The sequence below is a fragment of the Pongo pygmaeus genome, chromosome 12 (assembly GCF_028885625.2).
Source record: "Pongo pygmaeus isolate AG05252 chromosome 12, NHGRI_mPonPyg2-v2.0_pri, whole genome shotgun sequence".
Classification (NCBI taxonomy): Eukaryota; Metazoa; Chordata; class Mammalia; order Primates; family Hominidae; genus Pongo; species Pongo pygmaeus.
Window position 1 is genome coordinate 23,167,101 of NC_072385.2, and position 60,948 is coordinate 23,228,048.

Sequence of the window (60,948 nt, forward strand, 5' to 3'; positions counted from 1 at the left end):
GAACGGGAATGAGCAGAAAAGAATCCAGGGAAATGGCTGATTAACGGCACACAAGTAAATTTCTGGAAAAGCTATAGTAACTAAACATCAGAAAATTGAGGAGCAATTTGAAAGCTGTGTTTACGTAGAGGAATTATGAATGGTATGGTCAAACATATGTACAAATACATTGAATGTACACTTCTGTAGAGTGAATTTTAGTAATGAATGGAAACAGTTTGCTGAAAGTGAGAAGCATAAGATTGTAAAGTCTTGGCCAAAGGGACTAGGTAGCCTTCTTTATAAATATTCTAAAGTTGTTTCTCTAATAAATTTATTATGTCTAACGTGGCACATCTAAGAGGATAATGCAGTTTAATTTCCTTTATCCCCTCCCTCCCCACTTTCAGGAGGTCCTATACTCACCCTTCTACTTTTAAGAAAGTGATTTTCAAAGTGTTATTTGTGGAATGCCTGAGGAGTACTTGAGACAATTTCAGAGAGCCTACAGGTCAAAATTATTTTCATAATAATAAAGCAGATGTCTTTGATTCTTAAAGGCCTCTTAGACATTTGTAGTGAGGGTGCAAAAGCGAGGACAGTAAACTGCGGGTTCTTAAAAGCAATCGAAGAACGGCACGGCACAGACCTGTACTAGTAGTCATTGTATTCTTAACCACTGCACTCCCAGTTACACATCTTTATAATATTCAACATGAATATTAAAACTTTGAAGTGAGCATAAAATAATTCTGCTATATCCTAAGATTTTATAGTTCTCTTGACATGAAGGACTTGTGTAATTGAGTTGCAAGCAGCACTAGCTGATAATGGAACATCATTTTCACTTAAAATAATGTTTTGCTTGGGAGGCCAAGGTGGGCGGATCACGAGGTCAGGAGATTGAGACCATCTCTCTACTAAAAATACAAAAAATTAGCCAGGTGTGGTGGCAGGTGTCTGTAGTCCCAGCTACTTGGGAGGTTGAGGCAGGAGAATGGCATGAACCCGGGAGGCGGAGCTTGCAGTGATCTGAGATCTTGCCACTGAACTCCAGCCTGGGCAACAGAGCAAGACTGTCTCAAACAAACAAACGAACAAATTAATAATAATAATAATAATTTTTGCAGACAAGCTCTGGTTATAAAGACTTGCTTATTTAGTGGATTTTTGTGAATGAAGTGAGACTGTTACTCAAAAATAGCCAATTAATAGTAGTTGTTTGTAATGATACAATTCAACCTCTCAAAAGAAAATTAGAAATTTGGAAGACTTGTGTCTGCAACCATAAGCTTAGGAGTTTCACAGGACATAAAAACTCTTAAAATAATATCTGTGGTTATATTAATGAGTATGATTTTTGATACTACATATTAACATACCAGCATAACTCAATGGACAAATATTTTCCAATGATCAATATATGATGTCACAAAATAATGCATGGACTAAAGATTAATTCAAAGTGCCTGAGATCTCAATGTACTTTAAAGTAACAGAATATAAAAAGCGCATTGTTGTGATTTTAGATTCCACACTGCAACTAGCCTTTCAAAACCAATCATTTGTTAAGTTTTGGTGTGGTACCAAAGACTATCTAAAACTACCTAAAAAGGTCTACTATAATAATTCCTTTTTTTCCAACTATATATCTGTGTAAGGCTGAAAGTTCTTCATATCCTTTACTAAAACAACCTATTGTAAAAGACTGATGCAAAAATAGACACGAGAATTCAGCTCTTTTCTGTGAAGTCAGATAGCAAAGACATTTGCAAAACTGTAAAACAATCAATGCCACATAAATTTTGTTTTGAAACATATAGTTATTTTTCATAAAAATACAATTTAGTTTTATTTTAAATAACTAATATATACTTTTTCTATTTCTCATTTTAAATTTTGATTATAGTAAACATAGACATAGGCCATATAAGTAAAAGCTCTTTTAGATCCTCAATAATTTTTAAGAGTGATAGGATCCTGAAATCAGAAAATGAGAATCACTATTTTAAGGCCACTTTCTTAAAAGGCTTTTTAGATGAAACTTTCCTAATTTCTTTTTTATTTCAATTGAAATAATTTAATGAGTTTTCCACAAATCTCATACTCTGGCATTAAGACAATTAATATTCATGAACAGCTACTATGTAACATAAACACAGCACTGCAATATGAACAGGAGGAAGATGACTAACCAAAGGCCTTAAACTCCAACACCTGCGCATCCTAGGCACGCGACATAAATAGGTAAAATAATCTCCAAGAACTAAGCCCTTTCCACTTTCTTTTTTTTTTTTTTTTTGAGATGGAGTCTCGATGTGTCGCCCAGGCTGGAGTGCAGTGGCGCGATCTCGGCTCACTGCAAGCTCCGCCTCCCGGGTTCACTCCAGTCTCCTGCCTCACCCTTCCGAATAGCTGGGACTACGGGTGCCCACCACCACACTCGGCTAATTTTTTGTATTTTTAGTAGAGGCGGGGTTTCACCGTGGTCTCGATGTCCTGACCTTGTGATCCGCCCGACTCGGCCTCCCAAAGTGCTGGGATTACAGGCGTGAGCCACCACGCCCAGCCACCCTTTCCACTTTCTTAAAACCTACCACATTATTTTTCATGTTATCATTTTTGATAGAGACTTGAATTCCAAGAATAATATTTTCATCTTGAGGCAACCATAAGTAAACAATAGAACAAGTTTCATAAATGGTCAGCTGCAGTACTGCCTTTTGGCTTTCACCCTGAGCTCAGAAGAACACTTTCTGGCCCTCCTCCAGCTCCGCCTCTCCGCACAGTGAAGAAGCTGCAGAGTCCAGGGGACGTGCCATTGGGAGCCTGCTCCCAAACCCCGTTTCACAAGCCTTGAACTCCAAAGTTCTCCCCCAAATGGGTTTGAAGTGCTTCGATGACTTGCGTGAGCCTCTTTTCTAGATTTGTCCTCCTGAGGCTGGGGACTGCACCCCCTTCCCACATGATGATCCCCAGACCTGAGAAGTAGGCACGAGGTCTTTGATGGCAGTGGACAGGACTTGTACAAGTAGACTGGGGTTTCTGGAACAAGCAGGAGTGCAAACCACAGTGTGAAGATGGGCTCTTCCTCTGGCACCACGTGCCACCCCAGAACTTTGAGAATCACAAATTTGAACTTAGCCTTCTGGGTAGTTCAAGGTAGAAGGATAAAACATATTTTGTATAACAGTTTGTTGGCTTGGTTTATAACTTAATTATTTAAATATATAAAATGTGGATGTGTATTTGAAGTCCTTCTCCAAATCACAAATATTAAAGGATTAGCCCGGCTTTTGATGCTTGGCTTAGAAATGGGAAGAGCTGGCCACCTGCAGTGGCCCATGCCTGCAATGGCAGAACTTTGGGAGGCCAAGATGGGTGGGTCACCTGAGGTCAGGAGTTCGAGACCAGCCTGGACAACATGGCAAAACACAGTCTCTATTAAAAATATAAAAATATTAGCTGGATGTGGTGACAGGCACCTGTAATCCCAGCTACTTGGGAGACTGAGACAGGAGAATCACTTGAACCCGGGAGGTGGAGGTTGCAGTGAACCGAGATCACACCATTGCACTCCAGCCTGGGCAACTGGGCCATGAAGCGAGACTCTGTCTCAAAAAAAGAGGAAAAATAATAAAAAGGACTGGGGGAAGAGGGAGGGAAGATGGCCATTATACTGGTATATTCTGTCTAAAGACTAAAGACTATAGACATTCTCAGATTCAGCTGAAGTGTGCCAGACATTCTGATTTTTAAAGGGGTATTAGGGATCCAAATTTTAACGCAGAAAATTATCATTTTAAAATCTTGACAACTAATTTTAAAAATTAACAGCTGGTAGCAAACACTGACTAGTCCAAATAATGTATTCCGTAGCTGAGAGCTGGCCAGAGGCCCACTAGCTTATAATGGTTTGGGCTTGAAAATTTGTAATATCATGGAGTTTCCAATGCTCTTCTTTCAGTATCCTTACCAGCATCATGATTAATAATAATGGCTACCCATCATTACATGCCACGCGTTATATTAAGATTTTTGAACATGCTATTTCAACAGCATTCATACTTCCCAATGCTTTTTGTTTGTTTGTTTTCATCCATGGGAAAGCTTAGGAGCTCAACCATCCACTTTCACTTGTCCAGTCTCTTTTATAATAATTTGTAACAAGAAATCTGTTTATCCTTTTGCTCAGGAAGTACAGTAAGGATAAAGTATATGGTCATGGATTAGAACATTTACCTGGTCTGTGAAGAGATTAAACATTGGTGTGAATTGTAATTGAGTTAATCTGCTTCCCATATTGATTCCAAGTCTGTAATTCAATAATAGGTTCTGGGCAAGTGAAACTTGAACCTTCTAAGCAATATGGGCATTGGGTATAAAACTCTTCTGCTTCTGTGTTAGTAAAGTGTCATCTCTCGATTACAACTTCTTTTATAGCTTTTCCATAACTCCTTCAAATGGCCTTCTAGATGGGCTATAAAGTAATCAGAGTAAATTAAAATTTGTACTTAGTACTAAAATGTAAATTAATTATATGCTTTCCCCCAAATCTAACCATTGGAAACATCTGGTATGGATATTTTAGTGCTTCATTCACTCTAATGGTGATAATTTTAGCAAGTTATTAAAACTACATCTCACTTCCCCAACATAGTAGTCCAAAGGATGCAGTTAATGTTTCAGCATCTCTTACAAACTCATTAGAGAAACAACTGGTCCTCTTTGGTTCGTCATAAAGCAAAATAGAACAGAATGTTATCATCTGTCCACTGCCCACCAAACAATGAAACCACTGTCCTTACTGTGAAAAAAGTTTAAAGTTTTCAAGAATCAAGGGCATTAAGTACAAACAATTAATCTTTTCACTGCCAAGTTTTATACTTTTGCATATCAATTTCCCCTAGCTGTGATAGTTTCTTTTATAACATCTGCTGGAGAGGAGGGAAGCAATGTGATTGTATTTAAGTACAGCAATAGTTTTTTGATGATTAAGGCCAACAGAATTATGGGAATTTTGTGACATGTAAATGGTATACATTATATAAAAACTAAAAATGCTCATTACTTTTAAATAAGTCAGGAAAGATTTTTCTGATGTTCTGAATAATGTGCATTACAAGTGACAGATAATAATTCATGCAAAGAGGATCACATATTGCATTCAGAATGTTCATATTTCACTTTTACTACAAAGCTATTTCTATTCAGTTTTCTTTCTCTTACTACTTCACTATCTCTATTTAGTATTATGTAGCTAAAATGACTAATTTTTCTCCCCAGAATTATTCAGTGTTCTACTCAATTATCTTTCTGGTTTGGTTTCTTAGACAGGGGAGACTTAAATGTTAATCCCTGTAATCCTGAAGATGGGGAGACGTAGTCTAGACAGATCCAGATAGGTCTACATTCAAACCACTAAATGTTCCATTTTCATAAATTCTTTTCTCTGGACTTTATTGAACTTGCCATTTGTTTCAGTTTCATATAGTCATGGTCTAGTCAATGACATAAAAACCAGCATTTTAAAAAAGTGGACAAATACACAGAATTAGAAATTCAGTAGTCAACAAATAGCCCCAATCTCTTTTGACCACAGCAATACATTAAAAGGACTGAATCAAACTTTTCCCCTTTTACTCTCTTTCACAGGGCTCGATGCTGCCTGTCTGGTTTCTAGCTCTGACTGATGTAGAGGGTAATGCAAACACCATAAAGAAGCCATAGGGAAGTTCATATAAGGCTGAAAATAAAGTATCTAAATACACATGCTAACTATTCTCCAGTGACTCAATTTACTCAGAGAAAAGAACGTAATACTGTCACTGTGTCAAAAGTTCTACCCGCCCCCACCCATCACACACAAATCTATTTGCCCCTAAAGCTTTTATTTTTTCTTTTTTTTTTTGTTTGGAGGCACACGGACTTTCACTCATGTGGTTGCAAGTGCTCAGCCCTTGGAGACTCATGATGGCAATAGAAGATAAGACACATGCCTTCTGGCATCTTCAAGTTTAGAGGACAAACCAGGAGAGACACATGCAAAATGGTAGACCATTAGCAAATAACTAGATGGGGATGTACTTATTAAACCAAGCTTTAAGTGTTTGATGTCTCATTGCCTTGCACTTGCTAAGATTCTACCCTCACCTATTCTGAATGTATCATCCCTCTGGGGCTTTTTAAACATTTTATAGCAACTGTATATCTAAATCTAAACATATAAATCTCCTTAAATGACAACTTTCACTGGGATTTATAGAATTAGAATTTTGTCTGAGTTGCCCTTTTCTTTATCTGGAAAACTTCTAAATCGGTTGGTGACCCCTAGCAACTAAGACATATGTTGAATGAATTCTAACTCCCTTACAACTGCAAGAGCATAGGCTCTGCTTTGTAACCCAGAACTCTGGGTTGTTTTCAGACCACTTTCTAAAAGAAATGCACCCCATTACAAACTGTAAAAGCAGGTGGGGTGCAGTGGCTCATGCCTATAATCCCATCACTTTGGGAGGCCAAAGTGGGTAGATGATTTGAAGTGGGAGTTTGAGACCAGCCTGGCCAACATGGTGAAACCCTCTCTGTATTTTTTTTTTATTATTATACTTTAAGTTTTAGGGTACATGTGCACAATGTGCAGGTTAGTTACATATGTATACATGTGCCATGCTGGTGTGCTGCACCCATTAACTCGACATTTAGCATTAGGTATATCTCCTAATGCTATCCCTCCTCCCTCCTCCCACCCCACAACAGTCCCCAGAGTGTGATGTTCCCCTTCCTGTGTCCATGTGTTCTCATTGTTCAATTTCCATCTATGAGTGAGAACATGCGGTGTTTGTTTTTTTGTCCTTGGGATAGTTTACTGAGAATGATGATTTCCAATTTCATCCATGTCCCTACAAAGGATATGAACTCATCATTTTTTATGGCTGCATAATTAACCAGGTGTGGTGTCACACACCTGTAATCCCAGGTATTTGGGAGGCTGAGGCAGGAGAATCACTTGAATTCAGGAGGCAGAGGTTGTAGTGAGCCGATATGGCGCCATTGCACTCCAGCCTGGGCAACAAGCTCAAAACTTCGTCTCAAAAAAAAAAAAAAAAAAAAAGAAAGCATAAGGAGTTGTTGAACTTTAATTTAGACCATTAGTTATTAAAATACATCTTTTCATTTTACATTCAGAGACTCAAAGTCAGTGAAGGAAGGTGACCTATGTAGTGGAAATAGCATTAGACTGAGAATCAGGGAACCAATGTTTAGTCATTAATAACAGTACAACCCAAGAAAGATACATTCAAGTCCTCAGTTTCTCATATGTAAGATGAAGGGTGTATGATTCATGCATTTGGAGCATGAAATGGGAAATCAAAACTTAATAAGGGTTAAATTACGGTGGCTAATCCTTTCTTACATATATAAGACATCTTATTGCAAATGGAAGTCCTTTAACAGTAAAATTTTATTTCCTTTTTTCTTAAATTATACTTAAAATATGTAAACAGAATATATATAATTAGTCTGTGTGGTGATTCCTAGAATAATTAAGGCAATGTTCTTGCCCTGTTTTGAAATTATTATATGTTAAATATATGTGCTGCTTACTACAAAATGGGCAAGAAGATCAAAGCCTTTTGTTTTTAGCATGAGTGTTAATCTATAGGCTTTTTTCTCCTTAAAAACAGCTGTTAGTCTAATGGAGTCAGAATTGAGTTGCATATCTTTCAACACAGCAATCTACCAACACAATGCTTTTTAGTGCCTTTTTGTTTGAAGAAAAATGTATACCTACTTGTTAGAAATCTTGGCACCAACTCTTCTCTGTATGTAGAAGTTACAATAGCTTGACATTGAAAGAACCTAGCTTTGATGAAATATACCCATTATGTGTCACAGTTAAATTCTTGTTGGCAAAGGAAAAAGGCATAAAAAAGAAAAGTGTGATTTCATAAGAAGAACTCAAATTAAGCCTTTTAAAATTCCTTTGGTCTTACTACCTATGTTTCATCAACCGTTCAGTAACAGACATTCATTATACCTTTTTATGATTCATTGCTACACATTTTTTAAATTTTAAATGTGTGTCAATTTTATCCTCCTAACTTGCACATGGAATGCTTTATAGCATTACAATATTTTAAGACAAAACATCACCTTATATGTTTTGAAGATGTACTTCAAAATTTGTGCTTAAAATATACTATGACAAAAAATTAAATTGTTTGCCACTTCTGCGGCTTGTGAAAAGTTTAGTATAAACCTCAATATAAAAATAAATATATTTTATCTTGAAAGGGTAGAAAGATAATTTTCTGAGCAAAAATAAATATTTTTTATTTTGAAAATGAAGGAAACATTTTGTTAATTTTTTGGGTAACTACATGGTGGATCTGTTCAGGTTCTGGTGTAGCATTTCACTTCGACCTTACAGAGGCATAATGAGTAGAGTTAGGGGCTACAGTAAGCTTGTTGGAGATGATAGGTATTTAGTTTCTGCTTTAGGGCATGCAGATGGACTCCCCAGAGCCCTGCGACACTGAGTCTTGTTCTACCTGCAGGCATTAAAGCAGGTGTGTGCAGCTGATGGGGCTGCTCCAAATGGAACAAACCACAGGTGATGCTAATTAAGGAAGCTCAGGGACTCTGACGGAGCACACAGTTTATTGCTGATGGTAGCGTGCCAAAGGTTAGTGAAAAGCAGGATTGTCTGCTGGCCTGGGGAAGATAAGAACACAAAGGGCACGGAAAAGGATTTGAATATAGGCACTTATCAGTGTGCCTTTTAAACTACATAATGGTGCATACATTGCTGTGCTTTTAGCAGTAAAATTGGGAGTTCTTTTATGAATGTACTAATTTATTAACATCAATTTGTGTTACCATTTAAGTAGTTACACTCTCATTTTTATTTTGTCTTAAAAAAGGAGCATCAAGAAAACATTAGGCCAACCTCAAATAAGCTATGATTAAAATAAATACCAGATGTACCATGCCATTACAAATAGTTTTATACAGTGCAATTTCACTTCCACATTAAGAATAAAAAAATTTTAATTTTAACAGTATACGAATTACTTTTTCATCTTTCCCTAATATACTTGCTATTTTAAAAAATATTTATTTAGAGAAGTGAACACTACATTCCACAGAACAACAGAATTGAATTTTTATTGGCATTACAATCATATGGCTAATTCTAATAATTATAAACCAGAATTAATTCATGTTAAATTTATTGGAGATTTAAAATTTTTATATATGCTACTTCATTATTAATTGTATTTTACTTTGAATAAATTAGATTAATCCGCAAGAAAGATGATCTAAAGAACAATGAATGTGAAAAACAAGGAAGGCATATAGTGTGAACATTACAGATTTCAGCATGGTTTACCACAGAGCAGCTAGTTGATGATATGCCATGCGTAGATCACCTAAAGTACATGTGGTATAATTGATCATTCTGAATTTAATTAGTGTCGTGTTTGTTTTTGTTATCTATTGTGGCTCAACAGACTAACCCACCATTTGATGACTTTAAACCAGAACCATTTCATTTGCTTAAGATTCTGTGGGTCAGGAGTTTAGGGGGTGGGTGTGCTTGCCTGAGCATTTCCTCCATTCCTTGTCATATTTCCTTACTCATTTGGCTGCATTCAGCTGGGTTATGAGCTGGAGGACAAGCTCAGTTGGAATACAGGGCTGGCTGGTGAATGAATTCAGCCACCTCTATGATATCTCAGCTTGAATGGCTAGAACAGCTCAGGGCTAGGTGGGCCCCTTACTCTCTATGCCTCTCCAGTAGAAGATGGATGAGAACTCCAAAAAACTGAATTGCAAGCTGCAGATAAGATTTGGCCTCGGGGGTCACACGCTGTCATTTCTGCTGTGTTCTACTGGTCAAAGCCAGTCACTAGTAAGCCCAGATTCAAGAGGAATGGGATAATATATTCCAAAGCTTGATGTCGGAGTGGAATGGGAGATATTATTGTAGCCATCTTTAGAAACACCATCTAAATAAGTTGAGTATTTTTTGTTTGCTACCAGAAAATGCCATATATTTCCTAGAATTAGCATTAATAATTATATTAGACCTTACAAATATTAAATCTTGAAACACAGGAAATATCCTGGAATACTTCCTTATTAAATATATAAATTTGAAACCATACTAAAAAATAATTAAATAGGAAGTCAGAGTCTACACCCCCATTGCCCTGAAGCAGTGCAGCAAGGGCTGTTTCAACAGGGAACACATGTTCACCATTACAAAGCCAAACCTCAGTGCGCCTGGCCTCTCAAAGAAGTCTAAACTAGAATGAGTGAGAAAAACTGTTACGGGTGAGAATTTTCGCCCACAATTTAGGAATGGCTGTTACTTAGAAACAAACTACTGGCATCTTGCCAGGCCATATTGCGACCTTACCTCATTGCACTTGAGCGCAGTCATTTCAGGGACTTTCTGGGACAGTATCACTGAAATCACAGTGGCACCAATTTCCCAAAGGGCCTAAAATAAGTAACTTCAACACCCACAGGGTGAAACATATTTTTGTCTAAGATTATTACAAATAATTGAACTAAAACAGTAACAGTAATAAAGTAACTAAAAGTGACTGTAAGAAGAGAATTTGATGTTTATTTATTTTAACATTCTCACTTCATTGGTTAAAACAGTGAAGCTTTGAGAAATGGAAGAACCCACCAGTTGTCAAGCCAAGATACTTGACCTGATTCCTTTCTACCATCATATTGACTCATGCGACTTGTCTGTGTCTCTACATCTGGGATTGGCAAACTGTGGCCTGTTTTGTAGAGTTGTCATCTTAGGATGTTTATTTCTCTCATTTTTCAATAGCTAAAAAAAGGGAAAAGAAGAAAAATATTTTGTGACATGTTCTGTGACATACAAAACTTAAATATTAATGTTTATGAATAAAGTTTTATGGGAACATTGTCACACTAATTTATGTATTTCTTGTGGCTGCTTTCAGACTACAAAGGCAGAGTTGAGCAGTTTGACAGGGCTCCCTTTTGGTTCAGAAAGCCTAAAATATTTACTATCTGGTCATTTGGAGAAAAGTTTCCCTATCCCTGCTCCAGGCTCTTCTTTCTTTTGATCTATTAATCTATTTGTTCTCTCCTTCCCTGCCCTTTCTTTCTTTTCTCTCTTTTGCAATTTCTCTTTCTCTCTTTCTCCCTTTTTTCCTTTCTTCATTTCTTCCTTTTGTTTCTCTCAGGCTTTACCTTTTTTATGGTAACAAGCTGCTCCCCAACTTTTCCCCTGACTTTTGCATATGCTTTTGTCCTATGCAGTGTTCTTTACATCTATTATACCCAAATGAAGACTTTGTCTGTGATTTTTCAAAATGGCACTCAACCTCTGAAGCAGACATTTGTTGCCATATTATATATATATGGAGCAATGCAATCAGCAGTCTCTTCCACATTGGAAAATTCACCTGAATCAGAAACATGTTAGGCTATGTCATGTTAACCAAAACAGAACAGTACTCACTCTTGGGCTTTAAGAACGTGTATGGCACAGTTCTTCACCTTCCCCAGCTCTTTGCTGAATGTATCCCTTTCAGCAACATCTTTCTTCACTACTTTATTGAAAGGTGCACAGACCCCATTCTCTTTCTCCTTCCTTGTTTAAATTTCCTCCACTGTGCATATATCTGAAACATGAAACTAATTTACTTATTTATTTTCTTTCTTCCCCACTAGAATGTGAGAGCTTCACAAGGTTAGGTATTTGGATCCGTTTTGCTAAATGTTATGACCCATTGCCTGGAACCAAACAAGCCCTCAATCAGTGTTTCCTTAATGAATAAAATAATTAATCTTCAGCTTATATGCAAATATAACAGTCTTAATAAATTTAAAAAATACATTACTTACTTGACTTAAGTCAAAACTAATAATTTTTAAATTTTAGAATAAAGCCCTTTCTAAAACTGAAAAATAAAATTACAAGAGTTAAGCCCAAAAAGCCTCTATATCTTCTAACTACACTTACATTTCCATTTCCTCAAGTAAAATAAAATAATACTGTATTATTTTGCTATATCTTAAAATACTTAATGTGTTCAGGTGACAAGACAATCAATGCTTTCACATTTGCTCACTCATTTTAAATGTCAAGAAACAGCAAGAGAGGCCAGGCACGGTGGCTCAAGCTTGAAATGTCAGCACTTTGGGAGGCCGAGGTGGGCAGATAGCTTGGGCCCAGGTGTTCAAGACCAGCCTGGGCAACATGAAGAAACTCTGTCTCTATAAAAAAATATGTGTATTAGCTAGGCATGGTAGCGCACGCCTGTAGTCCCAGCTATTCAGGAGGCTGAGGTGGGAAGATCACCGAAGCCCAGGGAGGTCGAGGCTGCAGCGAGCCGTAATTGTGCTACTTACTGCACTCCAGCCTGGGCAACAGAGCAAGACCCTGTCAGAAAGAAAGAGAGAAAGAGAGAAAGGAAGGAAGGGAGGGAGGGAGGAAAGGAAGGAAGGAAGGAAGGAAAGGAAGGAAGGAAGGAAAGAAAGAAAGAAAGAAAGGAGAAAGAAAGAAAGAGAAAAGAAAAGAAAGTTAATGGATGAGAAGAGACTTGTATGATCTCAAACTTATAGAAAAACTAAAAGTACAGTGAAAATCAGTTTTTTTTTCTGATCTATGGCCCTAAAAATGTCTTTACAGCCAACATCTATTTCAGAGTCAGACATTGCATTTTGTTCTCTTATTTTGCTTTCTTTGGCCTGGAACAACCTATCCATTTTTATTTAATTTCTTACCTTGATAACTTTGAAGTTTACAGACCAGTTATTTTGCACAATGTTCCTCTTTTGGATGTGTCTAATGTATTTTTTTTCATTTTCAAAATCATGTTATGTGCAGAAATGTCATATAAATGATGTTATTTTCTTTTCATTGCGTTCCATCAGGTGTCACCTGATTTCAATTTTCCCCCTTGTTGCGAAAGATAAATTTTGTTCACTTGTTTAAGGTGACATCTGCCAGCTTCTCCATTGTAAAACTGCACATACATTTTTTCTGATAGGTAAGAGTTTGGGGAGGGGGTTATTGTGAAAGCTATGCAAATATCTCATATTCATATTCCTTATCAAAGTTTTTAATTAGCTCATTTATTTAATCTATCAGTATGGATTTGTAGATTACTAATATAGTCATTGGGCTATAATCTATTAGTAACATTATTTGTTTTGATACCTAATGTGTTGCGTATTTGTGCAGTGAGAGCCCTTCAGGTTGGCTTTTGTACAGTTTTGATGTTTCCATCATCCTTTGAGCATGTCATTGCCTTCTGGCATAATAGACTACAGCAGGCTCATCTTGAATGTTCCCTATCCAAACCCTAGTATAATTTCTATCATTTCCATTGGGTTATCACTGTTTCCAGTTTCTCTCAGCAGACAGATCTAGGTAACATGTGTGTAGGTGGATATATACAAAATCCATGTTACCGTGGCTTTTCTTTCCACATGAGACTCTGCGTGTCCAACAAATGTGTGTTACTCCATAATTTGGTAACTATTTGTTCTTTTAGAGCTCTCAGAAATGCGATTAGTCACTATCACTTGCTCTTTCAGTAAAAGAAGTGAGTGGCCAATTTCACCTTCAATTAACAAATTACTGCATGGTTTCATTTGCCATGCTTGAGCCCATGTATTTTTAAACATTATTTGTACTGCATTCAAAACATCTAGAGGAATGTCAGGGACAATTTTTAGACCATAAATTAATGAATGTGAGGCAGCATATATCTTCTTGTAGAAAAGAAACTGAAAATTTGGAAATAAAAATAACAGCATATATACACATATATATTCTATATATTCTATATATATGTATATATATGTGTATATATAGTCTATATATGTGTGTGTTTGTATGTGTGTGTATATATATATGTATATATGCAGAATTGCAGAGTGGAGTATCAATGTCAACGCCTATAAAGCTCATTGGCTTCTGCAAGGGCTCTCATTTCATGGACCATTTATTGCAGTGTCTCCACTAAGTCAGCAGATTTTAAGAAATTAATATCAGTGCCCCATTTTCTTTTTTATTTTTAAATATAGGTATACATGACCATTAGATAGATGATAGATAGATAGATAGATAGATAAATAGATAGATAGATGGATACATAGATAGAAAAAGATGATCGCTAGGTTTTTAAAAATATTTTTTCCTGATAAATTTAACCCACAATTACAGTATTTCATTTTCAGTGAAAATCCCACCTCACCTGTACAATTGAAACAACTTATTTTATATTTAATATAGAAAGAAAGAATAATTGTTTTGCGGTTCCTCTTTGTTCTCATCCCTGTGTCCACCATGACCAAACCTAATTTCTAGCCTACAGGGTAGCCCATCTCAGTTATAAGATTTAGATTCTCTCATTCCAGTAACTTGTATAACGAAAGTGAGGGCATGATGCTATAAATGGTTAATTGTGCAAGGTAATGCTTGGACATTGCTGCCTTACAGTTTAAAGAGCAGCTTTGCTCATTTGCCATGTGATGAAATTTCCTTCATATGAGAAAAATGGGATTTGATCCACTGTTCCAGGAAAGTATGTGACGGCATGTCTTGGGATTGTCCATTCATTTCTCAAAGGGAAATTTTAAACATTACAGCAAAGGAGAGACGAAAGCACGAGATATTCTTCAAAGTCTTCATATTTAGCTCTATTTAACAAGAATTAGGGAACATTAAGACTTTGGCTGAAAGTATTCAAAAGCATTAAATTATTTTTTAAAAACGTATTTTTATCTTACATTTTATAAAATTACCAGCAATTCACTTTTTAACCGCAAAGGGTAGAAGAGTCTTTAGAATTTGCCTGATGAAGTCATGTTTGTTTGTTTGTTTGTTTGTTTGTTTGTTTTGAGACTGAGTCTCACTCTGTCACCCAGGCTGGAGTGCCCGGCGCCATCTCGGCTCACTGCAAGCTCTGCCTCCCGGGTTCACGCCATTCTCCTGCCTCAGCCTCCCAAGTAGCTGGGACCACAGGCGCCTGCCACGACACCCGGCTAATTTTTTGTATTTTTAGTAGAGACGACATTTCACTATGTTAGCCAGGATGGTCTTGATCTCGTGACCTCGTGATCCTCCCGCTCGGCCTCCCAAAGTGCTGGGATTACAGGCGTGAGCCACCGAGCCTGGCCAGAATCCATTTTTCCTCCCACACCAAAGCACCTGCCCTATGGGTGAAGCAGCCTGGAGCCCGGCTGCATAAGCTTGCACAGCAGGAGGGTCGAGGTGCCACTGCCTGGGTCCAGCTGACAGGCTGCCAGGGAGGCCCGGGTCTGGCTCCCTGGTGCTGGTAGTGTCCTGTTCCCAAGATCTGCACATGGGGGTGCCTTTCTGCATCTCCCCATCAGTGGTAGGTGCTCCTCCAAGCCCCCTCTTGCCGGCCTGGAGACAGTGGCATGCACCTCCACGCTATTGCATGCCAGTGAAGTGGAGCACCCTGGGCCAAAAGCTCCACAGATGTTGGCCCTGGCTTGACACCAGGCAGGGGGCACCGGGGCAGGAGCTGGCCGCCCAGCCCCGATTCTGTGGACCCGAGTGGCCCGTCGCTGATGGCCACGTGCTCTGAGTGCCGACCAAGGAGGAGCAGGTGTAATGAAGGTGGGCGTCTTGTGCTCCGCGATTTTGAGGCCATTTGCATCCAGCTCCGCCGACCGGAGCTCCGAGCTGCAGCGCGACCACCCGCAACAGCACCACCACGAGTGTCTTGGGAGCTTTCTTCAGAGGAGGCTGTCACCATCCTCAAGTTCCAGGCGTTCTAGCCCCAGTCCTGCTTCAAGAGGCTTTTTCCCACTGGAGGCCTCTCCTCAATGGCCCGAAGACTTGGCCAACTCCCATGAAGTTTGCCGGGAACGCAAGGCTGTCACTGACATTTGTGGCGCCAAGACTTGCGCAGGCGGGTTGCACACATCGGCCACTGTCTGTGCCACGTGCAATGACACCGTGCACGCTGCCCTCCACCCGCGCCTGCCCGCCGCACGCGCATAACGGCTTGGCTTGCCTGTAACCGCTAGGCTTGGCTTGGCGTTCCTCGCTTGGCTTGGCGTTAGTGGCTTTGCCTGGTGTTTCTCGCTTGGATTGGCGTTTCTTCCCTCGCATTCTTTTACTGGACTTGACTTTTTCTCTGCTGGGTTTGGCATTCCCTTGGGTGGTCTGGGTGTTTCCTTGCGGGAGGGGGGGCTTGGCCTTTCCTGGGGTGGGAGTGGGGTCGCCCCGGGTGGGCGTGGGCTTGCCCCGGGTGGGCGTGGGCTTTCCCCGGCTGGGTGTGGGTTTTCCCTGGGTGGGGTGGGCTGGGCTCCCCTGCTGGGGTTGGCAGGTTTTGGCTGGGATTGACCTTTCTCTTCAAACAGGTTGGAAACCCAGAGTTTCCTGCTAGTTGGTAAGACCGGTTGGTAGACGCGATCTGCTCGCTACTACCGGCCTCCCCTGGCTGTTAAAAGCAGATGGCGGCTGAGGTTTGTTCAAGGTCGGCTGCCTCCACTGTGAAGAAGCCATTTGGTCTCAGAAGCAAAATGGGCAAGTGTTGCCACCACTGCTTCCCCTGCTGCAGGGGGAGTGGCAAGAGCAACGTGGGCACTTCTAGAGACCACGACGGCTCTGCTGTGAAGACACTCAGGAGCAAGATGGGCAAGTGGTGCCGCCGCTGCTTCCCCTGCTGCGGGGGGAGCGGCAAGAGCAACGTGGGCGCTTGGGGAGACTACGATGACAGCGCCTTCATGGAGCCGAGGTACCACGTCCGTCGAGAAGATCTGGACAAGCTCCACAGAGCTGCCTGGTGGGGTAAAGTCCCCAGAAAGAATCTCATCGTCATGCTCAGGGACACTGACGTGAACAAGAGGGACAAGCAAAAGAGGTAACCGGGCCTGGCTGGGAGGAGGAGGGACGTGGGGGGATGATGGGGACATGCCCTCATGGCGCGGGGAGGGAGGAGCCTGGCTTTCTTGCCTCCGCAGGTGCCACACCACCCTGGATGTGGAAACCTCAGAGAGGTCAGGGCACAGGCCCTTTATGAACAGCAACACAAAAACAAAACTTTAGCTGATTTCCAATCCAATTATAATTTCCCTTATAGAAAACTAATCGACTGTTTTAAAGTGATTAAGTCGAAGCAGCAGATTATTTTTAATGTACACATTTTAAAACAATGTTCTATACATTATAGAATGGCGTATATTGAGAACTAAGTCCTATAATATATCAACTTCTGGGATAGTCTTCAAATAAAATCCAATATGGATTTTATATCAATGTACCCTATGTAAATATGTTCTTTACTGAGGAACCTTAGAAGGAAACTGAAATGGGAATGCAGTTCATGTCCTTGAATAGGAAGATTCATTTTTCTTAAGATGTGAGCTTTTTCTGTGTTTATCACTTTTATGTAAGCCAAATAAACATAGCAAAGTTTTACCGATTGCACATGCTGTATTTTATTATTGTGATAAATTAATTTTTTAACCAAATGGAAAAAGACTTGCTTTTCCAGATATCAAAATGTGCATGTGCTATTTCCACAAATTGTTTACTAATAGCTGAAAAGACATCAATTAATAGAACAGAATAGGAAATCCAGAAATACCCAAATATATGTAAGAATTTAGCACTTGAAAATGGTGATGTTTCATATTGGTAAAACAAGATGAATTATTCATAAATGAAATGCATGCTGTTTGGAGAAAACTAGCCAGATTTTTATGTCACAAAAATAAGTTCCTGGAGTATATATTAAAATTTTTAAATATACAAAGGAAGAAAAGTACCAAAGGAAACACAAATGCCTATTTATATGCGCAGATATATATATATATGTATATATATATTTTTTTTTTGAGACAGAGTCTCACTCTGTTGCCCAGGCGGGAGTGCAGTGGCGGGATCTCGGCTCACTGCAACCTCTGTCGCCTCCTAGGTTCAAGCAATTCTCTGCCTTAGCCTACCAATAGCTGGGATTACAAGTGCCTGCCACCAGGCCCAGCTAATTTTTTTGTACTTTTAGTAGAGATGGGGTTTCACCATCTTGGCTAGACTGGTCTTGAACTCCCGTCTTCGTGATCCACCCACCTCAGCCTCCCAAAGTGCTGGGTTTATGGGCGTGAGCCACTGCACCCGGTCTATATATGCAGATATAATAAAATAAGCTCAATTTAAAATTGGGCAAAGTACTTTTTTGCATATCTACCAGTGACCTATGCACATAGGAAAACAGAGTGTTCCTGGTAAGAGAAGGAATTTAAGTTAGAAGAGGAATGAAATAGTGTTTTCTATTTAAGTTAGAAGAGGAATAATAGGCCGGCTGCCCGTGGCTAATGCCTGTAATCCCAGCACTTTGGGAGGCCAAGGCAGGTGGATCACTAGGTCAGGAGTTTGAGACCAGCCTGGCCAGTGATGAAACCCTTTCTCTACTAAAAATACAAAAAAATTAGCTGGGCATGGTGACACACACCTGTAATCCCAGCTACTCAGTAGGCTGAGATAAGAGAATTACTTGAACCAGGGAGGTGGAGGTTGCAGTGAGCCGAGATCGTGACACTACACTCCAGCCTGGGCATTGGAGTGAGACTCCACCTCAAAAAAAAAAAAAAAAAAAAAAGGAATGAAATACTGTTTTCTATCCACAAAGTTTGTGAGGATGAAGAACAGTGGTACTTATATAGTTGTCTAAAGTTTAAGTTGCTGCAACTTTTTAAATAGACACTTTGGTGGTAAGAACCACATTTTTAAAAATATATATCATCAATTCCATTACACTGAAATATCTTTACGAAATAGATACATCTGTTTTTCTTACTATTGCCTAAAATAGCAGTGTATTGAGAAGAACTCATCTACAGATTTTATGAACAAATTTTAGTGCATCCATAGGATGGAATAACATGTAACCATTGAGGGTGTCAGTAAATACAGAGATATTTTGACATGCAAAGATGTACTTTGGTATATCAAGTGAGAAAAAAATCAGTTTGTTATACATATAGACAAACAGAATCTGCTCGTGTTAGCTGAAAATATGTAGAAAATATAATCAAACTTATTTCTGGGGATTTGTAAGTGAAGTTTTTCCCTTTCTCTTATCTGTGATTTCTGCAATGAACATCTGAAATGTTTTAGTTAAGATTCATTAGTAGTGAAATAATCCTTGGAAAGAGAAGGAATATGCTACTTGCATAGATACAAATAATTTCTCACATTCTATTATTTATTTTTATTTCTGTGGTTGGCTATCTTCTTTGAACTTTTACCCTCTTCATAAGTAGAGGGATTCTGTTTACCTGTTCCTGTAGATTTTATTGTATATACATTTTATTATATAATTATCTTTTCATTATATATAGATTAACATGTGTAAAAAGTATGGATTAATCATTTTAGTTTAGTTATATACTTATGAAAATTTAAAAAGAAAATATAAACGATTATTACTATTGTAAATGTATTGCCCTACTCTACAGAAGTTTTGTTTAAAAATATTGAGCTCCTAAGCTGTATTTTTCCATTCTTTCAATCCATTTAGTCATCAGACATAAGCCAGACACCTATTATGTGGCAGGCATATTCTACTATCTCTCAGGATCCTTCCATCTTTGAAAACTTCATGTTTACCTGCTGGGCTTGAGCAAGCTGAGAGATTTAAAATTGGACTTAATCTCAATTGAAGCTTTTCCTCCCTCATTTCAAACAAAACCATTTCTGAAGGTAGAAAAGTAAAAGATAACATTTAACTGCCCTTTTGGAAATTTATAAGTCTTGGATATAGACTGTTTCAGTTCTTTTAAGAACTAAAATGTGGTACATAAACAGCATGGAATACTATGCAGCCATTAAAAAAAGAATGAGAGCATGTCCTTTGCAGGGACATGGATGGTGTTGAAGGCCATTATCCTTAGCAAACTAACATAAGAACAGAAAACCAAATACCACATGTTCTCACTTATAGGTGGGAGCTAAATGATGAGAACACACAGATACCTAGACGGAAGCAACACACAATGGGGCCTCTCAGAGGGTGGAGGGTGGGAGGAGGGAAAGAAGCAGGAAGTAGAAGGAATGGAGACTGGGCTTAACAACTGGGTGATTAAATAATCTGTACAACCAACCCCTTTGGCAGATGTTTACCTATGTAACAAACCTGCACATCCTGCATGTTTCCCTGAATGTAAAAGTTGAAAAAAGCTCCGCGAATAGTTTCATAAATCCAGTTTCAAAAGAGAAAATTTACAACAGTCTTAACTCCTAATATGAATGATTGCAAATATCTATGTACAGACATTGCATAAATCGAAGCATTGAAAAAAATGAGCTCATGCTATTAATTTGAATTCCAAGTTTTCTTTGGCTTAAAGCTTTTTGGAAACCAAAGTAATAATTAGTTTATTTTAGAAATTTGTTTTTGTTTTCACCTCAGCTCTCTTATTCCATAGTTCTTTTAAGAACTAAAATTTATCTAAATGCTGGTCATCTGACTGGAACCGCCCCAGACTTGTTATATTATAACATATTCTACTTAATGTAAGGCACCAGGCATTGTATGATGCCCCATTATTTTATGTCTCAATAAGAGAATTATTTAAATGCCACCAATTATAGTAAATCATGAATTGTAAGTGATATTTCAGTGGAGACAACATGGAGACAAGGATCATCTTACAATCACTAAAATACAATGTTACCTGTAATCTTTAAAACATACCTGCAAGTGTAGGTATAATTGTATCATCTCACTTAATTGAAATGTTGTCTTTAGTGGTATTAATAAAAATTATAATATCTAACAATTATTGAGCTGTTATTTGTGTTAGGAACTATTCTATATCTTTTGTGTAGAGTCTCATTTAAGCATTACAGTGGTTTCCTGTGAGAAAGCTACTATTTTCATTCCCATTTTATTGATGAGGAAATTGAGACCCAAAAAGGCTAAGCAACAGCTAGGAAGTGACAGAGCTTCAAGTAGGATTCCAGCCCAAGTTGAATGTCATCCAAGGGCTATGCCCTTTCTGTTCAAATAGGCTGCTCTTTCATTAATACAGTGAGCAATGAGAGGTAATAAATGGTGTGCTTTTTTCATGGGAAAATTAAATGTCTTTTTGAAGGCAGAGTAATAGCAGGCTATTCAGTGTTTGCAATTACATGAATCATTGATGTGGCTGTAGCTAGTGCACTACAATTTCCTAAAAAGTCTTCTCACTCTCATAGGACTGCTCTACATCTGGCCTCTGCCAATGGGAATTCAGAAGTAGTAAAACTACTGCTGGACAGACAATGTCAACTTCATGTCCTTGACAACAAACAGAGGACACCCCTGATAAAGGTATGCAGTAGTCAACTATATCAGCGTGAGGTGGGTTTGATTTCAATACATAGCATGAAAATGAGTTTTCTCATTTAAATATAACTAGTTGGTGAAAGCTGTGGAATGTTTATTTTGAATTCCTAGGATTTATAATTTGTTTTTGGTCTAATACTGACAGGCTGTACAATGCCAAGAAGATGAATGTGCGTTAATGTTGCTGGAACATGGCACTGATCCAAATATTCCAGATGAGTATGGAAATACCGCTCTACACTATGCTATCTACAATGAAGATAAATTAATGGCCAAAGCACTGCTCTTATACGGTGCTGATATTGAATCAAAAAACAAGGTATAGATCTAGCAATTTTATTTTCAAAATACTGAAATGCATTCGTTTTAACATTGACCTGTGTAAGGGCCAGTTTTCCGTATTTGGAAGCTCAAGCATAACCTGAATGAAAATATTTTGAAATGACTTAATTATCTAAGACTTTATTTTAAATATTGTTAGTTTCGAAGTAGCATTACAGGGTACAGTTTTTTTTTTAATGCACTTGTGGTAAATACATTTTTTGAAAACACTGAATTTGTAAAAGGTAATACTATTTTTCAATTTTTCCCTCCTAGGTTTTTTCCCCTAATGAATATAAAATGGCAAAATTTGCCCTGAAATAGGGTTTACATGAAAACTCAAGAAAACTTAGACCTGTTTCAGTGAATAGAAATCCTGATGCTTTGGCAAGTTCCTAAAATACAGTAACAGATATAAGGTGATGCACCTCTCAGTGGCAAGGCTTAAGATATTTCTGATTGCTCATGAGGCAGAAATGGAAAGGGAAAAAGAGAGCAACCAGAAATATCAAAGCCAATTTGGAAATTATGTAATAGAGGGAAAAGACCATGAAGAGGTTTTGTGTGTCTGTGTGTGTGTGTGTGTTGTTGTTGTTGTTGTTCATTCATTTGTTTCCTTTGTATGGTGAGCAAGATTCTCTTCAATTTTAGAGAATGACAGTTTTTAGTTTGGGAGAGGGAGTTAGTGAGTTGTAAACTGCCTAGAGATCAATTTTAGGAGACCTCTGAGGAATCAGATTGGCAGTGAATAGGTGGTAATGTAATGGGAAACCCTTGAGCAGAAGGACTAACAAGTAATTATCTGACTTAATATCCTATTCTGGTAGAAATGGCCAATTAGAGTGTCAAATTTGCTTTCAAATCTAGAGTGTCTGGATGGGAAGGTGGGAGATAAGGAGCTTATAAGTAAAAAGATCAAGTTGGATTTTGAGTTCACTAGACCCTGTTCTACTCTTACCAGGGAAAATTATGTGGTGTTTTCAGCAAATGGGTCTCTCTCCTACTCTTTCCTCTTTTTTGCCAAATCTTCAAATGAGAAAGGGAATTGGTCATGTGGGTGAGAAATGAGACTGAAGTAATTGTCTATTGCACTATAGCTTCAGCTAGAATTGTGCATCCCAGTAACCTGAGGAAAATTTTTAAATAATCAACAGGTCTAGGCTTTCCTCTGAAGATTTTGGTAGAGTAAGTCTAATAAAGCCTGAATATGTATGTTTAAAAATATTTCCTTGAAGTCAGGCATGGTGGTGCATGACTGTAGTCCCAGCTGCTAGGGAGGCTGAAGTGGGAGGATTGCTTGAGCTCAGGAGTTCTAGTCTAGCCTGGTCAACATAATGAGACCCTATCTTTAAAACAACAACAACAAATTTCTCAAAATCTGGATACACTCCTGCTTAAGAACCACTGAATACAAAAGTATAATAAGTAAATTTTTATATCTCAGAAACTTATGATATCACTAGAGGAGTTGGAGTTTGATATGTAACTCCTTTAAATCTTTTCTTTCCAATAACGTTAATCTGACTTTTTTTTGAGATGAGGTCTCACTCTGTTTCCCAGGCTGGAGTGCAGTAGTGTGATCACAGCTCACTGCAGCCTTGACCGGCCCAAGCTCAGATGGTCCTCCAACCTCAGTTTTTGTATTTTTTTTTTTTTTTTTTTAAGTAGAGATGAAGTTTTTGCCATGTTTCTCAGGCTGGTCTTGAACTCCTGGGCTCAAGCAATTCACCCACCTCAGCCTCCCAAAATGCTAGGATTACAGGTGTGAACCACCATTCCTGGCCTAGACTGACTTTTATCTCTGTGGTTGAGACATTAAAATGAATATTATTGGCACTATCTATCAGCTTACAAAATAGTACCTTTTCCTTCCTACCATCAGTTATTCACTGCCATTCAGAATGTCTTTAGAAATTTGCAGTGAGTAGTCTTTCAATAAGTAGAGGATGGTCCTCTCAGGACTTTGTGTCTCTTTGTTATCACTCAAGTGCTTAGGTCAGTAAGTCATTGTTAAGAGCAGAGTTTTCTCAATTAGAATTCTAGCAAATTCTAAACCTGTTTTGTCAATCAAAGCTGTATTATGGACTATCCAGTGTGTCTCTTAAGTATGTAGAGCTTTGGCATAATCAGCATGGCAGTTTTAAACACTTAAAACCATGGAGTTATTAAGAATACAGATAGGAATTCTGTTAATTTTGTTTCAGTAGTCCTATGAACTGATTATCTATTTAGTTAACAATCTGGGAAAATTAAATACAAGTAAATTTTAAATAAATAAATGTTGGAAAAAATTTTGAAATGGGAAGTATGAGTCTTAATAGCAATTTTTGTTGCACATTGGAGGTTGAACTTTTGGTAAAACATGTGAAACTAAAGAAATATTTTACATGCAAATTCTTGCTTTATACACAACAATTTGTCTTAGGTTTGAGGATATAGAGACAAAAGATACAGCCCCTGCCCTCAAGAAGCTCTTTGTTTAGATGGGAAAATATTATCATCCAATAATACCATGCCAAATGCTAGGTTAGAAGCAAAGAGTCTTAGAACCAGTAAACATTTAAAGTGAGTTTTTGAGATAGTCAGAGTTAATGTGGTGAGGCAGAGAAGGGGTGTTTCCAAGGGAAGGAGCAGCATGTGGGAAAGCACAGAAGAGTGAGAAGGAAGCGACTAAATTTATTTACTTTCTATGTGTGTAAGTCCATAGGATCTTATATAAAGTTTCCACTTCAGTTGAGGAATATGTACTTTTTTGAATTACATACATTTTTGCTTTATATTGTTTTACAGCATGGCCTCACACCACTGTTACTTGGCGTACATGAACAAAAACAGCATGTGGTGAAATTTTTAATCAAGAAAAAAGCTAATTTAAATGCACTTGATAGATATGGAAGGTATAGTTATTTCTTTTAATCTGTGTGTTGTTCTAGATTGATAGCAGTCACTCAAGTCATAAATATTAAATTAATAAGATTAATGTATACTTACTGGGACATAGTCATCAGTATCAATACAAATCAGTTAGGTAGAAAAACAATTATTTGGACTGGGCAACATAAAAAACAGTTTTAGTAGAATTCATCTTCTCTTATTATATTAACTGATGTTGTTTGTTATGTGATGTTTTTGGTTGCAGGATCTTATGTTAGCTAAAGGGATTTCATATTAATTTTATGAAGTGTGAACTTTACCTTTTAGTTTGTGACTCAGTATTGAACTTCTTAACCCTTTCTAGTAGTTTTTAACCTCTGTGTCTTATATGATTTTCCACTAAATATTCTGTATTATACATAAATAGGAGTTGAAAATCCTTTTGTCTTTTCAATGACTCGGCTTTAAGTTGCTTTCTTTGAAGAATATTAATGTTAGCTTATCCCTACATGACAAATAATTGCTATTCCCACATACTGTGGGTTCAACGGCTTTTTTCCTTTTTATTTCCAGTGTATTTTGATATTTTTATTTTTAATTGGTATGGAGAGAGAGAGTGAAGATAGTTTTAAGTGGATACACTTTTCCTTTAATGAAGGCAAGCCATAGGTGGGTGATAAAGAGAAAAGATCTAGGCTTTGGATTCACACAAAACTGGGTTTAATTCCTAACTTTCTTACTTGCTAGGTGTGTGACCTTGGGAATGTTATTTACCACCAAATATGTTGTCATATGTGAAAACTAGGAGAATATATCCTTCAAAGTTGGCTGTGCATAAGTAAGATATAGATGGCATTTAATTCTGTGCCTAGCACATGCTTACTGGCATCATTAACTGAAACTCCTATGACTACTATTCTTACCATTATTATTAATATTACTACTTTCAGCATGCAGAGAGCTCCTATTTATTTGACACCCTAGCTGATTTTCTATTACAGCATATCAGTCTAGGGAAGCTGTGATGAAATCTTCCTTAAATCTTTGTCCACTTCAGATAAGTGGCCCTAGCATTGTTTCTTGTCCATCAAAGGACTTTAAATTAGTAGCTTCTGCTATGCAATACCCCACTGAGATAAGAGGTTTCCTGTTTGTCCCTTCCTTTTAACCTTGGTGGTATTTTACAAAGATGAACACTTGAGTACCCAAGATATTTATGTCTTTTAGTGCATGTAAATGTTTAATTCTGCATGGACAGGCAAGATGTTAAATTGGTAAAGTATATCAAATTAGCTTTTAAAGTAACTTTATTACAGTTCCTAAGGGAGAAACTATCTCTATCATTTTAGAACTGCCCTCATACTTGCTGCATGTGGTGGATCAGCAAGTATAGTCAGCCTTCTACTTGAGCAAAATATTGATGTATCTTCTCAAGATCTATCTGGACAGATGGCCAGACAGTATGCTGTTTCTAGTCATCATAATGTGTAAGTGTTTACATTAAAAGGCTAGCTAATGCTAAATTCAGGTTTAAAATAATTATAGCGATTGCATTTTATGTATCAGGTGAGATGTCATAGTTTGGTTCAGGTAGTTTTAGAGTAGCAGTGAGTTAGTCCCCTGCATTAGCCAGAAATCAGACAAAAGCAAGACAAGTTAGAAGTACCAATGGGTGCAGGATTCTTTATCTCAGGACTTTTAAGACCTTTATCCTTAGAGATCCCAACATTGTTCATTTCATCCAAGTATAACACCTATGCATGGGATAAAAAATAGTGTCACATCTTTGATTTTTCTGATTAGTTATTTGGGTCTTGAAATGTCGTTTAGCAGAAAGTCTTGTACTGTCTTCTGGGGACCATCTCCTACATACTCCTTGAATTTTTCAAGAACTGAAGGGGTTCACTAAATCCAAAGAAGACAATCCCTTTTATCAAGTCAGAAGGAGAAAAAAGGACATTCCAATCATTCTGTTGTTTCCGTTGCTTCTGTTGCTGCATTGTTGCCACTCAAACTGGGCCTGCTGCCTGGTAATTGTTGGTTGACCTTTGACACCAAGATGCCCTTACTGATTCAGATCCCTCAAGTCTTCATGATGATTCATACAGTGACATTGAAATTACAACGGTTTTTAGTTCCCATACCTATGCTTTTATGCCATTGTTCCCAAAGCACCAGCACCCAGCTCTGGCCACTGGGCATCCTGACTTTATCTGCACACAAAGTGAGCAAACTGACCCTTCTCCCCATATTCAGAACCTAATGTGGAACCCTCATCTTAGCCAAGAATTAGCTGAGACCTTCATGGTAAGAGATCCTTTGAGGCCATTGTTGGTCTTTTCTCTAGCCGATATTAATTGGGCTTGTTCTAAAGGATCAGAGAAAGAGATCAGTGTTTGTTTCTTTTTCTTTGCTACCAGATCTGTACTGTGAGGCAACTTTATGTCCTATATAGAACCTTAGGCAGTAGAAAGTCCCATAGGAACCTTCCTGCAGCAGTGGCTCCCAGTTGTCCTTGGCCCCTTGAGTGATCTGATTTACATGATAATGAAAATCATCCAAGCTACTTCCATCTCTAGCTCAAGATTTTAAAATATTTTCAAACTCTAACTCACAGGAAGCCATTGAAGAGAATTCTCAGAATCTCAAGTAGGTTAGTTGGACTTAACAGAGCCAAGCCTTGTCCATGTGTAAAAGGAGGGCTTTGTGCTTGCTTCAGTGGCACATATCCTAAAATTGGTACAATACAGAGAAAATTAGCATGGCTTCTGCATAAGGAGGAGCACCAATTTTTGAAGCATTCCATATTTTGTGCAGTCACTGGAAGGTCATTTGACTATCTGCTGACTAGCTCTAAGGAAACAGTGTAAATCAAAGCAAAATGGGTGCCACCAAAATATTGAAATTGTGATTTATGCTGCAAAAATAGTCATGTAAGATGGTCTATGAGGTGACTTAGGGCTGAATAACATGTTCGGTGCAAGATATATTGTTAGTATGTTTGTCAAAAATTAGAGAATGTCAACTTGCAACTTCTTCATGGAAACTAAAAAAAATAAAAGTAGAGTTTTGGTCTCCCATGTCAGCTGGAATTGAACATCAATATAAAGCATTATCCTAACAAACATCTGCTGGCTGAGAGTTTGAGTCTGTAGAGAAAGATCATTGGTCCAAGCCAGGTCTTAACATCCATCGGTTTTTCTGCCCTTGGTGTGATTGTTCAACTCCATAGTAGTGGACAATCATATTATCTACTTTAATGAGATATTTATGAATAAATTTAGTTACAAACTATGACATAGTTGAGATGCCCTGAATTATAAGCCATAAGGAGTAGGACAACTAAGAAGAAAAATTAGTACTTAATAACATTTTCTGAAAACTACAACATTTGCATATTAGAACCTACGAACAAAATACACATTGGGTTTTATTTAGGACTCCAAGATAATTTTAGTCATAAAGTTTAGGAACAGACTATTCCATTGTTTTACTATTTCTCTGAGCATTTAAAAAATGTTATCTTGTTAAATCTTTATAACAACCTAGTGAAATAAGGCAGCAAAGTCCTCACTTTGTTGAAGAAGATGTTAAGCCTAAGAGAAGCAAGTTGTCCAAGAACAAAAAGCTGTTCATTATGGAGCTACAACTTATGCAGAGTTGGGACGCTTTCTGTTATGTCATGCTAATGCAAGTTAATTTACTGGGTCACAGTGCCCTCAATTTATGAGCATTTCACCTTACATTTTTTTCTTCTTTAACTAGAAGCTGAAAGAGAAGTTTGTAGAATGTACCCGTAAGTTGATGGGATAATACTGTTAAGTTCTGATACTATGATATTGTTTGAAATACTCTAAGAATTTTACATTTGGTAAATATTTTTTATATCAGTATTAAAATAGTAATTTGATTTATTATATTTTTATACATAGAATTTGCCAATTACTTTCTGACTACAAAGAAAAACAGATGCTAGAAATCTCTTCTGAAAACAGCAATCCAGGTAAGACTTGTGACAGTGAATTACTTTAGGTCAGTTGTCCCCAACCTTTTTGGCACCAGGGACTGGTTTTGTGGAAGACAATCTTTCCATGGGCTGGGGGAAGGTGGGGATGGTTTCAGGATTATTCAATTATGTTTCATTTATTGTGCTACTGTATTTATATTATTATTACATTGTAATATATAATGAAATAATTATACAACTTACCATAAAGTAGAATCCGTGGAAGCACTGAGCTTATTTTTCTGCAACTAGACGGTCTCATCTTGGGGCCAAGTGAAACAGTGACAGATCATCAGGCATTAGATTCTCATACGAAGCACACAACCTAGATCCCTGGATGGGCAGTTCACAACAGGGTTCATGCTCCAATGAGTATCTAATGTTATCACTGATCTGACTGGAGGCAGAGTTCACGTGGTAATAGGAGCCATGGGTTTGGCTGTAAGTACAGGTGAACCTTCCCTGGCTTGCCTGCTGCTCACCTCCTCCTATGTGGTGTGGTTTATAATAGTCCATGGACTGGTACCAGTCTGTGGCATGGGAGTTGTGGACCCCTGCTCTGGGAGGTCCTACCATAGATGAAAATGTAAAAGTAAGGAATTTTTGATCACAAAAGAACACTGAAGCACAAGTCATGTTACATATGCTTGTCCCAACAAGGTCTCACTATTACTGACTTCATTCCTCCTCATTTGAAGTTAGAAAGACATACAGTTACTTTGTTGGAACAAGATGTGTTCTTCCACCTGCTGGTTAATTGTCATGATAACAGTACTTTTGTTAGAACAAGATGCTTGGCTACCATTTGCCAAAAGATTGTCATAATAAATATACAAATTGCCCAACTCTAGGCTCAGCAGATTATAATAAAAGAAGAAAAATGTTTCACACTAACAAAAATGCTAGTATGCTGCCTGGTCGTGGACACCTAATACATTGTATAATCCAAACTGCATGAGGACAACTTTAATTTAGCCATCTATTTATCAAAGAGCTTCTGTAAGTTAGGTTTTATAAGTTGCAGGAGAAAAAGATGGAATAAATGTGGTTTTCATCTTTAAGGTGCTCATAAAAGAGCTGTCTCTATAACAGAGACATAAAAGAGCTGTGCTTTTTCAACAGAATTTACAAAGAAAACATTTCTATTTATGTTTTCACTTGTCCACTTAACAAATAACTAACAAATGTCTTTTAGATACTAAGCATTTTTCTAATGCTGCAGAACACAAACAATTAAAAATAAAGACAGGAGCTTGTTATTATCATTATCATTTTTATTATTTTGCTACTTTATTCAGTGCTTACTGTGTGCTAGATGCCCACTGGAAGCTTATAATTATAATTTATTATATATTGATTATGCACCAGACATGTGATAAGGAATGAAAGTTTTGAAAAAAAGTAGGTATGATTTAAGGTAAGCATGCAGGGTGAGAAGAATTTTTCTAGGTAAAGAAGCAGAAGAATAAAGTTTGGCAGAAGGAACATGCAACGAGGTTGTGTGTTTGCCAGAAGGAACATCTAATGAAATTGCCTGTTTGGCAGGAAGAGCAACAACTGCAAAAGACAAGATGCTTGAGTGAACTTCTGAGCAGTTCACTTTTGCTAGTACCAAAAGTGTGAGACACGAGAGGTTGGGAATGAGGTGAATACTTAGCTAAGGCAAGTTTATGACGGACTTTTTAATACTATAGAAATGAGTAGGTCTTATCCTGTGGGCCATGGGAAATTAACCAGGTAGAATGCTTTGGACTGCAAATACTAGATGAACAGTGGCTAAAAGAGTAGGAACCAGAGTTGTTTTGTTTGTTCAGTGATACCCTAAGGATCCCACTTGTCCCTCTTTCAGCTGTGCCATTGGCAGTGTTTTATTCATGTCTCCTTTCATGGTTGGCTAATCCGCAGCAGCTCCAAACATCTTGTTCTCACAACACATCTCAAGGGCTGCTTTTCTTCACATGTGTCTTTTAAACAGGGAGAAAACTTAGAAGCATGCAAGGGGCTTCCCGTAACATTTCATTCACTGGGTCACACCGCACGCTCATTCCCAAAGCAGGCACTGGGAAGGCAAATATATGACTAGCTTAGAATAAACATTTATCTTTCTGAGGCTGAGGAGGGAGATTGGGGTAATAAATATCCCAATAGACTTGTGTTTCTTCTGCAAGAAAGAATAAGGAATGGCTATTGGTAGGGAGCCAACAATGTGTGCCGCAGGGGCTCATTGCAGAAATTTGAGCAGGGGAGTCACAAGATTAAACTTGAGAATTAAGGCATATTCTGGTTATGGTGTAAAATGGGTTAACAAGTTTTTTCTGTAAAGGAGAAGGTGGGAAATATTTTAGACTATGTGGTCTCTGTCATAGCTACTTAACCCTGCTGTCGTCTGCTGTTGTAGTGTGAAAGCCACCATAATGATATGTAAGCAAACAGGCATGACTGAGCTCCTATAAAACTTGATTTACAAAGGCATAAGGCAGATTGGATTTGGCCTGTGGCCTGTAGTTTGCTGGGATTGATGGAAGGTAACCATGTAGAGAAACCAGGAGACAAAGGAAGCTTTTGCAGTGGTCAGCTACAGTTTCCATGTCACACATCCTTGCACTAGTATCAATGTATTATAAGGTTTTCACCCATCCATGGTGAAATAAATAAAGTTAGGAATCTCAGTTACTCATTTTAATATATTGGCCATTTTTTTTTTGGTGTTAGGCTTTTTTCATTTGTTTTGCTTAATTTTCTTTCATTTAAGAAATAACATTAATAGTTGGCACTTTTTTAAAAATAAAAGCCATTTCATAAATGTTTATGTTCCCAGTGGCAGTGGAAATATAAAGCAGAGGCGGAAGAGAGGTGTAGTCAGTATGATTTAGCAATAATTGATTGAGAAAGGCTTGGGGGACAGAGAGAAATGTCAGATAATTTACAGGTTTCCACGTTGTACACTAGTATTTAACCTGGACATGAGGAAGGACTAGGAATTTTTGTGGTGAATACAGAAGGGCAAAGAGCAGCAGGTCAATGGGAATGACTAATTTTTTTCTATGCACGTTTAATGGAATATTTATGTAGGATATTTTGAGTAGGTAACTGGATAACCAGCATTTATAACTTGCATCCTACTAGTTTGACTCCATAATAAGACTTGTCAAAGATCCAAGAATCTGAAAGTTGATGATAAATGTCCATGTGTATCACCATCAATGATAGAAAGTCAGCATCCACAGAACACAGAATTGGGACAGATTAACCTAATAGATAAAGATTAATATCAGAGGTGTGTTCCTCTTAGGGAATGATAGTCTGCATGACCTCTGTGAGTCACAGCTGCCAGAAAAGAAAGAGAACAAGGAGCATATTAAAGAGGCACAGCAAATTCAGTCCTAGAGTTCCCTGCTTGACATCATGTCATAATTCTGACTTCTAAAATATCATTTTCTGCAAAATGTGCTTTGTTTTTCCCCCTCTTGCAGCCTGAAACCAAACAGAATCCCTTTAGCAGGGCATTTCTGTGTTCTTCATTTAAACAAAGCAACATATAAATAACAAAAAGAAGTAAGAGAAAGAGTGTTTTTTTGTATAGGCTAGTATTTAACATAAACTTGAGAGTGAGTACCAGGATTATACTTAGAATTTATGAACTTGGTAGGAAGACTAGATAGAAATCTAAAGATTGCTGACTCAAACACAATGTGGCTTCTTTGCTTTATTGTCACAGCTCTGAATTCACAACTATTAGTTATATTCATATGCGCTATAACTTTACAAAGCACCTTCCCAAACCAAATATTAAGTGATGTATTATAATGTCTATGACTTATTATAGAATTGACTTTCCAAGTATTCATGAGAATTATTATGAATTTGCTACATAGTATCATCTCAGCTGTGTCCACATGAGCTATCTGTCACCTTGTCTTAATGAATCATGGCTCACTAGGAATATTGGTTTTTGGCATTAAAATGATCTACATCTAAATGCAGATAGAACCAGGGACCACGCTTGAACATTAATGTCCAAGCTTCTTAATATTACACATAAGGATTTCATAACCTGACTTCTGCCCCACTCTTCATCTTTAGCCCTTTTGTCCCTGTGCGCCCTTTCTCTGGTGTTACTGAGCTGCTGGTAATGCCCTACTCACTTATCCTTCTATTGTAGGCAAATACTTTCACTCTTTCAGGCCTTGCTCATGCTCTTGCCACTGCGTGGCATGCTGTCACCCTTTCCTGCCCTCTACCCCTTTTAATCTGGCTAGCCACAATACTTAAGTCTCTGCTTGGGCAGGTGTTCTAGAAAAGCCATCCCTGACATGCTTTATTTTCACTCTTTTTAAACCCTAACACCTAGCATGTATGTAGCAGGACTCAATAAGAAATTTCTGAGTAAAATAAAGACTGTTTTTACAAAGATGATGTTCAAGACTGTCCTCTGCAGTCTTGGAGCAGAGGGGACAGACATGTGCAGCAATAAAGTACAGTTCAGGTGGTAAAGGTGCAGTAGAAAAATCAGTGAAGTACTAAGGCAGCCTCAAGGAATTGGGTACCTGTTTATCTGGGGAAAGACATGCAGAATCAAGGAAGACTTCACATAGCTTTGTTTTAAAAGATGAAAATAAGGCTGAGTGTGGTGGCTCCCACCTGTATTCCCAGGATTTTGGCAGGCTGGGGCGGGCGGATCACAAGGTGAAAAGATCAGGACCATCTTGTCCAATGCTGAAACCCCATCTCTACTAAAAATACAAAAATTAGCTGGGCATGATGGTGTGTGCCTGTAATCCCAGCTTCTCAGGAGACTGAGACAGGAGAATCACTTAAACCAGGGAGTTGGAGGTTGCAGTCAGCTGAGTTTGTACCACTGCACTCCAGGCTGATGACAGAGCAAGACCCCAGCTCAAAAAGAAAAGAAAAATGAAAATAAATTTGTCAGAATAGTGGAGGGAAACATTTTAGATATTAGGAAGGCATTGTACACTAATGTGTCAGTAATAATTTTGGAAACCATTTATAAGGTACTATTGTTGCAGAAAACAGGAGGCAGGAGAGACCCAGTGGGTGAAACAGGAGGATTTTATTTAGATGTGCACCAGCTCAGCGGATTTGCATCCAAAGCCTGAGCCTTGAACAAAGACAGGGCTTGACTTACATGGGGAAGCTTACAAAAGCAGAACAAAGGCAGTTAATCATATAGTGACAGTTTTGCAATCTCAGCATAGCTTGTTACCTTGCAGCTACATTGAAGGAAAACAGGAACTTGCAAAATATATGCATTTGTAAAAATAGCTACGAGTAAATGCTGAGGGAAAGGGGAGATAGTAAAGGAATTTGTTTTCTTAACCTTGCTCTGGGATGTCTGGAGCCCATATCTGTGGGCTCTGGCTTCTCAGAGAGGGTCACCACGACCTTTCCTGGGCCCTGCCTGTTGTTATCCTTAAAGTCAGAGTTGCTAAGTGCAGGAAAACTTGTTTCTGTTTAAAACTGAATTTCCTTTTCTTTACATTTACTGCTTCACTATTAGGAAGTGGAGAACAACATACTGTGTTACCTTATAAGTTTCTACTGTATTTTAAAGTTGTGTTTCTCGTGATTTTGTTCGTTTATGTTGGGTGGATGAATGTGTGAGTGAATCACATCAGGTGTCTCCCCAAGTGATTTGTTGAAGTTTTGGAGAATTATTTCCTAAGTAACAATTTCATGAAAGACTAAACACTCAATTTATGAAATAAAATAAAATGTTGTCTTAAATCTATTTTTATAAAGGCACTAGTTTTTAACAGTTCTAAGTGGTTCATTTTAACTTAATATATGGATTTCTCAACAGAACAAGACTTAAAACTGACATCAGAGGAAGAGTCACAAAGGCTTAAAGGCAGTGAAAATAGCCAGCCAGAGGCATGGAAAATTTTAAATTTAAATTTTTGATTTAATGTTTTCTTTGATTTAATAATATTAGTCCAAATGAAATTACCTTTCAGACTAGGTTTTGAGAATCAATAGATTCTTTTTTTTCAGAATTTTTTAATAGATTCTTAAAATTTATTTTAATAAATTCAGCAATCTCATTAACAGAAGAATCAATGAATTCTAATTTACATTCGATATTTAACTTAAAAACATAACTACTATAAAATGTAAAATACTCTTATTTTATGTTATTTTATTTAAAATATTCTTATCTGTCTTTTTGATTAGCTTATAACTAATCTTTCCTTTTGGAATAGAGGAAAAACAAATTCCAGAACTTTGTTTGTTCTTTTATTTTTACAACACCCTAACATGATAAGGAAAGTAACATCAATTATTGGATTATATTATTAAGCAATAGAATTATGAACAATGTAACACTGACAGTCCCTGAGCTAGATTCATGGTTAAAGGGTAATCATGGCTAGTGGTTGAAAATCTACAGTTTTATATTGTCAGTCACTGATACCAAGGCTAAAGATATATTCTGCCTTGTGGTCTCTCAGTAACCTCAGCGTTTCTGTTCAGGGAGGGAACCAGGTCATAAAAGCAACCCAACTCCCTCTTAAAAGAATCATATCTTGCAGAACGGGATCTTTGGTGTTAGTGCACAAACACAATAACATTCTAACTTATTTTGGTTGCAGAAAATCAGTACATATTATTAAAAATTTTTATCCACTGTAATTAGTACACATTAGAATATATTAGAATTGGACTTAAGCAGATAATCTAGATACATAACACTATCATATTACAGCATTAATTTCAATTAAAATTTAAGAATTTGCATTTCTTTCTATTTGGTGTGGATTTTGGCTCCTAATAACTTAAAGTGTCCAGTTAATAATCTTTTAAAAAAGCACTTCAGTGCACTGTAGGGGCTCACTACTTAGGGTTTCATGAGGTAAACTCTTTTCAAGTGAGGAAGCCTGTGGAATGCTACAAATCATCTGCTAATTCATTTTTGGTAGATTTAACACATAACAAATTAACTTCAGTCTAAACAAATGGTGAAAAAGTTAAGTTTGCTGGTTCAGGTTTTTCTTCTCCCTTTGGCTAAGGTTAATTATTTTTCACATGTTAGTCAGAAGCCAGTGATGTGGCAGTAGCTAAATGTAGATTAAAAAGTTAATTCTTAATTTTAATTATTTACTTAATTATTTTAACAGTTAAATTTTAATTTTAATTATTTTCTAATTTTTCATTGTCCATATTTGATTACTTAAGAATATAATTATTTTAAAAACATGCGTTCCAAAAGAGGAGACTTCCTGGAAATACAACAAGCAAATTAACCTTCTATTTTTCATCTGCAGAAAATGTCTCAAGAACCAGAAATAAATAAGGATTGTGATAGAGAAGTATACCTTTATATTCAAATGATTCTGTTGAATTAGATTTTTACGTTATGTTGTTTAACAAAGCGTAGTAAGTTTAGGCATACATGATCCTATCATGTAAGTTGCATACATCATCAGCGAAAAATTTAATACTTAACTCGGAAAGAATTCCATACATTGAGTTTTAAAGAGATACAAACTGGAGATATTCTTTCATTATTATGGAATAATCCTGAATGGTGCCGTAAAATGCTAGGTAATGCCACTTTAGGAGCTTTGGATCAATAATTTTATCTTTCTTGGTTTTAGTCTGATTATCAATAGATAATGTGGCTAAAGAAGATAACTTCTTATTCTGTTTATCTTCAAGCTAGAAAATTGTATAGCTATTGAATGTGAAACTTGGGGAGCATCTCATTTTCTGGAATTCCATGCTTGCACCTCAGTAGTTTCACTCTGCTCCTTGTGTTGTGGCAAACTTTGGTTCCCAGGTTTCAGTGAGCATCATCATGTTTTTGATATCCCAGGAACCAAATGAAAAAAGAACGATCAAAGGCAGTGGGGGAGAAGAATATCTTAGTGCAGAAAGGGAAAATCTTCCTTTCTATTCCTGAGGCCCCATCATGTCTCATCCTCTAAATCTGACTGTTTAATGTAAAATCTCGGTGGTAAAGACAGAAGAAGACTCATTTTGCATCTTTGTCTTTTTATTTGTGTGTTCCCATGAGTCAAATGGTGTAAGTACACATAAGATGCTGAAGAGTGGTTGGGAATAAAAGCACAAAATGAAGGAGGGAACTTTTTGAATTTTGGAAAATTCTGTTTTATTTACTCAAACAGAAATCAAGCAAACTTTACAAAAATTTCAATGATATACTAATGACAGGATAATTACATCTTAAAATTATATAGTAGTTCTGTATATATGATCAAATTTAAGTGTGAAATATTTCAATGACTAAAATAATGACAAACTGAGTCAATTGATAAAATCAATTAAAAAGGTTCTTTTTATTCAATAAAGTGATAACCATCCTTAATATCAAACTTCCACTCAAGGTTGAAGAAGAAATGGAAGTAATCATGTGGGATTCCCAGAAAACCTGACTAATGGTGCCACTGCTGGCAATGGTGATGATGGATTAATTCCACAAAGGAAGAACAGAACACCTGAAAATCAGCAATTTCCTGACCCTGAGAATGTAGACTATCACAGGTAAGCCTATGGCAACATTTAACAGGAGATGACTATGTGCTGTCAAACTAATCCTAATTTGGGCTAATATTCATGAGGAACAAATTTTATACTTTTGCTAGGATATTCAGCCTTGCCTGGCAATCAGAAAAATGAAAATCAGCAAACAATGAGTTACCATTTTTCCAGTCATTAATTTATTTGAAAAATAACCAGTATTGGCAAATGTGAGGGAAAAGGCATTTTCTTTTCTTTTTAGTGAACTTTTATTTTAGCTTCAGGGGTACATGTGCAGGTTTGTTATATAGGTAAACTGTATCATGGAAGTTTGGGCTACAGATTATTTCATCAGTCACATAATAAGCAAAATACTCAAAAGGTAGTTTTTTGGTCGTCTCCCTCCTGCCACGCTCCACCCTTAAGTAGACCTTGGGTCTGTTATTCTCCTTTTTGTGTCCATGAGTTCTCATTGTTTAGTTCCCGCTAATAAGTAAGAATATGTGGCATTTGATTTTCTGTTCCTGCATTAGTTTGCTTAGCATAATGGCCTCCAGCTCCTTCTGTGTTGCTGCAAAGAAATGGTCTCATTGAAAAAGACATTTCATACACTGTTGGTAAATACATTTTGAACATTAATTTAGTAGCATATTCACACACATATATATAACATAGTAAGGATATATAATATATGTATGTTAAGGATATTTGTATAGATGTGTTACATATATACTTATGTATAAGGACATTTATTACAGCATTATTATATCAAAAAATGGATCCTTATCAATAGGAAATCATCATTATCAAAAGTAAATCCTTACCAATAGGAAGTATCTCAATTTTCATACCCAGAAAATAATGTAGTATGCAACCATTTTTTACATATGAGGTTAGATCTAGAGTATACTGATTATTTCACAATTAAAATGTATTTAAAGCATTTAGCTTGATAACACATCTTAAGATAATTTTGTTAGAATTCTTGTAATATCTACTGTGTTGCAAATGGAAGCTACATGCTACATTGACACTGTACCTTGTTAGCCACAAGATTGCTAGTTATTAAATTTTTCTTGTCAGTGCCTGAGTGCTGAAATATTGGACCCTGAATCTGAATATTGCCAGGGGATTGTACATGGGGATCTACATTTAATATAAACATTTCAGTATATTGGGTAAAACAGTTATTAAAATATATCAAAGGATCTTTCATCTACTAAACCAGGAGTTGGCCAGCTTTTTCTGCAAAGAGCCAGTTAGTAAATATTTTAGGCTTTGTGGAATATATATATATATATATTTTTTGAGACAGGGTCTCTGTCGCCCAGGCTGGAGTGCAGTTGTGTGATCACAGCTCACTGCAACCTCAACTTTCTGGGCTCTAGTGATCCTCCCACCTCAGCCTGTCTACTAGCTGGGACCACAAGTGTGCGACAGTCACACCCAGCTAATTGACACTATAGACTGTAAAGTGAATAAGCATGGCTGTGTTCCAAGATTCTTTACTTATGAAAACAGGCAGTGGGCTGGATTTGGCCCACAGGTGCTAATTTGCTGACCCTTGTGCTAAAAGGAAGGTGCTGCTAATGCAGTAACTCTTATTTGTGAAAGTGCCCTGCATGTGTGACATTATCTTCCTTTGAGAAAAGGATATATTTCAGTATTCACCTCACCATGTTTTTCCACAGTGACTTCATATAATTTTTTAAATTTCATTTATAAAATAAGATTATTTTCTGCATTTCTCCCACTTTATTGCTGTTAATAGAACTCAATATTTTACTGTGATCACTTACTTTGCATATTTGATAAGTATCAACTATCCTAGAATTGGCTGATTTTTATCAAGTAAGAAATACTCTCCTTAAAACTTTTAGTATTTCTTGGTCTTTATGTATAAGCATGAACAAAATGATAATCAGCTTATGTAATCTACAAATGTTCAAGGTGACTTTTAGTTCTATAGTTTTAAGAATTTAACACCTCAGTCTGGCACTTTTAATGCCATATGTGTATAATTTTTATAACCTTTAAAATACATAATTGTTATATAAAATTTGAAAACTACACCTGTTATATAAAATGTGAAACTATTTGTCTATTATTTTTCTGAGACTGTGGAAGAAAATTACAATATTCTCAGTCATGACTCCTAAGTATGATGTCCTTAAAAGAACTAACTACACTCATGAACTCAAATTTTCTTTTCATTCACTCTTGATCTCATGCCAGTAAATCTTCAATTTCAGCACTCTTCCAACGTTGTTTTTCCTCAAGATTATCACTAATTTTTTTCTGTAATAAATCTAGGCATTTTTCTTCCACCTCATTTTATTTAATCTGTCAGCAATATTTGAGCCAATGGTGGACATCTCCTCCCTAATGGCATCTTCACTTGGCTTTCAGGACCTCACTCCCTCAGGCTTTTCCTCCTGCCTTTCTAGTCCGTTCTTCATGGTCTGTTTTGCTTGCTGCTCCTCATCTTTCTCCTTTTGGACATTGTTGTTTCCCAGGGCTCAGTCCTCAATCTTCTTTCTTGTGAACTTTTCTTTTTCTTTTTTTGAGACAGAGTTTCGCTCTGTCACCCAAGCTGGAGTTCAGTGGTCTGATCTCGGCTCACTACAACCTCCACCTCCTGGGTTCAAGCGATTCTCCTGCCTCAGCCTCCTGAGTAGCTGGCATTACAGGTGCACGCCACCATGCCTGGCTAATATTTGTATTTTTAGTAGAGACAGCATTTCCCCATTTTGACCAGCCTGGTCTCAAACTCCTGACCTCAGGTGATCTCTCTGCTTTTGCCTCACAAAGTGTTGGGATTACAGGTGTGAACCACTGCACCCGGCCCCTTGTGACTTTTTCTGCTGTGTATATGCTAGTGATTTCCAAATATATGTCTCCAGCTCAGATCTGTCTCCTTAATTTCAGATTTCTATATCAGCCTGCCTACTTGACGTCTCTATTTGGTTAGCTATTGGGTGTCACACACTTGTCAGATCCGAAATTGGGCTACTGATGGCCTTCCTGAAATCTACACCTCATGTAGTCTTTCCTACTTTGGTTAAGGGCCACTCTTCCAGTTGCTCTGCCAAAAATCTCGGTGTCATTCTTGACTCATCTCTCTCTGTCTCTCTCTGACACCTCACAACTAATCTCTCTAAATCTTGTCAGGTCTACCTGAAGAATACATCCAGAAGCCAATCATATCTTGTACATCTGAGCCACCCTCCTCTGTAGTCTAGATGAGTGTCATAGACTGAGAATTGATAGTCCTGGCTTTTAAAAACTTCAATTTTCATCAATTCTTAACTCAGTGGATGTATTTAAATCATAAGTCAAATTGTGTCATTCCCCTGCCCCAGCCCTTCTTATTGTCTCCCATTTCACTCTGAGTGCATGTCAAAGTTCCTCCTAATTATCTCCTTTGCTCTGCTTCAGCCACACTGAATTCTTGCTGTCACTTATCTACCCCTAGTGCTTAAAGACTCCAGGCACACCTCTGTACTTGGCAGTTCCCTGTGTCTGTAATGCTTTTTCCCCAGATATCCTCCTAGCTTAGTCTTTCCATTCCTCCAGTTCTTCATTTAAAACCCCCTTTCTAAGAAAAAGAAGAAAAAGGGTAAAAAGAAACACATTAAGGAACAACCACTTTCTGAGGAAGAACCATGTACTACCCAGACGCGTCATGCTTAAGATTCAATTGGGAGACTACCAGGGATGATCTCTAACGTAATCAAGGGAAGGTTCAATGAAACAAAGTGGTTTATCATCTCTAACTTCAAACCCATTTGTATCTTGACATCAATGCTGTTAACCTTATGTCATCATTTCTTAGAGTCTTTGATTTACAAATAAAAGGTTTTTTGTATTTAAAAAAATTCCCTTTCTCTTCAGTGACTTTTCTGACCATTCCATCTTTCCCACCACCCTCCCCATCAAACACACAAACATTGCATTTTCCTGCTTTAGTTTTTCTCCTTTAACTTACTGTATATTTTGCCTTATCTGTCTGTTGTTATTGTGTGTTTTTCTCACTCTCATGAATAGGGTTTTTATTTTTCACTACTATATCCTCACTGCCTAGAAAAAGGCCTAGCATATTGGACGTAGCTACCTAATAAATACTTATTAAATGAGTGAATGGAGCTTATCCTGGGTATACTGTTTGATTGATTCTCACTTTAAAAATGTTTGACATGGTTCACTCTAACACTTTTGCCTGGTAATTATATGCATTTTTAAAATTGTTTTGGCTCTTTATAATAAGCTACATTGTTTATATTAATTTTTTTTGTTTTGGGAGAAAAGCCCAATATTGTGGTTATTCACTATTTATTCTTTTACTAGTAATCATAATTGTAATTATGGTAAACTGAGTCAGAGGAATTGCAAACTTTACTGGTATTTTATTTTATTTTATTTTATTTTATTTATTTTTTTGAGATGGAGTCTCGCTCTATCGCCAAGGCTGGAGTGCAGTGGTGCGATCTCAGTTCACTGCAACCTCTGCCTCGTGGGTTCATCCATTTCTCCTGCCTCAGCCTCCTGAGGAGCTGGCCCTTGCATAAGGTGGCCACACACATTTTGGAAGCATTCCATATTTCGTGCAGTCACTGGAAGGTCATTTGACTGTTCGCTGACTAGCTCTAAGGAAACTGTGAATCAAAGCAAAATGGGTGCCACCAAAATATTGAAATTGTGATTTGCACTACAAAAATAGTCATGTAAGGTGGTCTGTGAGATGACACCAGAGCCAAATAATGTGTGTGGTGTTGTGTGCAAAATATATTGTTAGTATGTATGTTAAAAATTAGAGACTGTCAATTTGCAACTTCCTCATGGAACCTAAAAAAAATAAAAGTAGGGTTTTGGTCTCCCATGTCAGCTAGAGATGAACATGGATATAAAGCATCATCGTAACAAACGTCTGGCTCAGAGTTTGAGTCTGTAGAGAAGGATCATTGGTCCAAGTCAGGTTTTAACATCCATTGGTTTTTCTGCCCTTGGTGTGATTTGTCAACTCCGAAATAGTGGACAATCCCATTATCTACTTTAATGAGATATTTATGAGAAAATTTAGTTACAAACTATGAAATAGTTGAGATGCCCTGAATTATAAGCCATAAAGAGTAGAACAACTAAGAAGCAAAATTAGTACTTAATAACATTTTCTGAAAACTACAACATTTGCATATTAGAACCTATGAATAAAATACACATTGGGTTTTATTTGGGATTCCCAGACAATTTTAGTCATAAAGTTTAGGAACAGATTATTGCATTGCTTCACTATTTCTCTGAGCATTTTTAAAAATGTTATCTTGTTAAATCATTATAACAACCTAGTGAAATAAGGCAACAAATTCCTCACTTTGTAGAAGAAGACATTGAGCCTAAGAGAAGCAACTTGTTCAAGAGCAAATAGCTGTTCATTATGAAGCTACAACTTATGCAGAGTTGGGACACCTTCTATTACCACAGGCTAATGCAAGTTAATTTACTGGTCAAAGTGCCCTCGATTTATGAGTATTTCACCTTACTTTTTTTCTTCTTTAAATAGAAGCTTCATGATAAGTTTGTAGAATGTATACCTAAGTGGATGGGATAATACTGTTAAGTTCTGATATTCTGATATTGTTTGAAATACTCTAAGAATTTTACATTTGGTAAGCTTGTAGATCAGTATTTTAAAACAGTAATTTTATTTATTATATTTTTAGACAGAATTTGCCAATTACTTTCTGACTGCAAAGAAAAGCAGATGCCAAAATACTCTTCTGAAAACAGCAACCCAGGTAAGACTTGTGATAGTGAATTACTTTAGGTCAGTTGCCCACTACCTTTTTGGCACCAGGAGCCAGTTTTGTGGAAGACAATGTTTTCGTGGACTGCAGGAAGGTAGGGATGGTTTCAGGATTCTTCAGTCACATTACATTTATTGTGTTACTTTATATTATTATTACATTGTAATATGTAATGAAATAATTATGCAACTTACCATAATGTAGAATCAGTGGAAGCTCGGAGCTTGTTTCCCTGCAACTAGATGGTCCCATACGGGGGCAAAGGGAGACAGTGACAGACAATCAGGCATTAGATTCTCGTAAGAAGCACACAACCTAGATCCCTCAGATAGGCAGTTCACAACAGGGTTCATGCTCCAATGAGTATCTAATGCTATCACTGATCTGATGGGAGGCAGAGCTCAGGAGGTAATATGAGCCATGGGGAGTGGCTATAAATACAGATGAATCTTCTCCAGTTTGCCTGCTGCTCACCTCCTCCTGTGTGGTGTGGTTCCTAACAGGCCATGGACTGGTACCAGTCTGTGGCCTAGGAGTTGTGGACCCCTGCTCTGGGTGGTCCTACCACAGATAAAAAAGTAAAAGTAAGGAAGTTTTGATCACAAAAGAATAGTGATGCACAGGTCATGTTACATATGCTTGTCCCAACAAGGTCTCACTATTACTGACTTCATTCCTCCTCATTTGAAGTTGAAAGAGATACATTTACTATGTTGGAACAAGATGTATTCTTCTACCTGCTGATTAATTGTCTTGACAACAGTAATTTTGTTAGAACAAGATGCTTTGCTACCATTTGCCAAAAGATTGTCATAATAGATGTATAATTTGCCAAACTCTAGGGTCAGCAGATTATAATAAAAGTATAAAAATGTTTCACAGTAGCAAAAATACTAATATGCTACCTGGATGTGGACACCTAATACATGGTACAATCCAAACTGTATGAGGACACCTTTAACTTAGCCATCTATTTATCAAAGAGCTTCTGTAAGTTAGGTTTTTAAGTTGCAGGAGACAAAGATGGAATAGATGTAGTTTTGATCTTTAAAGTGCTCATAACAGAAGAACTGTCTCTATTTCATTTCTGTGCTTTTTCAACAGAATTTTCAAAGAAAATATTTCTATTTATGTTTTCACTTGTCCACTTAACAAATAACTATCAAATGTCTTTTAGATACTAAGCATTTTTCTAATGCTACAGAACACAAATGAAAATGCAGACAGAAGCTTGTTATTATTATTGTCATTTTTATTATTTTGCTACTTTATTCAGTGCTTACTGTGTGCTAGATGCCCACTGGAAGCTTATAATTATGATTTATTGTATGTTATATTGATTATGTGCCAGACATATGTGATGAGGAATGAAAGCTTTAAAAAGAAAGGAGGTAGGATTTAAGGTAAGCATAGAGAGTGGGAAGAATTTTTCAAGGTAAAGAAGCAGAAGAATAATGTTTGGCAGAAGGAACATGTAACAAGATTGTGTATTTGCCAGGAGAAACATCTAAAGAGATTGCCTGTTTGGGAGGAAGAGCAGCAGGTGCAGAAGACAATATGCTTGAGTGAACATGGCAGGGTTTCTCAGCAGTTCACTTTTGCTAGTACCAAAAGTGTGAAATATGAGAGGTTGGGAATGAGGTGAATACTTAACTAAGGCAAGTTTATGATAGACTTTTTAATACTGTAGAAATGAGTAGGTCTTATCCTGTGGGCCATGGGAAATTTACCAGGTAGAATGCTTTGGACTGCAAGTACTAGATGAGCAATGGCTAAAACAGTAGGAACCAGAGTTGGTTTTTTTTTGTTCAGTGACATCCCGGGGATCCCTCTTGTCCCTCTTTCAGTTGTGCTGTTGGCAGTGTTTTATTCACATCTCCTTTCATGGTGGGCTAATCCGTAGCAGCTCCAAACATCTTGTTCTCACAACACAGCATCGCAAGGGCAGCTTTTCTTCACGTGTCTTTTAAACAGGGAGAAAACTTAGAAGCATGCAGGGGGCTTCCTGTAACATTTCATTAGCTGGGTCACACCACATGCTCATTCCCAAAGCAGGCACTGGGAAGGCAAATACATGATTAGCTTAGAATAAACATTTGTCTTTCTGAGGCTCAGGAGGGAAATTGGGATAATAACTATCCCAACAGACTTGTGTTTCCTTTGCAAGAAGGAATAAGGAATGGCTATTGGTAGGGAGCCAACAATGTGTGCTGCAGGGGCTCATTGGAGAAATTTGAGCAGGGGAGTCACAAGATTTGAGAATTAAAGCATTGTGGTTATGGTGCAAAATGGTTTAGCAAGCTCTTTCTGTAAAGGAGTAGGTGGGAAATATTTTAGACCATGTGGTCTCTGTCATATCTACTTAACCCTGCTGTCGTCTGCTGTTGTAGTGTGAAAGCCACCATGATGATATGTGAGCAAACAGGCATGACTGAGCTCCTACAAAACTTTATTTACAAAACCACAAGGCAGATTGGATTTGGCCTGTGGCCTATAGTTTACTGGGATTGATGGAAGGTAACCATGTAAAGAAACCAGGAGACAAAGGAAGCTTTTGCAGTAGTCAGCTGTAGTTTCCATGTCACACATGCTTGCACTAGTATCATTTACATTAGGTATATCTCCTAATGCTATCCCTCCCCACTCCCTCCACCCCACGACAAGCCCCAGTGTGTGATGTTCCCCTTCCTGTGTTCAAGTGTTCTCATTGTTCAGTTCCTACCTATGAGTGAGAACATACGATGTTTGTTTTTTTGTCCTTGAGATAGTTTTCTGAGAATGTTGGTTTCCAGCTTCATCCATGTCCCTACAAAGGACATGAACTCATCCTTTTTAATGGCTGCATAGTATTCCATGGTGTATATGTGCCACATTTTCTTAATCCAGTCTATCATCGATGGACATTTTGGTTGGTTCCAAGTCTTTGCTATTGTAAATAGTGCCACAATAAACATATGTGTGCATGTGTCTTTATAGCAGCATGATTTATAACCCTTTGGGTATATACCCAGTAATGGGATGGCTGGGTCAAATGGTATTTCTAGTTCTAGATCCCTGAGGAATCGCCACACTGACTTCCACAATGGTTGAACTAGTTTACAATCCCACCAACAGTGTAAAAGTGTTCCTATTTCTCCATATCCTCTCCAGCACCTGTTGTTTCCTGACTTTTTAATGATCACCATTCTAACTAGTGTGAGATGGTATCTCATTGTGGTTTTGATTTGCATTTGTCTGATGTCCAGTGATGGTGAGCATTTTTTCATGTGTCTTTTGGCTGCATAAATGTCTTCTTTTGAGAAGTGTCTGTTCATATCCTTTGCCCACATTTTGATGGGGTTGTTTGTTTTTTTCCTGTAAATTTGTTTGAGTTCTTTGTAGATTCGGGATATTAGCCCTTTGTCAGATGAGTAGATTGCAAAAATTTTCTCCCATTTTGTAGGTTGCCTGTTCACTCTGATGGTAGTTTCTTTTGCCATGCAGAAGCTCTTTAGTTTAATTAGGTTTCAATTTTGGCTTTTGTTGCCATTGCTTTTGGTGTTTTAGACATGAAGTCCTTTCCCATGCCTATGTCCTGAATGGTATTGCCTAGGTTTTCTTCTAGGGTTTTTATGGTTTTAGGTCTGACATGAAAGTCTTTAATCCATCATGAATTAATTTTTGTATACGGTGTAAGGAAGGGATCCAGTTTCCGCCTTCTACATAAGGCTAGCTAGTTTTCCCAGCACCATTTATTAAATAGGGATTCCTTTCCCCATTTCTTGTTTTTGTCAGATTTGTCAAAGATCAGATGGTTGTAGATGTGTGATATTATTTCTGAGGGCTCTGTTCTGTTCCATTGGTCTATATCTCTGTTTCGGTAACAGTACCATGCTCTTTTAGTTACTGTAGCCTTGTAGTATAGTTTGAAGTCAGATAGCATGATGCCTCCAGCTTTGTTCTTTTGGCTTAGGATTGTCTTGGTGATGTGGGCTCTTTTTTGGTTCCATATGAACTTTAAAGTAGTTTTTTCCAATTCTGTGAAGAAAGTCATTGGTAGCTTAATGGGGATGGCATTGAATCTATAAATTACCTTGAGCAGTATGGCCATTTTCACAATATTGATTCTACGTATCCAAGAGCATGGAATGTTCTTCCATTTGTTTGTGTCCTCTTTTATTTCATTGAGCAGTTGTTTGTAGTTCTCCTTGAAGAGAGAACTTCCCTTGTAAGTTCACATCCCTTGTAAGTTGGATTCCTAGGTATTTTATTCTCTTTGAAGCAATTGTGAATGGGAGTTCATTCATGATTTGGCTCTCTGTTTGTTATTGGTGTATAAGAATGCTTGTGATTTTTGCACACTGATTTTGAGTTTGAGTCAACTTTAACCAGAAATTTTCGTTCAAATGTTGCCTTCCATCAACTATGTTCAAAATGAAACTTTTTAATATTCCAGAATTGTAAACTTAATTTTAAAGTTTTTGTTATGATGAATTGGTTAATAATAGCTCTCAGGAAGATTATTTTTTGATACATCGTCTTAATCAGAAGAGTTCTCTGTATAATTTACTTCTTAAAAATATTTGTTTTGTTTTTCTTTTTGGTATTCTTAGAAGCTTTTGCTCAAGTCCTAACATAATCTCCAGTAGGAGATTTTAGTCTCTTTGTCAGTTCATGTATGTATACGGTAGTGATATTCTCTCTTTTTAAATTCCTTTTCTTTTCTTGTTCACTTTCTTCTGTGAACAATAATACTGATATTCTTATACATTTTTACCTCATTAAAAAATAGTTACAATTTTCTGCTGGCAAATCCATGTTTTTATATGTTTTGACTAAATACTAGGTTAAAAGTGAAGAAAATTTATCAGATTATTTTTGAACAAAATCATAACTAATAAAAATTGCTATTTTTGAATTATAAATAATGACATTTGGATATTTTAAAAGTAAGGATATCCCACCCCCAATATTTTGACTTTGTGTTTCCATGTAAATCTCATGTCAAATTGTAATTCCCAGGTGTTGAGAGAAAGATCAGGTAGGAGGTGATTTGATCATGGGGTACATTTTCTCCATGCTGTTCTTGTGATAGTGACTGAGTTCTCACAAGAGCTGATGGCTTCATAAGGGGCTCTTTCCCCTTCACTTCTCTCTCTCCTGCCGCCTTATGGAGAAGGTGCCTGCTTCCCCTTCTCCTTCTGCCATGATTGTTAAGTTTCCTGAGGCCTCCCCAGCCATATGTAACTGTGAATCAATTAAGCCTCTTTCCTTTATGAATTACCCAGTCTTAGGTATGTATGTGTATGAATTACCCAGTCTCAGGTATGTACGTATGTATATGTGTGTGCATATATACATATATATGTGAGATATATATATATGTGATATGTATATATATATTTACACACACATACATACATAAATACATACATACATACATTTTCTTTATTCCACTCATCAGTTGATGGACACTGGTTGATTCAATATCTTTGCATATTGTGAATTGTGCTGTAGTAAACATATGTATGTGGGTGTCTTTTTGAGAGTACAATTTCTTTTATTTTGGATAGATATCCAGAAATGAGAATGCCGGATAAAATGATAGGATCTACTTTTAGTTCTTTGAGAACTCTCCATACTGTTTTCCATAGATTTGTAGGAATTTTTATTCCCACCAGCAGCAGTGTATAACTGTTCTCTTTTCACCACATCCACACCAACATCTTTTTTGATTTTTAATAGTGGCCATTCTGGCTGCAGTGAGGTGATACCTCACTGTCATTTTATTGTACATTTCCCTGATGGTTAGTGATATTTAGCATGTTTTTATATGCTTGTTCACCATTTGTACATCTTCTTTAGAGAAATGTCTATGCATGTACTTTGGCCGCTTTTTAATGGAATTGTTTGTATGTTTCCTGTTGATTTGTTTGTGTTTCTTGTAGGTTATAGATATTAGTCCTAATTTAGATTCATAATTTGCAATTTTTTCCCCGTTGTATAGGTTGTTGGTTTATTCTGATGGTTATTTCTTTTGCTGTGCTGAAGCTTTTTAGTTTAATTAGGTCTTATTTATTTATTTTCATTTTTTTTTTCTTTTTTCTTTTATTGTAATTATCATTATTATTATTATTATTATACTTTAGGTTTTATGGTACATGTGCCCAATGTGCAGGTAAGTTACATATGTATACATGTGCCATGCTGGTGCACTGCACCCACCAACTCGTCATCTAGCATTAGGTATATCTCCCAATGTTATCCCTTCCCCCTCCCCACAACCCACAACAGTCCCTGAAGTGTGATGTTCCCCTTCCTGTGTCCATGTGTTCTCATTGTTCAATTCCCACCTATGAGTGAGAATATGCGGTGTTTGGTTTTTTGTTCTTGTGATAGTTTACTGAGAATGATGATTTCCAATTTCATCCATGTCCCTACAAAGGACATGAACTCATCATTTCTTATGGCTGCATAGTATTCCATGGTGTAGATGTGCCACATTTTCTTAATCCAGTCTATCATTGTTGGACATTTGGGTTGGTTCCAAGTCTTTGCTATTGTGAATAATGCGGCAATAAACATACGTGTGCATGTGTCTTTATAGCAGCATGATTTATAGTCCTTTGGGTATATACCCAGTAATGGGATGGCTGGGTCGAATGGAATTTCTAGTTCTAGATCCCTGAGGAATCGCCACACTGACTTCCACAAGGGTTGAACTAGTTTACAGTCCCACCAACAGTGTAAAAGTGTTCCTATTTCTCCACATCCTCTCCAGCACCTGTTGTTTCCTGACTTTTTAATGATCGCCATTCTAACTGGTGTGAGATGGTATCTCATTGTGGTTTTGATTTGCATTTCTCTGATGGCCAGTGATGGTGAGCATTTTTTCATGTGTCTTTTGGCTGCATAAATGTCTTCTTTTGAGAAGTGTCTGTTCATGTCCTTCGCCCACTTTTTGATGGGGTTGTTTGTTTTTTTCTTGTAAATTTGTTGGAGTTCATTGTAGATTCTGGATATTAGCCCTTTGTCAGATGAGTAGGTTGCGAAAATTTTCTCCCATTTTGTAGGTTGCCTGTTCACTCTGATGGTAGTTTCCTTTGCTGTGCAGAAGCTCTTTAGTTTAATTAGATCCCATTTGTCAATTTTGGCTTTTGTTGCCATTGCTTTTGGTGTTTTAGACATGAAGTCCTTGCCCATGCCTATGTCCTGAATGGTATTGCCTAGGTTTTCTTCTAGGGTTTTTATGGTTTTAGGTCTAACATTTAAGTCTTTAATCCATCTTGACTTGATTTTTGTATAAGGTGTAAGGAAGGGATCCAGTTTCAGCTTTCTACATATGGCTAGCCAGTTTTCCCAGCACCATTTATTAAATAGGGAATCATTTCCCCATTTCTTCTTTTTCTCAGGTTTGTCAAAGATCAGATGGTTGTAGATATGTGGCATTATTTCTGACGGCTCTGTTCTGTTCCATTGATCTATATCTCTGTTTTGGTACCAGTACCATGCTGTTTTGGTTACTGTAGCCTTGTAGTATAGTTTGAAGTCAGGTAGCGTGATGCCTCCAGCTTTGTTCTTTTGGCTTAGGATTGACTTGGCGATGCGGGCTCTTTTTTGGTTCCATATGAACTTTAAAGTAGTTTTTTCCAATTCTGTGAAGAAAGTCATTGGTAGCTTGATGGGGATGGCATTGAATCTGTAAATTACCTTGGGAAGGATGGCCATTTTCATGATATTGATTCTTCCTACCCATGAGCATGGAATGTTCTTCCATTTGTTTGTATCCTCTTTTATTTCCTTGAGCAGTGGTTTGTAGTTCTCCTTGAAGAGGTCTTTCACATCCCTTGTAAGTTGGATTCCTAGGTATTTTATTCTCTTTGAAGCAATTGTGAATGGGAGTTCACTCATGATTTGGCTCTCTGTTTGTCTGTTATTGATGTATAAGAATGCTTGTGATTTTTGCACATTGATTTTGTATCCTGAGACTTTGCTGAAGTTGCTTATCAGCTTAAGGAGATTTTGGGCTGAGACAATGGGGTTTTCTAGATATACTATCATGTCATCTGCAAACAGGGACAATTTGACTTCCTCTTTTCCTAATTGAATACCCTTGATTTCCTTCTCCTGCCTAATTGCCCTGGCCAGAACTTCCAACACTATGTTGAATAGAAGTGGCGAGAGAGGGCATCCCTGTCTTGTGCCAGTTTTCAAAGGGAATGCTTTCAGTTTTTGCCCATTCAGTATGATATTGGCTGTGGGTTTGTCATAAATAGCTCTTATTATTTTGAGATACGTCCCATCAATTCCTAATTTATTGAGAGTTTTTAGCATGAAGGGTTGTTGAATTTTGTCAAAGGCCTTTTCTGCATCTATTGAGATAATCATGTGGTTTTTGTCTTTGGTTCTGTTTATATGCTGGATTACATTTATTGATTTGCGTATATTGAACCAGCCTTGCATCCCAGGGATGAAGCCCACTTGATCATGGTGGATAAGCTTTTTGATGTGCTGCTGGATTCTGTTTGCCAGTATTTTATTGAGGATTTTTGCATCAATGTTCATCAAGGATATTGGTCTAAAATTCTCTTTTTTTGTTGTGTCTCTGCCAGGCTTTGGTATCAGGATGATGCTGGCCTCATAAAATGAGTTAGGGAGGATTCCCTCTTTTTCTATTGATTGGAATAGTTTCAGAAGGAATGGTACCAGCTCCTCCTTGTACCTCTGGTAGAATTCGGCTGTGAACCCATCTGGTCCTGGACTTTTTTTGGTTGGTAAGCTATTGATTATTGCCATAATTTCAGCTCCTGTTATTGGTCTATTCAGAGATTGAACTTCTTCTTGGTTTAGTCTTGGGAGGGTGTATGTGTTGAGGAATTTATCCATTTCTTCTAGATTTTCTAGTTTATTTGCATAGAGGTGTTTGTAATATTCTCTGATAGTAGTTTGTATTTCTGTGGGATCGGTGGTGATATCCCCTTTATCATTTTTTATTGCATCTATTTGATTCTTCTCTCTTTTTTTCTTTATTAGTCTTGCTAGCGGTCTATCAATTTTGTTGATCCTTTCAAAAAACCAGCTCCTGGATTCATTTATTTTTTGAAGGGTTTTTTGTGTCTCTATTTCCTTCAGTTCTGCTCTGATTTTAGTTATTTCTTGCCTTCTGCTAGCTTTTGAATGTGTTTGCTCTTGCTTTTCTATTTCTTTTAATTGTGATGTTAGGGTGTCAATTTTGGATCTTTCCTGCTTTCTCTTGTGGGCATTTAGTGCTATAAATTTCCCTCTACACACTGCTTTGAATGCATCCCAGAGATTCTGGTATGTTGTGTCTTCGTTCTCGTTGGTTTCAAAGAACATCTTTATTTCTGCCTTCATTTCGTTATGTACCCAGTAGTCATTCAGGAGCAGGTTGTTCAGTTTCCATGTAGTTGAGCGGTTTTGAGTGAGATTCTTAATCCTGAGTTCTAGCTTGATTGCACTGTGATCTGAGAGACAGTTTGTTACAATTTCTGTTCTTTTACATTTATTGAGGAGAGCTTTACTTCCAAGGATATGGTCAATTTTGGAATAGGTGTGGTGTGGTGCTGAAAAAAATGTATATTCTGTTGATTTGGGGTGGAGAGTTCTGTAGATGTCTATTAGGTCTGCTTGGTGCAGAGCTGAGTTCAATTCCTGGGTATCCTTGTTGACTTTCTGTCTCGTTGATCTGTCTAATGTTGACAGTGGGGTGTTAAAGTCTCCCATTATTAATGTGTGGGAGTCTAAGTCTCTTTGTAGGTCACTCAGGACTTGCTTTATGAATCTGGGTGCTCCTGTATTGGGTGCATATATATTTAGGATAGTTAGCTCTTCTTGTTGAATTAATCCCTTTACCATTATGTAATGGCCTTCTTTGTCTCTTTTGATCTTTGTTGGTTTAAAGTCTGTTTTATCAGAGACTAGGATTGCAACCCCTGCCTTGTTTTCCATTTGCTTGGTAGATCTTCCTCCATCCTTTTATTTTGAACCTATGTGTGTCTCTGCACGTGAGATGGGTTTCCTGAATACAGCACACTGATGGGTCTTGAGTCTTTATCCAATTTGCCAGTCTGTGTCTTTTAATTGGACCATTTAGTCCATTTACATTTAAAGTTAATATTGTTATGTGTGAATGTGATCCTGTCATTATGATGTTAGCTCGATGTTTTGCTCGTTAGTTGATGCAGTCTCTTCCTAGTCTCAATGGTCTTTACATTTCGGTATGATTTTGCAGTGGCTGGTACCGGTTGTGCCTTTCCATGTTTAGCGCTTCCTTCAAGAGCTCTTTTAGGGCAGGCCTGGTGGTGACAAAATCTCTCAGCATTTGCTTGTCTGTAAAGTATTTTATTTCTCCTTCACTTATGAAGCTTAGTTTGGCAGGATATGAAATTCTGGGTTGAAAATTCTTTTCTTTAAGAATGTTGAATATTGGCCCCCACTCTCTTCTGGCTTGTAGGGTTTCTGCCGAGAGATCCGCTGTTAGTCTGATGGGCTTCCCTTTGATGGTAACCCGTCCTTTCTCTCTGGCTGCCCTTAACATTTTTTCCTTCATTTCAACTTAGGTGAATCTGACAATTATGTGTCTTGGAGTTGCTCTTCTCGAAGAGTATCTTTGTGGCGTTCTCTGTATTTCCTGAATCTGAATGTTGGCCTGCCTTGCTAGATTGGGGAAGTTCTCCTGGATAATATCCTGCAGAGTGTTTTCCAACTTGTTTCCATTCTCCCCATCACTTTCAGGTACACCAATCAGACGTAGATTTGGTCTTTTCACATAGTCCCACATTTCTTGGAGGCTTTGCTCGTTTCTTTTTATTCTTTTTTCTCTAAACTTCCCTTCTCGCTTCATTTCATTCATTTCATCTTCCAGGGCTGATACCCTTTCTTCCATTTGATCGCATCGGCTCCTGAGGCTTCTGCATTCTTCACGTAGTTCTCGAGCCTTGGTTTTCAGCTCCATCAGCTCCTTTAAGCACTTCTCTGTATTGGTTATTCTAGTTATACATTCTTCTAAATTTTTTTCAAAGTTTTCAACTTCTTTGCCTTTGGATTGAATATCCTCCCGTAGCTCGGAGTAATTTGATCGTCTGAAGCCTTCTTCTCTCAGCTCGTCAAAGTCATTCTCCGTCCAGCTTTGTTCCGTTGCTGGTGAGGAACTGCGTTCCTTTGGAGGAGGAGAGGTACTCTGGTTTTTAGAGTTTCCAGTTTTTCTGCTCTGTTTTTTCCCCATCTTTGTGGTTTTATCTACTTTTGGTCTTTGATGATGGTGATGTACAGATGGGTTTTTGGTGTGGATGTCCTTTCTGTTAGTTTTCCTTCTAACAGACAGAACCCTCAGCTGCAGGTCTGTTGGAGTACCTGGCCGGCCGTGTGAGGTGTCAGTCTGCCCCTGCTGGGGGGTGCCTCCCAGTTAGGCTGCTCAGGGGTCAGGGGTCAGGGACCCACTTGAGGAGGCAGTCAGCCCGTTCTCAGATCTCCAGCTGCGTGCTGGGAGAACCACTGCTCTCCTCACAGCTGTCAGACAGGGACATTTAAGTCTGCAGAGGTTACTGCTGTCTTTTTGTTTGTCTGTGCCCTGCCCCCAGAGGTGGAGCCTACAGAGGCAGGCAGGCCTCCTTGAGCTGTGGTGGGCTCCACCCAGTTCAAGCTTCCTGGCTGCTTTGTTTACCTAAGCGAGCCTGGGCAATGGCGGGCGCCCCTCCCCCAGCCTCGCTGCCGACTTGCTGCTTGATCTCAGACTGCTGTGCTAGCAATCAGCGAGACTCCGTGGGCGTAGGACCCTCTGAGCCAGGTGCGGGCTATACTCTCCTGGGGCACCGTTTCCTAAGCCCGTTGGAAAAGCACAGTATTCGGGTGGGAGTGGCCCGATTTTCCAGGTGCGGTCTGTCACCTCTGGAAGGGGAACTCCCTGACCCCTTGCACTTCCTGAGTGGGGCAATGCCTCGCCCCTGCTTCGGCTGGCGCACGGTGCACTCACCCACTGATCTGCGCCCACTGTCTGGCACTCCCTAGTGAGATGAACACGGTACCTCAGATGGAAATGCAGAAATCACCCATCTTCTGCGTCGCTCGCGCTGGGAGCTGTAGACCGGAGCTGTTCCTATTCGGCCATCTTGGCTCCTCCTTTATTTTCATTTTTGTTGCATTTGTTTTTAGGGTCTTCATCATAAATTCTTTGCCTAGGCCAAAGTTTTCAGGTCTTAGGTTTAGGCCTTTAATCCATCTTGAATTAATTTTTGTATATTGTGAGAGATAGAGATCCAGTTTCATTCTTTAACACGTGGCTATCTTTTTTTCCCAGCACCATTTTTGAATAAAGTGTACTTTCTCCAGTGTATGTTTTTGTATCCTTGCTCAGAGTTCATTTGATTGTAGTGGCCTTATTTCTGAGTTGTCTATTCTGTTCCATTGATCTATGTATCTACTTTGATACCAGTACCACACTGTTTTTGTTACTATGGCTTTAGAGTATAATTTGAAGTCAGGTAATGTGATGCCAACATATTTGTTCCTTTTGCTTGATATGTCTGCTGCTATTCAGGCTCTTTTGTGGTCCTACATAACTGTCAGCATTTTAAAATAATTCTGCAAAGAATGGCATTGGTACTTTGGTAGGAATTGTATCAAATGTGTAGACTGCTTTAGGCACTATGGTCATTTTCACAATATCAGTTCTTTCAGTCCATGAACGTAAGATGTATTTTCTTTTGTTTGTGTCATCTATTATTTTCTTTAGTGGTGTTTTCCAGTTATCTTTAACACCCATCTTTTTCATTAAGTATATTCCTAGGTATTTCACACTCTTTTGCAGCCATTGTAAAAGGGATTGTGTTCTTGACATGACTCTCAGCTTGGTCGTAGTTGGTGTATAGTGGTGCTACTGATTGGTATTCATTTATTTTGTAATCCGTGAGACTTTGCTGAATTCATTTATCAAATCTAGGAGTCTTTAGGGTTTTCTAGGTATAAGATCATATCATTGGTGAAGAGATAGTTTAACTTCCTCTTTTCCAGTTTGGATGCCCTTTATTTCTCTTGCCCTGTTGCTCTGCCTAGGACTTCCCAGTTTTATTCTTAATATGCATGAAATAAAAGTAAAATAGAAAGTGATTAATGATTAGTTTATTTCACATCTCTCTCTCATACACAGATAAAATTAATTCAAAGTTCTATGTTAAAAGCATAATATTAGACCCTGTCTTGTTCTAAAAGGAATTTCTAAGTAGTTTATAAAATACATAGGAATCAAGAATATAAGGGGAAAGTGTTTCCAAAAAATAAACATAAAAAGTGTGTGTTAACACATGGGTTCCCAATCCCCAGGCCATGGACCAGTACCAGTCCCTGGCCTGTTAGGACCTGGGCCACACAGCAGGAGGTTAGTGGCAGGTGAGCAAGCAAAGCTTCATCTGTTTGCAACCACTCTGCATCACTCACATTACTGCCTGAGCTCCTCCTCCTGTCAGATCAGCAGTAGCATTAGATTGTCATAGGAGTGTGACTCGAACCCTGTTGTAAGCTGCTCATGCAGGAGATTTAGGTTGTTCACTCCTTATGAGAATCTAATGCTTTATGATCTGTCACCATCTCCCATCACCCCCAGATGGGACCATCTAGTTGCAGGAAAACAAACTCAGGACTCCCACTGATTCTACATTTTGGTGAGTTATATAATTATTTCACAATATATACATTAATAATAGAAATAAAGTGCACAATGAATGTAATGTGCTTGAATCATCCCAGAACCATCCCCCACCTCAGGTTCCTGGAAAAATTATCTTCCACAAAACCAGTCCCTGGTGCCAACATGGTTGGGGAGAGCTGGGTTAACAGATGTGAGACCCCTTTGCCTTGTGTTGGATTAATGTGCAGATATACATTGTGTGAATGCATCTGATGGCACCATCTGTCCCTCTAGATCATTTTAGGGACACCTCCAGTATTTCATGAAAATTAAAATTTCTTCTAGTGATGAACAAAATGATATTCAGAAGGAACTTTCCAAAGAACAGAACACTGGAATATTACAAGGTGAGATTCTGACAAAATCTGAACAAAAGCAGTAGAAGTGGCTGAAAAGAAAATGAATTCTGAGGTATTTTCTTTAGTCATTTTCAAATGTTTTTATATGTGTATATATTTTTTAAAAACTATGTATTTTAGAAATATAAAGGATTTTTAAGTGATATATCTATGTATATATTCTATATATCCTCGGTCATATATCTATATATGTACATATAGCATAAAGCCATGTTCTTAATTCAACTCTATTTGCCTGCAACAGTTGAGTAGTGACCTGCACAATGGCCTCAATCCAAAGGAGAAGCATTTGATATTTTTCATAAGAATTGATGATCTTTCCATATCAAAAATAAGTTTTGCTGCTAAAAACAAGTTTTCTAGTTTTTGGACATTAGCTTATTTTTTTAAAATATTAATAGAGAAGTCAACTGATTATTTTCACTGATAGGAAAGTAGGAAATGTATAGCTGGGTCAGAGACCACACTGTGGATGTCATTATCCTTACTTTTGCAGAGAGGAACAGTTTGCTCCAAGTAGTTTCTCATTTCAATGCAAAGAGCTTTGAAAACAATGACATGCCATGATACACATTTAGTGATAATTTATTGATAAGTATTTTGTTCCTGGAGAAATTGTTCAGTATATTTCCCCTATTTCACACTTATTACTGTTTCAAACGTTATAAAGAGGAAAGAAAAGTTATTGCAATGGCAAATAATCTCATGATTTCTAAGAAAATTTCTCTAAGTTGTATCTTATTTACCATTTGTATTTTGAAATAAAAGGCTTCTTTTGTATTTATATATTTATACCACAGAAGTAACTGTGGTTTTGTGGAGGATCACTAGCAGTAGCATCAGCAGACCTGGGGAAAATCCTGCATCTTGTATATATTTTCTGACCTCTCCTTTTAAGAATCCTGATCTTAAATGAATTCAGTATTGTACGTAGAAGTGCAATGCTTAGATACAGATGTTTACAGTGTAGAAGGGTATGATGCTTAGATTTAACAGTTATAAATAAATGTAATTTTTATAACAGTATAAAAATATTAGAAACATAGAATATCAGTAAAACATTCTTCAGAAAAAGGAACTGAAAGAACTTTGAGAAATTGCTTCTGTCCAAATATATGCATAGCTAAGGCTTTTATGATGGTGTGGTTGATAGGTTAGACATAAGACTGTAAAACCAATCTTAAAAATATAGTCAAATGTATTAATCTTCTATTTTATGCCTCTGGTTTTTTGTAACTCACAGAAAGGCTTTTTTAATTCTGAGATTCTAAAAAATCCTCTAGTGATTTATTTTTCATTGTCTTTAAATAAATATTTAAACTTTTGGAAATTTCCACTCTATTAGGTTTGAAGTTTTGTCCAATATTTTTCCAGTTAAATATCCACTATGGGGATTGTTTCATTATACCAATATACATGTTATTTTTTAATTTCAGAAGAAATCATGATATGTCATTCAACTGAGTGTTAACTAAAAGTTCCCTTTGCTTACTCAGCTTTCTCTTAGTCATAAGAAAGAAAAAGATCTCTTGCTTGAAAATAGTACATTGCAGGAAGAAATTGCCATGCTAAGACTGGAACAAGACATAATGAAATATCAGAACCAGCTAAGAGAAAAGAAATATTTGGAGGAAATTGAAAGTGTGAAAAAAAAAAGAATGATAATCTTTTAAAGGCTGTACAACTGAATGAGCTCACCATGGGTGATGATACCACCATGCTCGTCATTGACAATGGATCCGGCATGTGCAAGGCCGGCTTTGCAGGAGACAATGCCCCCCGGGCTGTCTTCCCTTCCATCGTGGGGTGCCCCAGGTACCAGGGCATGATGGGGGGCATGGGTCAAAGGACTCCTATGTGGGCATCGAGGCCCAGAGCAGGAGAGGCATCCTGACCCTGAAGTACCCCATGGAGCATAGCATCATCACCAACTGGGAAAACATGGAGAAGATCTGGCACCACTCCTTCTACAATGAGCTCCGTGTGGCTCCTGAGGAGCACCCGATGCTGCTGACTGAGGCCCCCCTGAACCCCAAGGCCAACCACGAGAAGATGACCCAGATCATGTTTGAGACCTTCAACACCCCAGCCATGTACGTGGCCATCCAGGCTGTGCTGTCCCTGTATACCCCTGGCCGTACCACTGACATCATGACGGACTCTGGTGATGGGGTCACCCACACTGTGCCCATCTATGAGGGAAATGCTTTCCCCCATGCTATCCTGCACCTAGAACTGGCTGGCCGGGACCTGACTGACTACCTCGTGAAGATCCTCACTGAGCGTGGCTATAGGTTCACCACCACGGCTGAGCGGGAAATCGTGTGTGACATCAAGGAGAAGCCGTGCTATGTTGCCCTGGACTTCGAGTGGTAGATGGCCATGGCGGCCTCCAGCTCCTCCCTAGAGAAGAGCTATGAGCTTCCCAATGGCCAGGTCATCACCATTGGCAACGAGCGGTTCCGCTGCCCCGAGGCGCTCTTCCAGCCTTCCTTCCTGGGCATGGAATCCTGTGGCGTCCACGAAACTACCTTCAACTCCATCATGAAGTGTGACATGGACATCCACAAAGACCTGTACGCCAACACAGTGCTGTCTGGTGGCACCACCATGTACCCTGGCATCGCCGACATGATGCAGAAAGAGATCACTGCCCTGGCGCCCAGCACGATGAAGATCAAGATCATTGCTCCTCTGGAGCGCAAGTACTCCGTGTGGGTCGGTGGCTCCATCCTGGCCTCGCTGTCCACCTTCCAGCAGATGTGGATCAGCAAGCAGGGGTATGATGAGTCAGGCCCCTCCATTGTCCACCGCAAATGCTTCTAGGTGGACTGTGACTTAGTTGTGTTACACCCTTGCTTGACAAAACCAAACTTCGCAGAAAACAAGATGAGATTGGTGTGGCTTTATTTGTTTTATTGTTTCATTTTTTGTTTTGTTTTTTATTGGCTTGACTTAAGATTTAAAAACTGGAATGATGAAGGCGACAGCAGGTGGTTGGAGCGAGCATCCCCCAAAGTTCTACAATGTCACCAAGGACTTTGATTGCACATTGCTCTTCTTTTCAATAGTCATTCCAAATATTGTGAGATGTATTGTTTCAGGAAGCCCCTTGCCCTCCTAAAAGCCATCCTAATTCTCTCTAAGGAGAATGGCCCAGTCCTCTCCTGAGTTCACACGGGGGAGGTGATAGCATTGCTTTTGTGTAAATTATGTAATGCAAAATTTTTTAAATCTTTGCCTTAATACTTTTAAATTGTTTTATTTTTAATGATTAGCCTTCATGGCCCCCCTTTTTTGTACCCCAACTTGGGGTGTATGAAGGCTTTTAGTCTCCCTGAGAGTGGCTGGAGGCAGCCAGAGCTTACCTGTACTCTGACTTGAGAAGAATTGTATAAGAGTGCACACCTTAAAAAAAATTGAATGACGAAGCATTAACAAAAACAGTGTTTCAGTACAGTGGACAGCTTAGCATTTTGACAATTGGGAATAAAATGCTCAGTTCTGAACTGTACAATGTAAGACACAAAAAGAAAACACTGGAAATGGAAATTCAATTATGTCATTGTAGACTGGCTACTGCTCTACATGATTGTGACCAAAGTCAGAGAGCTGAAAGAGACTTCTTTCCAGAGAACAAGACATGAACAGGTTTATTTACAGAAAACAATGAATTCTCATATATCTAACCTAAAAGATTACAGATTCTTTCTGAACAAGTCTAATGTAGACAGTAAAATCAACAGGCTAAAAATTAAGCTCCATCAAACAAGATAAACTCTGAAAGAATAGCTGGGGCAGGCCGCCATCTTTCCCATTCAGGCAACTCAGTCATTCCAGCCTGAAGGCTTTGGAGAGTACAAACCGACCAGGGGCAGAAGAGATCCCACAGCACAGCATAGCTGCTTTACCAAATCATGGCCAGACTGATTCTGTAAGCAGGCCCCTGACCCTGTTCCACCTCACTGGACAGGACCTTGCAAATGGGGCCTCCAGCTACCACCACAAGCATTCCTTGGCCAATGGAAATTTGAAGTGTTCCTGGGAC

General features: G+C 38.0%; 1 protein-coding gene and 1 non-coding gene across 2 annotated transcripts; both read left to right on the forward strand.

Annotated features, from left to right (window-relative positions):
* The first annotated feature begins 16,018 nt into the window (after nucleotides 1–16,018).
* LOC129030340 (POTE ankyrin domain family member B-like) lies at nucleotides 16,019–59,770 on the forward strand. Its single transcript, XM_063648466.1, is given in 15 exon segments — nucleotides 16,019–16,889; nucleotides 21,227–21,341; nucleotides 21,502–21,675; nucleotides 24,468–24,574; nucleotides 25,901–26,038; nucleotides 28,484–28,554; nucleotides 34,379–34,449; nucleotides 35,841–35,885; nucleotides 36,924–36,936; nucleotides 36,939–37,080; nucleotides 42,781–42,851; nucleotides 56,827–56,888; nucleotides 58,397–58,546; nucleotides 58,549–58,738; nucleotides 58,741–59,770. Coding segments are annotated over 15 exon segments (2,745 nt in total). The 5' UTR covers nucleotides 16,019–16,479; the 3' UTR covers nucleotides 59,727–59,770.
* Nucleotides 27,258–27,363, forward strand: LOC129030921 (U6 spliceosomal RNA). The gene has a single exon (XR_008500819.1). It is a non-coding gene; the product is annotated as a U6 spliceosomal RNA (small nuclear RNA).
* Nucleotides 59,771–60,948: the final 1,178 nt, after the last annotated feature.